At 38.6% G+C, this 72,089-nt stretch overlaps 1 protein-coding gene and 1 non-coding gene across 2 annotated transcripts; one reads left to right on the forward strand and one right to left on the reverse strand.

Annotated features, from left to right (window-relative positions):
- Positions 1 to 54,334: 54,334 nt before the first annotated feature.
- LOC133814170 (uncharacterized) lies at positions 54,335 to 56,494 on the reverse strand. The gene has a single exon (XM_062247166.1). The coding sequence runs from the start codon at positions 56,492 to 56,494 to the stop codon at positions 54,335 to 54,337; it is 2,160 nt and encodes a 719-aa protein (XP_062103150.1).
- On the forward strand, positions 56,406 to 56,512 carry LOC133820150 (small nucleolar RNA R71). Its single transcript, XR_009886579.1, has one exon. It is a non-coding gene; the product is annotated as a small nucleolar RNA R71 (small nucleolar RNA).
- The last annotated feature ends 15,577 nt before the right edge of the window (positions 56,513 to 72,089 follow it).

Consider the following 72,089-nt stretch of genomic DNA (forward strand, 5'->3'; position numbering starts at 1 on the left):
AGATCGGTTCGGTTCCATCCATTGGTTATCCGTTGGATCGGATCAGATCCATCCGATCTTTTAAAACCTTTATTTAGGCTGATTTAAAAAAAAAATTATTTCAATTATAAAAACACTAATTACTCATCCAAATAATAAAAATATTTAATTGTAATGATTTAGAAGTTTACAACACAAATCTAATATAAAATTAAAAACATAAGTCTTAATATTTTGTAGGAATCCAACATAAAATTAAAAACATAAGTCTTAATAATTTGTAGGAATCCAACATAAAATTACAATAATACATCATAATTAAATAAAAAAGTTTAGTACATCAAATACAAATATTATAGAAAATAAATCACTAATTGGCCGAAAATGACAAAGAGAATGTTCACTCAATTTTGATATCACCAACTCCAGCCAACATTTCTACAAAAAAAAAAAAAAACACACAAAAATTAGTATTTTATATTAAAAACACATAAAAAATAAAGTTAAAATATATATGCATTTACCAGTTTCTAATGCTTCAACTTCTTCAATTGCTCCATCAACATCAATTGTGTTTGTTTGACGAATCCAATTTTGAGTACATATGAGGGCTTGTACAGCTTTAGGAGTTAAGCAACTCCTATATGGATCAATGACACGGCCACCAGTAGAGAATGCAGACTCTGAAGCAATAGTAGATATAGGAATGGCAAAGACATCTTTGGCTATCATGGAAAGAATCTTAAATCTATTATCGTTCTTTTTCCACCACTTCAGAACATCAAAATCAGAATTGTCAGAGTCCTCACATGCTTCTATGAAGTACTTGTCAACTTCTGTTTTGTTCTCTGAGTAATCAACTGCCTTTAACTTTTCTTTGCGTTGTTGAATGAACAAAGTGTACTCATCAATATCTTCAACATTACCCATATGGTCTTCTACAAGGTGAGTACTATAAGAACCATGCACACCACCATTAGAATCAATATTACAATACTCTTTGTACATATGTTCCAAAGTCTTCCTAACATTCCTATAATGTCTTGAAGCTTCATAAGGATCACCACACATCATCTCAAAACATACATTTAAAAATGGCTCCTTATAACGAGGATCAAGCAAAACTGCCACAAGCAAAAATACATTCAAACTCTCTATTTTCCCCCAATACTTGTCATATTTTTTCTTCATTGATTCAACCATCATGCTTAACTTAAAATCATTCATATTCCCACTCCAGAACTCCAATCGACTATGGATAAAAGAAACTCGATCTAGAAATTGGTTTGATGTTACATAATTAGACCCAGAAAATCTTACGGTGGAATCATAAAAGATCTTTAAGAACTTTATAAACAATCTAGCATTCTCCCAATCACTCTCATTGGGACATCTTTTCACCTCAGAGCTGCAAAACTCTTTGACATATCCTACATCATGCATTTCTATCCTTTCAAATGCCTTTTGATACTTTTCAGCAGCCTCCAACATCAAATAAGTTGAATTCCAACGAGTTGCAACATCTAAGGAAACTGTTTTCTTACTAGTGATTCTAGCTTGTTCAGCACACTTTTTCAATTTTTGCATTCTAGTAGATGAAGATCTCACATATCTCACAACATCTCTTATCTTACTAATACTTTGGTCATACTCCTCTAACCCATCTTGAACAATCAAGTTCAAAATATGTGAAGCACATCTTAGGTGCATGTGCTGACCTCTCAAAATTGCACCACCCCATTGATTAATCGTATTCGTGACATACTGTATAGAAAAATTATTTGATGATGCATTATCTACCGTGATGGTAAATACTCTATCAAGCCCCCAATCTAACAAACATTGTTCAATAGCTTTGCCAAGTGTGTCACCTTTATTGTTGGGAACAACACAATAATTCAATATCTTCTTATGTAAGACCCAAGAGTCATCAATAAAGTGAGCAGTTAAACACATGTAATGCAAATTTTGACAAGATTTCCATGTATCAGTTGTAAGACAAACTCTTTGTTTTTTTTTCACAAAAAATTCTCTCAAATTCTTCTTCTCTCTAAGGTAAAGGCCCATAATATCCCTTGTAATGGTAGTGCGTGAAGGAACATGAAACTTAGGCTCAATTTTCCAAAGTAGTTCTCTAAAACCTTCATTTTCCACAAAAGAAAAAGGAAGCTCATCTTTGACAATCATCCTAGCAACATATTCTCTAATTTCTTCAGGGTCAAATTTATGTGTCACCAAAGAATTTCCCTCCCCTTTCATCATATTAAAACATAATGTTTTTTGTTTCTTATCACCTCTCCCAGGAAACAACTTACATTGAGTTCTAATATGATGCAACAAATTAGTAGTTCCATTTTTCTTGCTACCACATGCATACTCACTACCACAGTAATTGCATTTAGCTTTTTCATTCTTTTTAGAAACTCTCACCTTAGTAAAGTGATCCCAAACCATAGATGGAGTTCTAGTTGACTTCCTCTTTACTTGATTTTCCTCAGTCTTATCAGTAGGCAAAGTAGATGGTGCTGCTGTGCTTTCATCCACATTTTGTGCATCTTCTTCTTCATTGCTTACATGCTCAATCCCAGGATCTTCTTCCTCATCAAGAGATATAGTTATATCTTTTTTTGCAGTGGAAGCCATCTATTAACAAGTTTAAAATAAAAAATATTAGTGTTAAACTTTTAATTTTCATGTTAAATAACTTGATAAATAATTAAACTTACCGAGCTAGAGGTAGATTCCGTGGTGCTTTATAGTGTGATAAATAGTTTTATCCCAACCCCACTCTAAGAATCTACAAAAAAAAAAAATGTGATAGTGAGAAAAATATAAGTAATATTATATATATATATATGTATGGGTAATAATAGAATACACACAATCATGCATGTTTGTTTATAATTATTTAGTAATTATGTTAATTAGATTTTTTATATAATACAAACTTATAAAACATAAAAAAATTGACAAAAAAAAACAAACGTATTGACAAATTTATATACTTTAAGTAACACTCACTCAATACATTTGTTAAGTCATAATATCATCTATTTTTTTATTTTTTTTATTTTTTGTTTCTTTTACTTAAACCTAGCTCATTTGTTCTTTTACATTTGTCCTTACTTAAAGAATTTAAGTCATTCATTTCTTTTTAATACTTCTTTTGATGTATTTCCATATCATTAATTTATTCTTTGTACTTGAAAAAATCAAATAAAATAGTGCAATTCAAAGTGTGGTGGACATCCTAGATTTTGAGCCGAAAAAAAAGTAAAAAACTTCACTTGAATGACCAATGATACAAAATTCAGCGAAGACCAAAAAAAAAAAACTTCACTTAATCGAAAAATAGATAGTATATAATAATTTTTTGTTGAAAATGATACAAAATTCAGCAAAGTACAATTCCTTACATTTTCATAAATCTATATTTATAAGCTTATGATTGCAAACTATTCTAGATATAATCAATAATTAATCGAAGATGAAAGTAATTATTCAAACAAAGCCATAATTTTTATTCTTTTTTCTAAAATGAAAAAAAAAAGTTTAAGAGCTAAAATATCAAACAACAATGCAAAGAAAGCTAACTTTTTCCCCTGTAATTGTGAATGTGATTCCTCTTTTTCTATAATCATACATACATATCTCAACAAACAACATGAACTCATGTATACTTTGACTATAAAAACGCATAATCTGTCTATCACTATTACATGTATATTATCATGTATACATATCTCAGCAAATAAGGCATTCACTATAAAATTAAAAATGCATAAACATAATATAAAAATCTTTACAAAATCTGAAAATTATAACAACATAAATCGATAAACTTTACAAAATCTGAATATTATAACAACCTAAATCAATAATCACCATCTACATTGATCTTTGTTCAACCATTCCTAAACAAATTCACAAAAAAAATCTCTTAACCCAAAGAACATTTACCTCCCAATCAATCTCGACTACTGCCACCAACCAAGTGCCGACGAGTGTAGAGAGAGAGAGTCAGCCGACTAGAGAGAGTGGGTGGCCGGAGCAAATGGACGTGATGAGAGAGAGAGAGAGACTGCACGGTGCACCTGCTGCGATGATAGAGAGAGAGGGAGAGACCACCGCCTGCGATGGCAGAGAGAGAGAGAGAGGGAGACGCCATGCCGTGACAGAGAGAGAGGGAGAGGACGCCGACCGCCGGAACGGGATGAGAGAGAGGGTGGCTGTGGCTGTGAATCTTTGAATCGCACGCACAAGGAGGGAGGAAGAGAAGAGGAACGGCTGGGCATAGGATCCGTGTATTGGAAAAAAGAAAGTGTGTGTAGTTTAGGGTTTTTTTAATCATCCCATGTGTGCAAGCCTATAGTAAGCTACAGTGAGGTATTGGATGGAAATTGGATCAGTTCGGTCGGTTTTTATTGGATGTCGGATGGTCATCCAACAACCGGCCGATCCAATTTGGATTTTTAAGAATTACATCCAATCCGATCCAATAGTAATTGGACATCCAATTTTTGGCGGTCGGATTTTTTTGGATCGGTCGGTTTTTATTGGATCGGATATTTTTTGCACACCCCTATACTCAAGCACTCTGATCTTCCAATACCCGCCTGACGCGTGTCCACACTCGAGTACAAATGATGTTACAGTTTTCAAGAAGGGCAGTTCAAAAGTTTCCTTCTCATGAGATTCGAACTGATACTTTTGAGGGGGCAAAATGTTACACCTAGATTTTCAGATAAGGAGTTATGACTTTGAAAGCTGGGCTCGTCAGGTGTGAGCTCGAAATATGCATGGTCGTCATATGATCTTTCAGTTAGACCGTTTTGCTGTAATTACCGACATCGGAAGCTCGAGGGTCTGTAGCCTCGAATATGTTTTGAGCTCGCAGCGGCATGACACTTAAATACATTTTTCACTGGTTGCCTTCAGGCGAGATAGCTTGAGCTTGGGAAGTACAAGCTCGGATGTAGCAGCTTTGTCAGCATCTACTTGTTCCGAGCATAGCGCGAAGTTGGGTGGCGAGCTCGTGATTGACTCATAGTCTCGACAGACTCAATGCCAATTGCTGATCTTGAAGATTTGATGAATCATCTGGAATAACCCATTATGTGTGAACATGTTTATTATTGTACAATCCCAATATTTAAGGGATGTCATTTAATCTGTTATCCGTTCCTGATCTTCATGGGACGTTTCCGTGTATGTAGGAGATAATGCATTTAATATCATTATTTCAATTGATTTATAGAATATCTTCCCGAAATATGTGGGAATGAATTCTGCAACCTTCTCTATAAATAGAGAAGGAATCACCATTTGTAAGGGACCTTCTTTTTTCTGATTTCTAGAGAGAACACTCTGGGCAACTTATCTCAAAAAAGTTTCCAGAAAACTCCCAAGTCTTAATAATATAGACTCGTGGACTAGGTAGAGTTAACTGTTGAACCACGTAAAAATCCTCTTGTTTTCCTCTTTATTCATTTGCTCCAGTAGTTTATTGTTTAATTGCTCTACTATTTAAGTTGACGAAAAACGGCGTCAACAAGGTTCGACGAAAGAAGGAGGAGAAAGAAGATGTTGCATAGAAGAGAAGTTGAAAAGATAAAAATTGAAAATAGTAAAATGAAAATGTATTTGATTTTGAACTGTAACACTAAATTACGAAAAATAAAGATTAAATAGTTTCATTTTAAAAATAATAAACCAATATTGTATATTAAAATTGATATAAAAATAATTAAATAAAAAAATTAAAATGTCTAAAATAACTTCCAAATTTAAATAAACTTAACATAAACTAATTTTTATACAAAAAAATATACAAAACTAAATGCATAAACTTGAAAAATCTGTAAAAAAAAACTATAAAACTACCATATTTTTGTAAACTTGTTAAAAAAAACTAAAACATGCAATTTCCTCAAAAAGTAATGTCATTGGTTAAGCCCAGCCCATAAAGCATCACATGCCAATAGCAGCTTTTGGACATTGATGGATTAACTTTTACAAGCCCATATACTTGCAAAATATTTTGCAAATTTATTTATGTATTTTTAAATGACCTACTTTTTGGGATTTTTTTTTTTTGAGAAATTCACAAAATACCTAAGGTTTTAAAAAAAAATACTAAAAATACGTAATTTGTAAATAATTACAAAAATTCTGAATGGCATAATCGTAAATACAAAGTTGTTTTTTTTTTGTAAACAAAGTTTACAATTTGTAATTAAAATTTACAAATTTGTAACAATATAGTTTTTTTTTGTAACCAAAGTTTACAAATTTGTAATTAAAATTTACAAGTTTGTAACATTATGTTACAATTTTGTAAACAACATTTACAGACTAAATATAATATTGTAATAGGCGATTGTAGAACCGTAACAAACTGTTATTCGTGTTTTTGTAAAAGTCCGTATTTTTCAATTTTTTTTTATATTTATAGTGCTAGATGTAATTTTTCCTTTTTTTAAAAAAATGAACTAATTATATGTATCTATTTTTATTATTATTTTAAGGTTTTGTAAATTTTTTCAAAAGAAATAAAAATAATAAGACAATAAAATTTTGAAAGTATTATGTTTTCCCTTTAATTTAAAAGATACAATATATATCTAACATTGTTGACGCCGTTTTTCGTCAACTTAAATCGTAGAGAAGTTAAACAACGTATACTCTGAAGCGAATGCATAATGAAGAAAGACAAGAGGGTTTTTACGTGGTTCAGCAATTAACTCTGCCTAGTCCACGAGTTTGTGTTATAAAGGCTTAAAGATTTCTAGAAATTCTTCAGAGATGAATTACCCAGAGCTTATCCTCTAGCCAAAAGAAATCCATCCCTTACAAGTGGTCATTCCTCCTCTATTTATAAGAGAGGTTACAGATTTCATTCCCACATATTTCGGGAAGATATTCTATATATCAATTTAAATAATGACATTAAATGCAATATCTCCTACATATGTGGAAACATCCCATAAGAATCGGGAACGGATAATAGACTAAATAATATCCCTTAAATGTTGGGATTATACAACAATAAATATGTTCATACGCAACGGGCTATCCTAGATGACTCATTCGGTCTTCGAGATCAACAATTGACCATGGTACTGCTACGAGCTTGCCACCCTACTTCAGGATATGCTCGGAGTAGATTGACACTATCTAAGCTATCACACTCGAGCCTGCACTTCCCGAGCTCGGACTGTTTCATCCGAAGACAATCGATAATGGATGTATCCCAACGTCATGTCATTTCGAACTCAGAAAGCATCCCGAGGTTACACATCTTCGAGGTCATCATTTTACTTCGGAGATCTTACAGCTGGACCATACAATGCATTTCATACATTTCGAGCTCACACTTGATGAATCCAGTTTTCGAGGTCATAACCTCTGGTCTCGAAATCTGGGTGTGATAGTTTGCCCCCTCAAAAGTATCAGTTCGAATCCTATGAGAAGGAAACTTTTGAACTGCTCCTATTGGAAACTGTACCATAAAAAACACTTGAGTGTGGACACGCGTCAAACGAGTATTGATCACTCAAAGTACTTAAGTACCTTGGAAACGTGCCCACGTCTATCCACCTGCCATTCTTTATGGTACTATCAACTCACAGGTCCCTGGCCATTTGATCTGATACAGAATCTGGCCAATGGCCCAGATTAATCTAGCCTTCTACACTGCCATGGGTTTATAAATAGGACTCTATTCGTCATCCCCATTTTATCTTCACGTTCAAGACTTTGCCGAGAGAAAAGAAGAAAAACCAGAGAATATTGCCCAGTTCTTGCATGTTCTCCAAGCCACGAAAACAGAGCAGCGTTCACCTCTTCGACCCCGTGAGATCGTTCTTGCAACCACTTATTCAATCATCGATCTCTCTTTTTCCGTCGATCGAATTGTGTAAGTTTTTGTTCATGACTTTGTATGCCCGTATATCTTTCATGCATGTTTATAATGTTGCATTGTTAGTTTCCTTGCTAGTTTTGCACATTAGAATGCTTCAGTACATACTAGTCTTAAGGTCTGATATCGTGGGTTCCAAACCCAGTTCATGCGTAGAAGACCCAAATATGATTCTTTTACTGAATTTTTTGAATTTTGAATGGCATATCTTGCACCAAGATATCGGGTATAAAATTAGGGTTTTGTAAAATGCACGTTTCCCAAAAATTCCACTCTTTGGGTAACTGCCAACTTTTTCCGTGAAATATCGGGATCTTCAAAAATAAATCCACCTTTCTTTCTTTTGGTGGAATACACGCTCCGAGACTGGCCTCGTCCTTTGGATCGAGTTTGCCTTGTAGCTTCGATCATTCAAGCTTAGGTCATCCCATTTTTTTCATTATTTCTTGTTCGCTTGGCCCTCACCCTTTTGCTCTCTTGCTAGATGCCGCAGAACTCGGGAAAGTGGTGGGGGTCGAAGCTCGCGATTCCTTATTCACCAGTAACTCCGAGCCCGGAGTCCCCTTTTACTCAGAACCAACGCTTGATTCGAGAGCACGAACTGAGGTGTGAGCAAGAAGACATCTGAGATCATTTTCGATGGTCTAGCTCCCTCTAGATACTATTCATTCAGATGAATTCGTAAGTCCCCAACGAATTTCTTCTTTTTGTGCTTGAGTTTTGTTTGAGCTCGCACTTAGTCACGATATGTTCAATTTTTCAGCTAACTATCGTCGTCCCACTCCCACCAAGGAGATGAAAGAGCACAAGGAGGCAATGCTCCAACTCCCCTACGGCAGGAGGTCCCTCTCCTATCTCCTGCATGAAGATAACCTCCGAGCTGCGGCCTCTTGGAGAAGGATTAGTCCACATTCGACTGGTCTAACAAAAAATATGCCCAGTGGGAGCTTGTGCCTCTCCCAACCGGCAGCCTCCCTCCAAGGAGAAATGCTAAGCCTCCATCTCCAGTTCGACGCCGCAGGAGCCCACAATCGAGGAACGAGGCCAATGATGAAGCCTCGAGCTTGAGCTCGAGTAACAGAGGTACAATCATCCTTAACTCATATTTATGGTCTCCTTCAATAATTAAGCATAAAATCGATAGATTAATATTGTGCAAGGACAATATGGACCATTTTTATGTTTGGTCCTGGGTAGATGAGAGAGTACATAGGTTTGATAGCTGGCTCGGGAAGTATGACACTATGTATAGTCTGAACGAGGTATGGAACGTAATAGCCGTTCAATATGGGACAAACGACTATAGAGACCTTTCGAGGTTGACTTCCACTTATAGGGAAGGTACTCCCCTGCCTTCTCTGAAGATGGGGTAATTACGTGGTCACCGAGCATGAGCTCAGGGGAAAGTTCCAGTTAGGTTTCTCTATACTTGACTTTTCATTCTTTGCCTGTCTGCATCATGCTAACTTTTTTGTCTTGGAATATCTCATAATGCGATGTGAATGTGCAGGTGATATGGATTTCGACCTCGACTCTATGCTCGCTAATGGAGAGGGAGCCCAAAGGAGTAAGCGCCCGAGGGGGTCACGGAAATCAGACTGACCTGCCAAGGTCCTTAAGAAGACCGAGAAGACACCTCCCCCACCAGCTCCAGCTGTTCCGAGCCTAGCTGTGGATCCGACTCCTCAAGTCGAGGCGTCCTCTACGGTCGTTCCTTATGTGCCTCCTTTGACCCTGGTCCACTCTGTGCTTGGTCCACCTCTGAAAAAGCCTTTGGCCTCCAAAACGCATCTGCTGTCGATTTCTACTCACGTCGATGAGTGTGTAATCGACAATGCAGCCGGATCCCATGGGGCTACACTTGGCTCAGACATTTAGTCTCGAGTGGGCCAGAGTTTTGGCAGCTTCGACGCCCCTCAATGGCAGTTCTTGAACAATTCTCGAGACTGCAACACTCTTTATGAGAATAGTATTAAGCTCACTACTGCGGTAACCTTCCTCATCTTGTTGCTAGTTGTATTTATACTTAAGTCATGTTCTAATTTGATTTCTTTGTGTGTCAGGATCTTGCTGTCTCTGCTCAGCTTAATTATAAGTTGAATAGTGAGGTCCATTCGAGCAAGTCTTATGCCCAGGAGTCGAAGGATCTCCAACTCAAGCTTATTGACGAGCTCAAGGCCGCAAAGGAAAAGATGGAGGCTAAAGCTGAACAACTAAAGGCCAAGACAACCGAGCTCAAGAAGGTGAATGCCTGGCTTGCGGAGCTTGAGAAGGTCAATGCCAAGCTTGAGGAGGATAAGGCTGCCACTTTCGAGATTATGGAGGGCGAAAAGGCTCGTCTCCTTGTAGAGTTTAAGGAGAAGAAGGATAGGGCGGTCGACCTGGCCATGTATAGGATCTGGGCCAGTTATGCCGATCTCAATACCAGCTTCTTAGGCTCTTTCGAGGCAGAACTAGTGGCCAAGTGGCAAGCTCGGCTCGACGAGAAGGATGCTTCTTGGGAGGAGGCGGAGAGAGCCAATGAAGATGCTGAGAAGGCTAAGGAGGATGCTCCTCCCTCCTAAGTCTCTACCTGGGGCTGCGTCCCCTTAAATCTTTTGTAATAGTTCTTATACTCTGTTTTTTATGCCCCTGGGGCTAAGACAATTTATAACTCGTGAAAGAGCTATTTTCTTATTATATTTATGATGCCGTATTTGACTTTACTTTAATATTTTTGCTTTACATTTCTTAGGCCGAAATATTTCAACCAATTTATATTAAAGTGTCCTTATGTTTGTTTATTCACACAAACATGTGGTGGATTTTTAGGTTCGAGCTTCAATGCATTCATGCATAGTTTGCACGATATACCCATATCCGATCTCATTATTTGTCAAGGGCGAAAATTATTTTTACCATGCACCAGAAAGTACTTCTATGGTGTGTAACATAGGTGGTTTAGTTATATCTTGCTTTTTTAGTTACTTTTCCTCTTCCTTGGGTAGCTCCCCAAGGTTATGAGGTCGAAACCATCTTTTTGCAGGATATTCCAGCCTCGATCTCGACTTAGCTTGACGTAGGTTGTGTTCCAACTTACTGTCGATTAGTTTTAGCTGGTTCGTTCCAAACCTATTCAGGTCGTGTTTGGTTTGTAATCCATACACTTATATTCTTGGTCTAGTTATATCTAGATCCCGTATTTGGTTACATCCAAACACTTTTATTTTTCCATAATTTGGTTATATCCAAAACATCTTAGCTCGCATATTTGGTCATATCCAAAAACTTTATTTTTAATAATTTGGTTATTTCCAAACTATCTTAGCTCGCATGTTTGGTTATATCCAAACACTTTATTGTTAATAATTTGGTTGTCTCCAAACTATCTTAGCTCGCGTATTTGGTTATATCCAAACACTTTATTGTAATTAATTTGGTTGTCTCCAAACTATCTTAGCTCGTGTATTTGGTTATATCCAAACACTTGTATGCTTTTAATATATGCTATTTCATTTTTTCAACCTGATGGTATATGTACCACTAATGCCCCCTTAATATCCTATGAGTGTGACCATAGGTTATTAAATTAAGAGAGTTTGCAAAAAATTATAGCATATTGAAACGAAATCGAACTTTATTTGAATAATTTATTAATAGGAACATAGTACAGATAAACAAGTATGGTTACAGGTGACATCATTCCTACACTACTAATAGCAAGGTCGTAGATGTTCGCCATTCCATGCTCGTGGTACCAAACTCCCATTCAATCTAGCCAACTTGTAGACGCCAGGTCAGATGACTGATTCGATCTGATAAGGTCCTTCCTAATTAGGCCCGAGCATGCCAGCAACTAGATCCCGTGTTTCCAAGAACACACGCCTCAGCACCAAATCTCCCATACCGAATTTTCTATCTCGAACTCTTTTATTGAAATACCGGGTAGCTCGCTGTTGGTATGCAACATTTTTTAGCTGTGCCTCATCCCTTCTTTCTTCAATCAGGTCCAGACTTACTTCGAGTTGGGATTGGTTTGAGGCTTGGTCATAAGAGTGGACACGAATTGTGTGTATTTTGACCTCAATTCGGAGCATAGCCTCGCATCCATATGCCAGAGAAAAGGGGGTATGTTTTGTTGAAGTACGAGTTGTGGTTCGATATGCCCACAAAACTTGGGGCAATTCTTCGGGCCATTTCCCTTTTGCTTCTTCCAACTTTTTCTTCAGAGAACTCTTTAGGGTTTTGATTACAACTTCGATCGGGCCATTTTATTGGGGATGGGCCATAGAGGATTAGCTCTTTATTATCCCATTTTCTTGCAAAAGTTGGTAAACAGGTTGCTATCGAATTGAGTACTGTTATCAGACACAATCTTCCTTGGCATCCCATATCAGCATATCATGTTCTTTACGACAAAGTCCAAGACTTTTTCAAGGTAATTGTCGCTAGAGGCTCGGCCTCGGTCCACTTCATAAAGTAATCTACTGCAACTACTGCGTATTTGACTCCGCCTTTGCCAGTTGGCAGCGAGCCTATGAGGTCTATTCCCCAGACTGGAAATGGCCATGAGGAGGTCATCATAGTTAGCTCGGAAGGTGGAGCTCGAGGGATTGTGGTGAATCATTGACACTTATCGCATTTCTTGACGTAATCAAACGAATCTGCTTTCATGGTAGGCCAGAAGTATCCTTGGCGTATGATTTTCTTGGATAAGCTATGCCCCCCAGTGTGGTCTCCACAGAATCCTTCATGAATTTCTTCCATGATCTTCTTAGCCTCGGGTGGAGTCACACATCTGAGTAATGGCATAGAGTATCCTCTTCTATATAGCCTTCCCTCCACAACGGTATACCTGGGGATCTGATACATCAATTTTCGAGCCTTGGTTCGCTCTTCTGGGAGAATGCTGGTCTCAAGGTACTTAATTATCGAGGTCATCCAGGTCGGCTCGGAGTTTATCATGCATACATCTTCCTGTTCAAGCTTGGTTATACTAGGTGTCGATAAATGTTTGATTGGCACGACATTCAGTTCATCAACCTCGGTAGACGTGGCGAGCCTGACTAAAGCGTCTGGATTCGAATTTTGCTCTCGGGGAACTTGTTCTATTGTGTAAAATTAGAATTGCTTGAGGGCTTCTTTCGCTTTTTCTAAATATGCAGCCATTCTCATCTTGCGAGCCTGGTATTCCCCTAAGATTTGGTTGACCATCAACTGGGAGTCACTATAGCAATGTATCTCCTTAGCCTTGAGTTCCTTGGCTATTCGAAGTCCTACCAGTAGAGCTTCGTATTCAGCCTCATTGTTTGACACTTCGAAGTCAAATCTCAAAGCAGAGTGAAATCTACTTCCTGCTGGGGTGATCAGTATTATTCCTGCCCCGACCCGTTTTCATTGGAAGACCCGTCAACATAAAGTTTCCACAGCTTGCGGGCTGGGGTTATAACTTCATCGTTGGTCACTCCAGTGCCTTCCACTATGAAGTTTTCCAGGGCCTGTCCTCTTATGGTTGTCCTCGGATGGTAGGTAATCTCGAATTGTTCGAGTTCAACGACCCATTTTAATAATCGGCCCGAGGTTTCTGGCTTGGACAAGACTTGTCTTAGTGGTTGATCAGTCAACATATGGGGGGAGTCGAAACCCATCATGGGGGGTTCCACAAGGTGCTTCTTGAGCTCCTAAAAAGCCAACTCGCATTCTTCTGTCCACTCAAATTTTTTTCCTCCCCTCAAAAGGTTAAAAAATGGAAGAGAACGGTCTGTAGATTTCGAGACAAGCCTACTTAGTGCTGCCATCCGCGCAGTCAAACTTTGGACATCCTTATGCTTTTGAGGTGAGGGCATATCAATTAAAGCCTAGATCTTGTCCGGATTAGCTTCTATTCCCTGGGCGTTTACAATGAAGCCTAGGAATTTTCCTGACGATACTCCAAAAGAGCACTTCTAGGGGTTGAGTTTCATGTCATATCCCCGTAACACGGCAAAGCATTCTTCAAGGTCGTCCACATGGTTACTATTATGTTTAGATTTAATCAACATAAACTTCCATGTTATTACCGATCTGCTCGGAGAACATCATGTTTATGAGCTGTTGGTAAGTGGCTCTAGCATTATTCAACCCGAAAGGCATGACATTGTAGTAATACAGCCCTTTGTCTGTCACAAAACTCGTATGCTCTTGGTCCAGGGCATGCATGGTGATCTGGTTATCTCCAGAATAAGCATCCATGAATGACATAAGTCCATGCTCAACTGTGGCATCTATGAGCTGGTCGATTCGAGGTAGGGGGAAGCAATCCTTTGGACAGACTTTATTGAGGTCGGAGGAATCAATACAGGTTTGCCATGTCCTGGTAGGTTTCAGGACTAGTACCAAGTTGGCGACCCAATCGGGGTAGAAGGCATCTCGGATGAATCGGTTTGCCTTCAACCTGTCGACCTCTTCTTTTAGGGCCTTCTTCCTGTCGTCATCCAGGAGTCTTCGCTTTTGTTGCTTTGGGGGAAAGCTTTTGTCAATATTTAGAGCGTGGCATACCACATTCAGATTTATTCCTACCATATCTGAATGTGACCATGCAAAAACATCCTGGTTCTTTTTCAAAAAGCAAATTAATTGCTATTTTGTTTCTTCTGGAAGGTTTTTCCCTACCTTCTCTGTGTTCGGGGGGTTTACTTCTTCGAGCCTGACCTCTTCAAGCTCTTCTAAAGGCTCGAGGTTAGTTCTTTCCTCTATTCTCAGATCAATTTCTTCGTCTATCTCGAAGATTGTTCCGTCTTTATTCTGAACTATGAAAAGTGTTTGTGCGCTTGTCTATTTCTTTCTTCTAATGAAAGTTCTATAGCATTCCCTCCCTGCTAGCTGGTCTCCCTTCAGTGTCCCGATGTCATTAGAAGTCGGGAACTTGATGGCCAAGTGCCTTATAGATGAAACTACCCCCAGCCTTACTAGGGCGGGTCTCCCGAGCAGCACGTTGTAGGCCAATGGTAGATCCACTACTACGAATTCCATCATCTTGGTTGTTGAGACCGGGAAGTCTCCCAAGGTCACAGGGAGTTTGATGGATCCCATACAAGCAATCCCTTTCCTGGAAAGTCGTACAATGTCATTGCACGGGCCTTTAGGTCACGAAGCATGAGTCTCATCTTTTCTAAGGTGGCCTTATAGAGGATATTCTCTGAGCTCCGGTTATCAACCAGGACTCGGTGAACCCTCTTATTCGCTAGCTGAAGAGTGATGACCAGCGGGCCATTGTGAGGAAGCTGCACATGAGATGCATTTTCCTCAGTAAAAGTTATAGGTTGAGATTCAACCCTCTGGTGTTTCAGAGCCCTGGGTTCTGGTTCGTAAGGGGACCCATCACCAGTTTTCAGCTCATTCACGTATCTTTTTTGGGCTTTCCTGCCTGATCCTGCAAGATGAGGTCGCCCCGAGATGGTTACAACATATTCTCCATCAATCGGAGGGGGTCTCTCGTCCTCCCTGGCTCGGGAGTTATTGTTTTGGGCAAGTTGTGGTGCAGCTGCCCTCTGACTGGTAGAAGCCTGATTGGGATTTTGGTTTCTTACATATTGCCTGAAATATCCTCTCGAGATTAGGCCTTCTATCTCGTCTTTTAGTTGCCTGCATTCATCGGTTGTATGTCCGATATCCCTATGGAATCTGTAGTATTTACTAGAATCTCTCTTTACTTTCTGGTTCCTCATGGGGTCCGGACGCTTGAAAGGGACCTGGTTTTCATTAGCTAGGTAGATATTCTCTCGAGACTCATTCAGCTCGGTATACATTTTGTACACGGAGAAATATTTTCCCCTTTCTTCTTCTTTCCCACTTCCGCCTTGGGGTTACTCCCTTTAGTCTTCTTTCTTTTGGAAGGGCTATCTATAGAGGGCTTCGAGGCCAATGGGTCCATCAAGGTGGAGGCAGAATTTACGTTTGTCGTTGTAGTTATGGGCTGGGAGGCCATATTCAGGGCTGACCTTGCCTCCTCTACATTGAAAAACCTCTGAGCTCGTCGATTGAACTTGGTTAAGGACCTCACAGGCTTTCTTTGCATATCTTCCCAAAGAGGGCTTCCAGGCATTACCCCAGCTCGGACAACCATCAGATGACCACTGTCATCTACGTCCCGAGCTCGGGCGACTTCCAAATTGAACCTTGTAAGGTAACTTTTCAATGTTTCGTTCGGCTATTGTCGGACATTGGTCAAGGCAGACGCCTCGGGCCTTATTCCGATCATGGCTCTGAATTACTTCTTGAAATCTCTAGATAATTGATCCCAAGAAGTAATTGAATGCCTCTTATATTTTTTGAACTAGTTTTTTGCTGGTCCTGTGAGCGAAGCTGGAAACAGCATGCATCTGAGCTCGTAGCCCACATTACTCGCTCTCATAATGGTATTAAACGTACTTAAGTGACTGTACGGATCAGAATTCCCATCAAACGCTGAGACATGAGGAATCCAAAATCCTTGAGGAAACGGGGTGCTGGAAATATGGGGGGCGAAGGGTTCGAGTTCCTTGTCAAACTCTTCATTCCGATCCCGACCTCATTCATTTTGAAGAGCCTGAACGCTCCTTCCAGTTGATCAATCCTTTCTTGGACTGGATCCACAAGGGGTATGACTTGAAATTGGTTATCATTGATCACAATTCCAGCTTCGTGCCTTCGAATGGGATCCTTGCGCCTGTTTAGGTGATCCCTCAAGTCTGGGATTGAGGGGTTATCATTACCTCAATTCTGATTCTGGTGTTCCCGTAAGTCTGGGTGATCCCTTCGATTCCCAGTATTTTGGCGTCCCCGGTCATACATACTGACCGATCTGGTGTCTCCTGAGGCTTCGTTGGTATGGCTCGCTGTACGGTTGTTTCGAGATGGGTTCCTTTCTGGTTGTCTCGTCTCAATAGTGTGAGACCGTGACATTTGGCTTCTTGTAGGCTGGGCACCTCTACGTTCTCTAGCAGTCTCGCCATTCCCATGTTTCCGCCCAGCTCGCCTTTCCCTATCACCCTGAGTTGGTTGCGTGTTTCTTCGAGGTGGTGTGGGATATCTTATCGGCGATGGTGGGTGCCTTATGGGTGATGGTGGCTTTCATCCATTACAAGGCCTAGAAGGTCCCGAGTTTGCCTGTGCTAGTTCAGGAATGTTCTGCGTGTTACTAGGATTTTGGGTCCGAGTCGCCGTAGGGGCTCGGTTATTCCCAGTCTCGGCTGGTACCTCAGCAGTTGAGTTGACAGGAGCTCTAGCCTAGGTACTTCTCGGGGGCCTTGAGGGAGCAGGCTATTTTGCTGGTGGCGGAGGTTGCTCCATTCTTCGTGTGGCAGTGTTTTTGCGAGGTCGCCCACGAGGCCTGCACGGTGGAACATGAACATCTCGCGGAGTTGGAGCTTGGGCCTCAGGTGGAGGCGGGGGCTGAGCTGCCTGCGCCTCAGCATCCAATCTGGGCAGCTCCTCGTTACGTTTCTTGGCCTCCGCCAACTGCTTTCGCAGTTGATGATTTTCAAGCTCCACAATAGGGACATATCGCTCAGGGTTGTACTACATGTCCTCGTTGTCCCTGGGGGCCGGTGGTGCAGGTGGTCCTCGACAGTCAGAGGATCCACTCCTCTCATCTGGGTCCGAATTCATCATCGGCTGCTTCCCAGGGCGCCGGGGATAGTCAACTTCCTCTAAGATTTCCTCATTAGGAATATTGGGATCATTCGCGGCCATAGTTGATTCAGGGAGGCTTCTTCGACTGAATAGACTTACGTACGCACTGCTTAATGCTCTCAATGAAAGCACCAAACTGTTGATGCCATTTTTCGTCAACTTAAATCGTAGAGCAATTAAACAACGTATACTATGAAGCGAATGAATAATGAAGAAATACAATAGGGTTTTTACGTGGTTTAGCAGTTAACTCAGCCTAGTCCACGAGTCTGTGTTATTAAGGCTTAAAGATTTCTGGAAATTCTTCAAAGATGAATTACCCAGAGCTTATCCTCTAGCCAAAAGAAATCCATCCCTTACAAGTGGTCATTCCTCCTCTATTTATAGGGGAGGTTACAGAGTTCATTCCCACATATTTCAGGAAGATATTCTATATATCAATTTAAATAATGACATTAAATGCAATATCTCCTACATATGTGGAAATGTCTCGACTAAATAATATCCCTTAAATGTTGGGATTATACAACAATAAATATGTTCATACGCAACGGGCTGTCCCAGATGACTCATCGGGTCTTCGAGATCAGCGATCGACCATGATACTGCTACGAGCTTGCCACCTTACTTTAGGACATGCTCGGAGTAGAATGACACTATCGAAGCTATCACACTCGAGCATGCACTTCCCGAGCTTGGACTATTTAATCCGAAGACAATCGATAACGGATGTATCCCGACATCATGTCATTTCGAACTCAGAAAGCATCCCGAGGTTACACATCTTCGAGGTCGTCATTTTACTTTAGAGATCTTACAGCTGGACCATACAATGCATTTCATACATTTCGAGCTCACACTTGACGAGTCTAGTTTTCGAAGTCATAACCTCTGGTTTTGAAATCTGGATGTAACAAACATATACAAAAAATATACTATATACCCAACATTGTAAAAGCATATACAAAAAATTGCAAAAGAAATATAATTCTCTATTGTTTATTATAATGTTTATAAATGGGAACGGAATATGTATTGTAAAAAAATATTATCAAATCGCAAATGTATATATTTTCTTGCAACTTAAAAAATTGTGTACTCTTAAAATACATTATATCATATAAGGATATTTGAATGAGTGATTCATTGTTATATATATCTCTTTTATGTAAAAAGTGTGTAGATAATGAAAATTCTTAGTTATAACTGTTTTTTATTTTTTTCTAATATATATATATCTATTAGATTTAAGCAAGTGTAATGCACGTTTATTTAGTTTTATTTATAGAATTTATTAAATTTGTATCATTGTCATATAAATTTTAAATAAATAAATAATATTATATATAAAAGAATGACATAAACATATTAAATGAAAAATTAAATTAAAATATTGTTTATTATTTTTTAAAAATATATATATGTATAATATGATAACCTTTTTAAATATAAAGATAATTTTTTTAATAAAAATTAAGATTATATATTATTATAATAATATTTTATAATAACTAAATTTATATTGATATAAGTATTAAACATCTAGTCTTATATTAAATATTATTATTATAATAATATTTTATAATATTTGAATTCATATTAATATAATTATTAAAAAATTAGGATTATATATTATTATCATAATAATATTTTATAATATTTAAATTTATATTAATATTATTTTTAAATATGTAGCTTATATTATTTATTATTATAATAATGATATTTTATAACATTTGAATATGAATTTATATTAATATAATTATTATATATGTAGTTTTACATTAAATATTATTATAGTAATGATATTTTATAATATTTGAATTTATATTAATATAATTGATAAATAACTATATTTAAGTTAGTTTTAAATGTATATTCCGTTGAATATTTAGAATATTCCGTCAAAGTTAACAAAACAAATCGTCGAAACTAAAAAATTTCGTTATCTACACAAGTAATGTGCAATGCACATTTGCTTAATTTTATTTATAGAATTTATTAATTATATTTATTAAATTTGTATCATTGTCATATAAATTCTAAATAAATAAACAATATTATATATAAAAGCATCACATACACATATTAAATGAAAAATTAAATCAAAACATTATTTATGATTTCTTTAAATATATATAATATGATAATCTGTTTAAATATAAATGATAATTTTTTAATAAAATTAAGACTATGCATTATATATTATTATAATGATATTTTATAATATTTAAATTTATATGATATAAGTATTAATATCTAGTCTTGAATTAATTATTATTATTATAATAATAATATTTAATATAAGACTACATATTATAATAATGATATTTTATAATATTTGAATTTACATTAATATAATTGATAAATATCTATTTTTAAGTTAGTTTTAAATGTATATTTCGTTAAATATTTATAATATTCCATTAAAGTTAAGAAAACAAACCGTTAAAACAAAAATAAATTGTTCTCTGTAGACTTTTTATATAAAAGAGTATATATATTTATATAATAGGTGCATGGATTGCATATTTTCTTAGTTTATTTTAATTTTGTAAAAATATATTTATTAGGTTATTATGATTGTCATATAAATTTTAAATAAATAAACAATATCATTTATCTATATAAAAGAATGACATAAACTTATTAAAAGAAAAATTAAACCTAAACAATTTTAATGATTTTTTCAAAATATATATACATATATGATAACATTTTAGATCATAAAATACATTATTTAATGTATAAAACATTTATGATATTATTAAAATCACACATTTATAATTGGAGAAGAAATTTGTTTATTCAAATCACACAGTCATACCTATTTGTACACATATAACACATATATCTAATGTATTTATAATGTTTATTGTTATTTAATATGAATATATATTTTGTTAAGTTACATTAACTAATAAAAAAAATATTTTTTTTATAAATGTAAATAATAATATTTTTAATAAAAATTAAGATTATGTATTATATATTATTATAATAATATTTATAATATTTAAATTTATATTAATGAAATTATTAAATATCTAGTTTTGTATTAAATAATATTATAATAAGGATATTTTATATATTTGAATTTATATTAATATAATTAATAAATATATATTTTTAATAACTTTTAAATGTATATTCCGTTAAAGTTAACAAAATAACTGTCGTTAAAACCAATATTTTCCATTATTTACACACTTTTAATATAGAAGATATATATATATATATATATTATTGGTGCATTTATTTTTTTGTTTTCAACACGTAACTAATTATAATTCTATTTTTTTCATATGACGATGTACATTGTTGCTATTTAGAAAATCTTACAAATTTTCAATGAATTCTAAATAATTTAATATGCTAAAGATATGGTTCAAATATGTTGTGTTACATGCTGATAAAAAAATAAGCACACGTGCAATAAAATGTTTGAACCATATTTTCAGTATAGTAAATTATTAAAAAAAATTCAAATATTTACAGAATGATAAGAATCATGAGGCTCTATCGAAAAACCAATTGGTAATTAGTGGAATTATACATGTTCTTATTAATGGTTTAATATTCTTACACTTATTCCATGCGGGACACTATAATCTAATACCCCCCTCAAGATGGTGACGATTTTTCGCTCACCAATCTTGAATTACCTGATCACAAGTGACCAATTTTTTCAGCTCGCTAATTTTTTTTTTTTGGATCTCAAGTGTTTTTTCGCATTATGCGGATCTCGTGCGGCTTGACTCACTCTTTGGATTGGTGTGGATCAAATGCCCACTAGAGAATTGACTCTTGATACCGTGATAAGAATCATGAGTATCCATTTAAAAACCAATTAGTGATTAGTGAAGTTACACATGTTCTTATTGATGGTTTACTATTTTTACATTTATTCTATGTGAGACAGCATAATCTAATACATGATATTTTAAATAGCTACAATGTACATCGTCATATATAAAAAATAAATTATAAATATCTACGTGCCAAAAAAAATAGTAGAGGATACATCAATGTGAAGGTACACTATAGTATTTTAATTAAGTAAATGGTCTCTATTTTAAATTATTTTGTAAACAATCCGAGTAGTACTTAATTAATGATCAAATACGAAATGAAGTTTATTTTTCATAAATAGGAAATATAAAGATTTGAAAGAAGAAAAAAAACTAATGCATGTAAATCAAATATAATATTGACAGATTGGTAGGGTCGGTTTAATAATTTAGAAAGTTTAAAAAAATTAATTTATGGAGTTCATACTTTTGTTTTAAATAATTCTTTTAATTTTTTTTAATAAAAAGTATTGAATAGATCATTATTAATTAGTAATCAAGGATGGACCTATATAGTCTTTTAGGGTAGGCAATTACTCCTCCTGCGTTATCTTAGTTTAGAACCGACTCTTGAGATATTATGAACCAATACCAATCTTTTAATTATTATAAATCAGTTGTGAAGGATGGACCTGTATAATTCTTGCCTACATAATCTCTGAAATATTATGAATTAGTAATCAAGAATGAACCTACATAGTTTTTTTAGGGCAATTACTTTTACTGTTTTATCTTAGCTCAGAACCGACCCTTAAAATATTATGATTCATATCTAATTTTTTAATTATTATGAATCAGTTGTCAAAAGATGAACCTACATAATCCTTCATTTAATATAGAGATGGTGATCAATAAATCTATAACGCAATTATTTTATAATTCACTTTAAAACCAAACTACTTATGCATAAGGTGAACCTTTTTATTAGAGAACATAAATACATAAAATGTGTCTTTAACTTAGATTGAGGAGGAAATAGGTCGGTGGGTAAAGCTAGATCGGTCACAATTTCTCAGTAAAGCACCACGTTTACTTTGATTTAATAAAAGAAAGAAGAAAAAGTCATAGAAATAGATCATAAAAAAAGAAAATAATAAATTTAGAATATCTTGTCAATTTATTTGAATTTGTTTCTTTGCATAAATATCATCCATCCCTAGAATAAAGTTGTTGCATTTTACAGATGAGAAAGTGGTAAACAAACAATTGAAGAATAATAATAATAAGGATTGTACAAAACGGACACTTTTTCTGTTTTGGTACGTAGCGGAAAAGAAAATGAACAAAAACGTTTTTTGTGTGTTTAGTTTTACCGACATATATTTATGAACAGATTATGCCCAAAAAATTCGAAATATATATGGGTGGAACTGGAGCATTTTTATTTTGCAATGTCCTGTATCTTCCTCGTGGGACCTTCTCATAAATACTCCCAAAAAAGGTCATCTTATATACTCTTGCAATTTGCACAATATCATATCATGCATGGATTCGATATATGATGCTTTCCATCCATAGTCCCACCAATAGCAATACTCTTTATCAATATTTTTCTTTGTGAATTTACCTAACTACCCTGCATATATGCCACCAACTGTCGTGATATGTACACATTTTTTTGTTTTAAGATAGTAGGTTCTATATTCAATAAACATGATTAGTTGAGAAATGACAAGTATGGTGCTCAATATTACTTTACGTGGCATACGATAATTGATGACATTTATTATTAAATGTTATATATTTTAATTTATACGTTATATTCGATATTAAATTGCATCAATCTCTCTAAACACCCCATCAAATGGTGTTAGATCACTATTACTGTCCCATAGCAATATTCAATAATTTTAGTAGAATTATTTGCGTAAAAAATACAAAATCTTTCGTAATCAAATCCAAATAAATTACCCAATGAGAATTTTAAATTCTTAAAATACTCAAATAATCAAATTAATATCATCCCAAATAATAATGAATCACAATCCAAAAACTTACAAGATTCAGAGAGAAAGGAGAGAGATAAGTGACCACTGAGAAAAAAAGAGAAAGAATATGGTTAGTGTTTTTCCTTATTTTTTTTATTAAAAAAACAATTAAATGCATTAATAGTTGTAGTCTTTTTACTCGTAAAGATAAAAGCAAATAATAATAAAAAAAAAAGTCAAATAGGATTGCATGTAAAAAAAAATTAGTTCAGAACTTATTATGATACTCCTAACGTATCATAATATATAATATATTATGACACACTAAGAGCAACATAATATATTATGACGTGTTAAGTCTCAAGTCGGGATTCAGTGTAATATATTATGATGCACTGGGAGTGTCATAGTAAGTTGGTTATAACACTGCATGCAGGTGTTATAAAAGATTTGTATTGTGATTTATTCAGTAGTGTGACTATTGACACACACTTTTTTTCTCCTCTCACACTTTTTCTAATTAATGTAAAAGAAAATGTACATACATATAATTAATTTATTAACTTTTATTTAATTTGATAGCATTTTAATAATATACATAGAGATTAAAATAAAATCATATATATGTTGGGTTTTATGCCCTTATAAAATTATATTTCTTATGTAATTCATTTATTATCAATAAAGTAGTAGAAATTATTTTGTTCAATCAAATTGTGTTGTTTACATGTTTTATCACATGATAAATTATTATTAATACAAACGTTTATAAAATCTCGAACATATGTATAGTTACAATTTTAGTGATTCGCTCACAGTGGATTAAATTGTAATTATATTTTCAAAAGTATTTTTTCCTAAGATTAAATTTGTACATTAGATTTTTACTGATTCGATAATCTACGATAAGATCTACTTACACATCTGGTATGATGTTGTAACCCCTACTACCCAGGGACCGTTACGATGTGCATTTTAAACAGTGCTAAACTCACTAATCGAGTCATTTGGCCATTATCGTGTAACTCAGTATGATTAGCGGTTTAGGGTTAAATTTTTTGGTTAAGATACAACGTTTCACTAAAACGTTTACTGTATACATTGGGATCCCAAACTATAATTTAAAGGTTAATTACAATAAAATATTTACAACCAGCCGACCTAAGCGGCAAAATAGGGTTTAACCCTAGTTCCTCTTTAAACCCTCGGCCGTGGCGGTCAAGCAGCCGCATATGTACACATCGTCACTTAAGCTCTCCAACTCAAGGATGGTCCAACTTTCTTTTGCCTTTACTTGAACCACATAGCACCCGTGAGCCGAAGCTCAGCAAAAAACTTAATATGCTCGTGAACAAGTAATAACATGTTACTAAATCATAATAGGCATGCCTAGCAATAATAGCCCTATTCATGCATGCAAATAAGTCCAGATAATGATGGTGGATCCTGCCCTCCTATGTGGGCAACTATCAAGTCAATCCTAATAAGATGAATGATTAACACTTTGAGATTCTGATAATCATGCTGAGGCGTGTAGCCCTAATCAGATGAGTGATTAACACCTTGAGATTCTGATAATCATGCTGGGGCGTGTAGCCCTAATCAGATGAGTGATTAACATTTTGAGATTATGATAATCATGCTAGGGTGTGTAGCCCTAATCAGATGAGTGATTAACACTTTGAGATTCTGATAATCATACTGGGGCATGTAGCCCTAATTAGATGAGTGTCTGATGAGTAAGTCCCTAACTTAAATCAGATTAGTGACTGATGAGTGAGTCACTAACTTAAACAAGATGAGTGACTGATGAGTGAGTCACTAATTTAAACCAGATGAGTGAGTCACTAACTTAACTCAGATTAGTGATTGATGAGTGAGTCACTAACTTAAGCCAATACCATATGGCTCGTGTCGATTTTTGACTCATGGGTCAGTGCCATACACAAGTAAGTAATGCAGCCAGGCATATATCATATGCCAAATATCCAAATGTAGGGCATTTAGCATGCTTATATAACAATCACTAACATAATTATGATCATGCACACTTACAAAGACTCAATCAATCTCATATTCAATATTCATGTCATGCCCTAATCACATGTTTCTCAAGCATCACATGCATCATATACTGAGTGCAGTTTTTTTTACCTCTGGTTCGAGCGAGAAATAATAAATGAACGACCCTTAAGAATGATTAATCCTTTGATCCTTTAGCGGTCACCTAGTCATAACCAAATATGGAATCCAATTAATGAAATCAGCAATAAAAAGGTTCTTGACCTAAACCTCACTCTCAGGACCTCAAATCGTACCCAAACGGTTAGTAGATTCAATCCTGAGCCTTAGGAGTTGAAACCTCGAGCCAAAAACCCTTAAAAGTGCCCAAAATAGGAACCTGGAAAAATAGGATAGCACTGCCCCCTAGCGCCCCAACGCTACGAGTAGGGATGGATGGCCTTGGCTAGCGCTGTAGCGCCCTCCTTTGGGCGCTGTAGCGCTAGGACCAGGCTGATCCAGCCCTGGTTTTTCCTCCTTCGATTTTCCAATTCCAAGCTTCAAAAAATGATCCCAAACTTCATTCAAACTCCCAAATGAACCCAAAAACCCAACATACATGTCCTAGGCATCATAACCCAATCAACCTTTGCCAAAAACTCCCATCAATTCTCAGCTATCCAACTCAAAATCCCAAATGAAAACAGAGCAGAAAACCAGAGTTTCAATGGTTAGAAACTTACCTCAAGCTCAGAATCACACCCTCTTCAATGGTAGAACATAACCCTAGACCATCAAGGTTTAACTCCCTAGCTTGGCTCCTCAAATGGAGCTTCAAAATTCAAAGAGAAAAGAAGGGAAAATGATGATCGGGAGAGGAAGAAATGATGCTCCGTTTTGCTTAGCTTTCTACAACCTTCTCAATGGTTTATATATATCCTTAGGTGAAAAGACTAAAATATCCCCAGGCTTAAGTAAAACCCTTAACAGCCACCAACGACAAAACTGTCATTTCTCCTCTAATCCCGTTAATCATAATTAACGCCCTCCAATTCCCGTTATTTACCCTTTAATTCCTAGTAATATACTAATCCTCAAATTGCCCCGAGACTTACCCCGAGCTCCGAAATTAACCCCGTTATGACCAACCCGATAACTTGCATTCATAGATCGTCTCATGTCAAATGGCTTGAACATATCCACATTATGATGTGGTCTTACTCACAATTCACCAACATGCATGAAAATATACAAATGTGCCCTCAATGGGCCAAATTACCAAAATGCCCTTATAATGAAAAGTGGATCCATATGCATGCATTTATCATCACATAATAATATAATTCACATAAACATGCATATAATCATTTAATGGCATAATAAATCAATTATGGTCCTCCCGACCTCCTAATCAAGGTCCTAAACCTTATTTGGAAATTTGGGTCATTACAGATGTCCTATCCAAGACATCGACCAAGTAGATAAGTGTTGGGAATTGTGTCCTTAATGCAATTGTAGTTGACAATGGTTTTAATGAAATAAATGAATGAATGGAATTGTTGTATATATGTAGCTTATGTATTATATTATTGTTAATAATATTAAGTAAATATCATAAAATTCTCAAGTTCATCTATGTGGTCTCAATCTCATATTGGTATGAGAGGATTGAGATTGAGATAATGAACTGAAATAGTTCACAGTAAAATAAAGTTATGGAATCTTTAGATTAATTATTGCTAGTACGGTCCACTAGTATTATGAATACATGTGACCTAGATCCGGGTTACTAGTGTAGTATGACACTTTAGTAGAGGTACTTTGCATGTTAAGAGTATGTAGAACTGGGCCAGATGTGATTTAATAATACTTGTTTAAATATCATTTCGTAATATTATAGAACATATCAACTAATGATCATATACAAACTGATCTTAATCCTGAAGTTATTATGAATTCCTATATATCTCATTTGATCCTTTGATTCATGCGTTCTGATTTGTCAGAATTATCAGGCTAAGAACTATTGTTTTGGGGACTCAATGATGTATATGGCTGGGGACATAGCTTAACAGATATGGAATCTATAGCTTCTAATAGATTGAATGATGGCTTCCTATTGGGTTGGCTTTTGGAACTAAAAAGGTTATTAACGTCAAATTCATAGTCAGATTATGAATTAAATTTCACTAGTAAAGTCAATGGTACACTAGGAATCAAGATATAATTAAAAGGGTAAATGAGTAATTTTATTCCCACTTAATTATGAATCATCAATAGAGGATTAAGTTGTATGTAATGATTATATCAATGGACAATTTATGGTTACAATAAAATACTCAGTAAATACATGTCTTTAATTCTTAAGAGTGCAGTCTCATATTTATATTGGAATAATCATGAGATTAATAAATATGATTATTGAATCAAAGAGTTTTGGTTAATAATATTATATTTATTTGAGCTTGAATTATTGGTCCATAGGTCCCCCGGGCGGCTCTATCAACATTAATCAAGGTAAGAGTTGATACAAGGGTCAAATTGTGAATGAACTATTTGAGAGAATATTTATTCTTTGAGATTGTTATCCCCGTTTCTTCCTACATGTACGGATCCACACTGTAAGTCCATGGCCTGTTTTGCTGAGAGTTAAGGCCCAGTCCAAGTTCATTAGGCGAGGGGAAGGCGGGTATTGGCAGCCCAAGTCACGGAAAGGCCCAAAGGGCTACCGGGAGAGTAAGCCGGGACCATTGTCAGGGCAGGTTGTATAAACCCAGGACTATGTACCGAGATGGCCCCCAAGGTCAGGTAAAGGAGGTCGCGACTAACAAATCCAAGATTGGGCCAGGATCTCCGTAAATGAACAGGGGCTCTGGTAAACGAACCCAGATCCTAGTAAACGGTCCAGGCTTTTTGGATTCTGTCCCGGACATCGAAGCGGGTTGTCATTCCGTGATCGATCAGCTAGAGGTGTCACCCGTTCGCTTGGAAAAAAGCCGGGAAGTGCCGAGATGATCCGGGAGGGAGACAAGCCTCCACCGTGCAAGCCCAGATGAAGGCTTGGGGGGTAATTGTTATCCCTATTTCTTCCCACATGTACGGCTCCACACTGTAAGTCCATGGCCCGCTTTGCTGAGAGTTAAGGCCCAGTCCAAGCCCATTAGGCGAGGGAAAGACGGGTATTGGCAGCCCAAGTCACGGAAAGGCCCAAAGGGCTACCGGGAGAGTAAGCCGGGACCATTGTCAGGGCAGTTTGTATAAACCCGGGACTGCGTACCAAGATGTTCCCTGAGGTAAGGTAAAGGAGGTTACGACTACCAAATCCAAGATTGGGCCGGGATCTCCGTGGATGAACCCGGACCCTGGTAAATGAAACGGGGCCCTAGTAAACGGAGGGGGAACTTGGTAAACGGATCGGGATGGGTTGTCCGAGTTTGGCGAGATAAAGTGTCCGAGATACTGACATCGTCCCATGAAGCGTGGGGTGTTGTCCCCACACTTCACCTGTAGAAGAGACTACCTTGGGATTGTACGCCGTTGGTTCAGAACTGGGCCGCCACTACTCTGACCGATCTTGTCCCCCAAATCTTCCTCGTAGCCCATAACACCCAGACTGAAACAACAGTCTGTCGTGTGTCTTAGAATAAGATAGTATGTGGGCTGGCCCAATGGGCTTTGATTAATGTATGTTTCATATTTCAATCATTTGTATTGAGCTCCCATCAGAGAAGCCAATGGTATTTACACCCTTATTGGGCCCGGATTAGCCCGGCCCAAGCCCAGTGCACTCATGTGCCTATAAATACGAATAGTGGTGCACTGGGGAGGTGATCAGAGATTTTGATGATAAGCAGTTACTCTGCTCAAACTTGTAGAAAACTCCATTGTTAAAAGTTCTCTAAGCTCTAATACAACTGTCTCGTGGACTAAGGCTCATTAATACCCCAACCACGTAAAAAAACCTTGTTTACTTTCATTAAATCCTTTCTTTTATGCTGTCTAATCTCTCATAATTCTAGTTTCTGAAAAACTCAGTAAAAATGGATATATGTGCAATTATGTGATATTTGAAGTTGCACAATTTATTATTGCATTTGTGCAATTTTCGAAATTATGTAGAAATAAAAGAAATTGATTTTAATCAATTATTTTATTTAAGTGTAAAAAGGATAAATATGGATAGTCAAAATTGGTTTGGATTATTGTATTTATTTAATTAATAATAAGATGATGATGGAAATTCAGATTTTGAATTTTGTATTTAGAAATTTAATTTGTTATATTTTCCTTATAAAGATGATACGTTATTTGAATTTCTAATTATTAATTAATTAAAATAAAAATGCATGAAAAAAATCAAATCTCAATTTTTTAGGGAGAGTGCCACACGCATAGGGCTTCTGGGACTACCCTATGCATGTAGCACTGCTGATGGTGATCAATTATTGGTTTTTTATTTTATTTAATTAATTAATAAAATATTTTGAAAGGGGTTTTAAAATGGAATGTAAGACTCTGTCTTTAATTATTATTATTTGTTGACACGGTTTTTCGCCAACTGTAGATTAAGAAATCTAATAAGGATATTAGTGCTTATTTGTAAATCGTAATTAGATAATAAGAACCCTTTCGTACACACACAACTTTTACATGGTTCAGTGGTTGAAATCCACCTAGTCCATGAGACAGTATTAGTGCTTTTCTCTCACAATTTCTGCAGAGTTTCAGTAATACAAAAACACAGTCCCCTTCCCTGGCCATTATCCCTAATATTTATAAGGGAATTTCCTCGATAGGTTTGGGTAACTGTGTGAATAAATATGGTATACATTTAATACATATTATTCCCATTTGCATTGGGATATGATTTGATAACAGAATAGAATACACTCCTGTAATCTCGAATAGTAAATGATAGATATGCAATACATCCTGGGCATTAATGAGCGTATAAGGAGCCTTCGAGTCTCTTGGGATCCTTTAGTAGGCATTCTGACCAAGTTTTCACGAGCTGAATATCTCATTCGAGTTGTGATCAAAGATTATCTGAACCTTAGTTCAGATTAAGCTCAGAGTGCCCAAAGGTGGATCTAGCCATTATAGGTCTCGAATTGGATTGGTATCCTAAGAGGCGGCCTGATAATAACCTGTATGTCCGTGTTGTCGAGTCCCAACTCAAGCTGCTCACATCATTGCTAACCAGAGGTTCTACTTGGTTGATTTTCCACGTATTCATCTGCCAGCTGTACCCCGAGTTGAGTGATTGAACTCGTGCTAATTTTTAGGGTACAATATTTTCTCCCAAGCTCCTGCTCGTTCTTGATGTTGTCATATTATATTATATTATAATATAATGTTTTAGATTAAATAAATGTGACAAAGAGTGTCACATATTGTAACATATGATAGAGAGTTACAATATTTAGATATATGTGATATATCCAAATATGTAACATATTTGGTGTTACAAATTTGTAACTTCCAAATATTACCCTTTATTGGTATTACACATATTGGTGTTGCACAATATTGAGATGAATTTCATAAAGCCATATGTGAAATGGCTGTTAGAGATATGATTTTAACCCCAGTAATGTGTTTTTGGGGTTATAAAATCAATTGGGAGGGTTTAGAATCGTTTGGAAAAACAACACAAAAATGTGTGCTGAAAATGGTCAGTGGCCGCGACCACAAGAAGTTGGTGGCCACGGCCACTGATGTCCCTGGTCGCAGCCACAGGTGTATTTCAGGCCATTTTTTCAGTTTTTTCAATCATTGTTGAACAACTCAAAAAACCCAAATAATTCCCAAATATCATTTTTAATTCCATATTAATCCAATTAAACATTGGTAACAACCATGGGAGTTGGTGGAATTTGAAATTCAAAGGGTGTCTCTAAACTCTATAAATAGGAGTCTATAGCTCACTTGAAAGACACAACATTTCTATCCATTAGAGCACTTGGCGAGAAACACCTTGAGGCTTGATAATTCCAGAAAGAATTTCCTTTAATATGAGAGCGATCCCTTAGTGCTTAAGTTAGGGGGAAGTAAGCTTTTGGACAAAGGTTTTAAACCTTGTTCAAGTTGGTGATCCCCAACCCTATTCACTTAGGTTATGTAAGTGAGAATTTACAAATAAGGTTTTCTTCTTATTCTCTTGTTCTATTTTCTTGTAACTTTTTTTTAGAGTTGTAATCTTCTCTTTTGTTTCAAACACCTTTACTTGTAATCTTTTGCTTAGAGTTGTATTTTTCACTATTCTATTCTTCTTCTTCTTCTTTTGTTTTTTTGTACTTTCAGTTATAGAGTTGTAACCTTATTTAATCAATCAATATTTATTTGTAATATTATTGCATAGAGTTGTATTTTCTTACCATTTCCATTGAGGCAAATACTATTTTTCCTAACATTCAAAAGCTTATCCCTTGTTTGTTTCAATGGAAGGTGAGACCATCAAGATAATGAATCAAGACCTAGTGAGGTTGGATAGGTTTGATGGGTCCAATTTCACTAGGTGACAAGACAAGGTGAAATTCCTTTTGACCACTCTCAAAATCGCCTACATTCTAGAATCCACTCTAGAACCTCTCCCAACGCCATCCGACAAGGACACTCTCGAGGAGGTGGAGAAAAGAAGCAAGAGGGAGGAGGAAAATCTTCTTTGTAGGGGTCATATCGTCAATGCCCTTTCCGACAGGCTCTATGACCTCTACACCGAGACCAAATCGACCAAGGAGATATGGGATACACTTGGGATGAACTTGAGATATGGCTCTATGATATCTCAATACTTTGATTTCAAATTTTTTGGTGATAAACCTATTCTTCCTCAAATTCATGAATTACAAATAATTTTTAACAAATTGAAAGTGTTAAATATTGAGCTTCCCAAGGCCTTTCAAGTTGGTGCTATAGTGGCTAAATTACCACCAACTTGGAAGAGCTATAGGAAAAGAATCCTTCATAAAAATGAGGATTATTCTTTGGAGGAGATCCAAAAGCATATTCGAATCGAAGAGGAATTGATATGTAGAGATAAACTTGTGGAGGGGTCTAATGGAGATACTTCCAATGCAAATGCGGTGTCACAACCAAAACATCCCAAAAACAAAGGGAAAAAGGGTAATGAGAAACCTTTGGGTCCAAAAACCAACCCAAATAAGTTTTAAGGGCGAGAAAGGTCCTTGCTTTGTGTGTGGGAAAAAGGGTCACTATGCTAGAGAGTGTAGGCATAGAAAAGACCAACAAGGACCTAAGGTGAATGCAACTCAAGAGGAAAACATAGTTGCTACCCTTAGTGAGATGAATGCGGTCCAAGGCAAGGTGAAAGGGTGGTGGTATGATACATGTGCCACCGTCCATGTCACCTATGACAAATCATTGTTCAAGACCTTTGAAGAGTCAAAGGGCAACCATGAGATACAAATGGGCAATGAAGGCAAATCCAAGGTACTTGGCAAAGGTACTATTGATGTCTACTTCACCTCCAGCAAGAAAGTTACATTAGTGAATGTACTTTATGTTCCTGAAATGAGTAGAAACTTGGTAAGTGGTGATTTGCTTGGCAAGCCTGGCATTTAAGCCGTTTTTGAGTCCGGTAAACTTATACTTACCAAATCAAATGTATTTTTGGGAAAGGGGTACTCTTGTGAAGGTATGGTTAAATTGTGCACCAATGATGTAACTTTCAATGTTATCAATAAAAATGCTAATTCCGCCTATATTGTTGAGTATGATTCTTTATTTTTGTGGCATCTTAGACTATCGCATATAGGTTTTTCTACCATGAAAAGAGTAGTAAAATGTGGTATGATTGCATGCAATATTAAAAACTATGGTAAATGTGAAACATGTGTTAAGGCAAAAATGATTAAGAAACCATTTCCTAGTGTAGAAAGATCATCTAATTTACTAGATTTAATCCATAGTGATCTTTGTGAATTAAATGGTGTTTTAACTAGAGGTGGTAAAAGGTATTTTCTTACTTTTATAGACGATTTTAGTAGATATACCTATGTGTTTCTTGTAAAGCATAAAGATGAAACTTTTGATGCTTTTAAATTGTATAAGTTAGAAGTTGAAAATCAACTAAATAAAAAGATTAAGGTGATAAGAAGTGATAGAGGAAGAGAGTACTTCTCTAATGAATTCAATACATTTTGTGAAGAAAATGGTATATTTCATGAGTGCACTGCACCTTATACACCACAACACAATGGTGTTGCCGAAAGGAAAAATTGGACTTATCTAGAGATGATAAATTCTATGTTGATGTTTTCTAAGTTGAACTTCAACTTATGGGGTGAAGCGCTTTTAACTGCTTGTCAAATTCTTAATCGAATACCGATGAAGAAAAATGAGATATCTCCATATGAGTTATGGAAAGGAAGAAAACCCAACATAGGGTACTTCAAAGTGTGGGGGTGTCTTGCATATTGCAAGAAAAATGAACCTAATAGAACAAAGTTAGGTTCAAGAGCAATAAAGTGTGCTTTTGTTGGCTATGCCAACAATAGCAAAGCTTATAGGCTATTAGACTTAGAGTCTAATATTATGATTGAATCTAGAGAAGTTGAATTCTTTGAGAATATGTTATGTGAAAACAATTCTCAAGCATCAACATCTCTAAAGGAGAATTTATTATATGAGAACAATTCTCAAGCTTCTACATCTAAAGTTGATTCTTAAGAGGAGAATTCTCAAAAGGATATAAAGCAACCCTTTGAACCTAGAAGAAGTCAAAGGCTTCAAAATCATAAAAGTCTAGTAATGGATGAGATAGATTCTCAACGAATTTCATTCTACATGGTAGAAGGAAATAGAGAGGAAGTCATTATAATTCGAGATCCCGGAGGCTAGTATGATATTCCCAAGGATTTTATTTATTTAGATCGTGATGGATATTTATCATTACATTGTTGCTAGGTTTTGTCGCTCAGGCTCTAGTTTAGGGATCGTGCTCGGGATCGCTTTTGGTTATCAGCTCGAGACACAAGGTAAGAAAACTGTCTATGCCCGTAGAGCTTGATTGTGCTTAGTATTGTGTGTATGGTTTGTATCCATTACATCATACGTGTGTTTGTGATGAGATCGACAAGGGCCGAGAGCGGAAAAGGCTGGGATTGGTAAGGACCGGGATCTGCATTAAGCATGTTGAATGCAGGCCGCCAAGGTGAGACCCTCAAAGGGTGTTGTACTCATCCGCTCGGTTAAGACCATGGACTTGGTGCCTTGTAACGCACACTGATCGACGGAGGCTGCTGTTGTGCTTATGTGCTGTTATGGTGCTATATTGTTGTGCTTATGTGATGTTATGTTGCTATGTTGTTGTGCTTATGTGTTGTTATGTTGCTATGCTATTGTGCTGTTGTGAATGCAGATAGGAACTTGTAATTTTTTTGACGTGTTTGATTAATTATGTATTTGTTAAAGTAAATGATTATATGTTGTGCTGTGAAGTTTTCTTGCTGGGCCTAATCTCACGGGTGCTCTGTGGTGCATGTAAGGGCAATGAAAGGATCAATCAACAATGAGTTGGAGGGCATGGAGCGATACGTACATGTTTGGCCTATCTGGCCTCCACGACTAGGGTTGTTTTGAGGGACACGTTGTAAATGTTCGATTTTGTCGCTTAGGTCGACTGTACCCACATATTTGAATTGTAAATGTATTTCAAAACAATATTTTTGGATTCCAATGTAAAACTTTTATAATTTTAATGAAACCCTTTATACTTAATTTTCATTAAACGAATCTTTCGCAGCTTCTCACAAACGATGTGCCAGACATTGTCGGGACCCAAATGTTGGGTGCTCTGCGCCATGTTGATATTTATGCCGAGGATATATACGCCTCCATTACCAAGTCCAATAACAGAACCACATAAAATAAGCCATGTCAAACGTTTTACCTTTCTCCCAAGAAAGATGGAACATTTTTTATTGATTTCAACAGTTCTAATAGGAATTAATACGAGTATTTCTTTGCTATTGGAGGTGAATTGTATCCAGGGTATTTACCTAGAGAGGTTTTTCCCCTTGCCAAGACTTTCATCAAATGTATGCAATCTCCTCATTTTTTTAGTAGTGGTTAAGCTTTTTTAGTAGGTGTATTGATTAGCCTACTTATATCAGACTGTGTGTGGCCTAATGTGGGTATGAGCTCTGAGAGGAAATCCTATCTAGCAGAGAAAGGGATTATCCATGAATCCAAAGATTCTGCCATCATTATCAGAGCCACCTTCATCCTCACTGCATGGAAATCATGACGTGACTTTGTTTTTCAGGCAAGGTTTATAAAAGTGCAATTTGTATTCGATCTCTCTAGGTGACAGACTCGAAGTGGAGCTCCTAGATTTGTGTGGAAAGTCCTTGAGGGATTTCACCAAACAGTCTCCTACCTCTTATGCAATCGAATTAACTTAGGCAGAATTAGACAAAGCATGCTCCGAGACCTATAAGGCATGTGTCAGGCGTCAACCTACTCCTAAGATTAGAACGAGAGGGGGTTCTAAACCATCTCACTCTTCTGATGCCTCTCTAGACAAGTCATCTTTGGTCTTGTCCCGCAGGTCAACTCGCTCGATGAAGGGATCATCATCATCCTTCGTAGCCTTGGTAGTATAACCGCTTCAGTAGGTCCCACTACCAAGGGAGGGTAAGAGGAAGAGGAAGCTTTGCAAGGACTCCACTGATAGTGATTCTAATGATGGGAAAATATTAACCATTAAACTCATAATGTCTAAGACTTTTGTTATTGAACCCTCTAAGGCATTGGCCAAGTCTTTAATCCAATCCCGATCAAAAGCATCGTCTGGTAAATTAGTCAAGTCCCATGCTTTTGTGGCGAGTCAATCCCTCTCTGATTCACTTCTAAAGTCCTCTCTAGTGTTGACTTATGGGAATTCTTAGTAAAAAGAGGTTTCAAACATAGTGAAGTCTTCAGAGACTGGTGCTCGAAATTTGATGACACCAGAAGTTGTGTCCCGAGTGCCAATTCAAGAGAAGTTGAATTTTTTTGAGAATATGTTATGTGACAACAATTCAAAAGCTTGAACATCTCTAAAGGAGAATTTGTTATATGAGAACAATTCTCAAGCTTCTACATCCAAGTTGATTCTCAAGAGGAGAATTCTCAAATAGATATAAAGTAACCCTTTCAACCTAGAAGAAGTCAAAGGCTTAAAAATCATAAAAGTCTAGTAGTGGATGAGATAGATTCTCAACGAATTTCATTCTACATAGTAGAAGAAAATAGAGAGGAAGTCATTAGGAAAATTCCTATTGTACTTCTCATTGAGGATGATCCTAAGACTTATAGAGATGCTATGCAATCGAGAGATAGTGCATTTTGGAAAGAAGCCATCAATGATGAGATGGATTCCATTCTTTACAACAACACTTGGGAATTGGTAGATGTCCCACCAGGGTCTAAGCCAATTGGGTGTAAGTGGGTATTTAGGAGAAAATACCACACTGACGGCACTATCCAAACCTTTAAAGCTAGATTAGTAGCTAAAGGGTTTAGGCAAAAAGAGGGTATCGATTATTTCGATACCTATGGCCTGTTGCAAAAACAACTTCTATAAGAATTTTGTTCGCATTAGCTTCTATACACAAATTGTATGTTCATCAAATGGATGTCAAAATGGCATTCCTTAATGGTGACCTCAATGAGGAGGTCTATATGGAACAACCCGAAGGGTTTGTCCTACCAAATATGAACATAAAGTATGTAGACTTGTAAAATCCTTATTATATGGATTGAAACAAGCTCCTAAGCAATGGCATGGGAAATTTGATCAAGCCATCATGTCTAATGGGTTTAGACATAAAAATGGAGATAAGAGTTTGTATTCCAAAACTTGTAAGGGATATGTGATCATTGTTTGCTTATATGTGGATGACATGCTTATTCTAAGTAATAGCATGAAAGGGATAGAAGAAACGAAGAGGTTTCTATCATCAACCTTCAAGATGAAAGATCTTGGAGAAGTTGACACCATACTTGGTATCAAAGTAAAGAAACATAGTGGGGGTTTTGCATTAGGGCAAGCCCACTATGTTGAGAAAGTATTGAACAAATTTAACAATCTCAAGGTTAAAGATGCCAATACTCCATTCGATCATAGTGTAAAACTAGAGAAGAATGAAGGAGGAGCAGTGGCTCAATTGGAGTACACTAGTGCTATAGGGAGTCTAATGTACGCAGCCCAATGTACTAGACCTGATATAGCATTTACGGTAAGTAAACTTTGTAGACTTACAAGTAATCCAAGTGTGGATCACTGGAAGGCAATTTGAAGAGTCCTAGGTTATCTCAAGAAAACCAAAGGACTAAGCCTTCACTACTCCAAATTTCCTTCAATTTTAGAAAGATATACAGATGCAAGTTGGATATCCAATCTTGGGGACAACTTGTCCACAGCTGGTTGGGTATTTACACTTGGTGGAGGTGAAATTTCTTGGGGTTCCAAGAAACAAACCTGTATATCTTTTTCCACTATGGAAGCAGAGTTTATAGCTCTAGCTGCTACTGGCAAAGAGGACGAATGGTTAATGGATCTGTTGATAGAGATTCCCCTAATCAAAGAGAATGTATCTAGTATATCGATACATTGTGATAGCCAAGCGACATTGGCTAGAGCATACAACAGAGTGTATAATGGGAAGTCTAGACATGGATATGTAAGAGAATTGATTCAAAGAGGAGTCATCTCAATATCCTATGTGAGAACAAGTGAAAATCTGGCGGATCTTTTCACTAAGTCACTAACGAGAGATTTAGTGGCTGCATTATCTCAAGGGATGGGACTTAAACTCCCTAAAGAGATTCACGATTGATGGTAACCTATCTTAACACTAGTTATTCAACTAGTGTTAGGTTCAATAGGTAACAAGAAGTCAATCAAGTGAATTATAGTTGTACTCAAAACATGTCCCATCTGAGATATTGAGTACTTGTGTGTTACCAAAGTTGAGGGTTAAAACCGAAAGGTTTTTTTAATAGAATTCAGTCTTGTGAAGAGAAGTATTTTTGGTAACAAAATACTGTAAGAATTCTACCTATATGGACCTAGAGGTGGTGCCGCCTCTCATGAGAATTGGGAGTATTCTCAAGAACGACCATGAATGGAAAGTGCACATGACCATTAACGGTGCAAAGCGAGACATAGAGGTCTCAAGTGAAAATCGCAAGGTGTGTGTGTTATCACTGATTTGTTATCATGAAAAGATGGTTCAATGCCTAGTGCAACCAAATTTTTGACAAATTTTGTGATCATTACTCTATAGTAAAGTTCAAGTTGAAAAATACTTTACTTTATGCACTAATGCAATGACTCCTATAAGAGAGAGTTCTTATTTAATCAAGTGGGGGAGATGTTATATTTTAAAATATAATGATTGATTAAATAAGTGTTACAATAGTAACTATTTAATCAAGTGGGGGAATGTTATATTATTTTATAATATAATGTAAAATTATATTATATTATAATATAATGTTTTAGATTAAATAAATGTGACAAAGAGTATCACATATTGTAACATATGATAGAGAGATACAATATTTAGATATATGTGATATATCCAAATATGTAACATATTTGGTGTTACAAATTTGTAACTTCCAAATATTACCCTTTATTGGTGTTACGCATATTGGTGCTACACAATATTGAGATGAATTTCATAAAGCCATATGTGAAATGACTAGTAGAGATATGATTTTAACCCCAATAATGTGTTTTGGGGGTTACAAAATCGATTGGGAGGGTTTAGAACCGTTTGGAAAAATATCACAAAAATGTGTGCTGAAAATGGTCAGTGGCCGAGGCCACACGAAGTTGGCAGTCGCGGCCTATGGGACAGAGAGTAGTGGCCGTGGCCACTGATGTCCCTGGCCCCGGCCACAGGTGCATTTCAGGCCATTTTTTCAGTTTTTTCAATCTTTGTTGAACGGCTCAAAAAACTCAAATAACTCCCAAATATCATTTTTAATTCCGTATTAATCCAATAAAACATTGGTAACAGCCATGGGGGTTGGTGGAATTTGAAATTCAAAAGGTGTCTCTAAACTCTATAAATAAGAGTCTATAGCTCATTTGAAAGACACAAGATTTCTATCCATTAGAGCACTTGGCGAGAAACACATTGAGGCTTGATAATTCCAGAAAGCATTTCCTTTAATCTGAGAGAGATCCCTTAGTGCTTGAGTTAGGGGGAAATAAACTTTTGGACAAAGGTTTTAAACCTTGTTCAAGTTGGTGATCCCCCACCCTATTCACTTAGGTTGTGTAAGTGAGAGTTTACTTGTGTTTCTGTTCTTACATTTTATTCTATTCTTTTTATTCTTATTCTCTTGTTTTATTTGCTTGTAACTTTTGTTTAGAGTTGTAATCTTGTCTTTTGTTCAAACACCTTTACTTTACTTGTAATCTTTTGCTTACAGTTGTATTTTTCACTATTCTATTCTTCTTCTCTTCTTCTTCTTCTTCTTCTTCTTCTTCTTCTTCTTCTTCTTCTTCTTCTTCTTCTGTTTATTTGTACTTTCATTTATAGAGTTGTAACCTTATTTAATCAATCAATATTTATTTGTAATATTATTGCATAGAGTTATATTTTCTTACCATTTCCATTGAGGCAAATACTATTTTTCCTAACAACAACTGTCTTGTCAACTTTTTGTCACCGTATGGTTCATTTAATCTTGGCCTTTGTATCTTGAGCTGACCCAATCGGATGGCCCGAATTAATTCTCATAGTTAACATATAAATAGGGTGATCAAACCTAAACCCTTACAACCTTTGCATTCAAAAAGTTTCCTTTCAAAAACAAAATTTCCTTTTTTCTTCTCAAACTTATCCCAAAAACCTTCTGCGCCTTTCAGACTCTCAGAAGCTTTCAAGGAGTTCCTATGGAGGTATCGACATTTTCTTTGAATCGATCATATAAAATGTAAGTATTTCCTCGTCTGATTTGAATCTTTCAATTCTTTATTTTGCAGTGAGCTTTTTGTTTCAGAAAAACATTCTTTGTTCAATATCGCTAAGGCTATGTCTGATTTTGAGTAGGGAATAAAGTTCAATTTAGGTTAAATAAACAAAACTAGGCTTGCTTAGAAATAAGGTACTCATAATACTGGGCAAATTTTCTGGGTTCTACAAAAACAATGCTTCTGGTAAATCGACTAGAATACCTATTTGGATGTAGAAACCGAAAGGGTTTTAGGTATGGTTTTGGGTAGCTTAAGGGTCATGATTCCTCAAACAGTTTTGCATTAAACTGCTTTCAAAAGAAAAGTAGTGGGTCTGACGAGACTGGCACACAAATCCCGAAGTATCAAAGAATTTCACGAAATCAAAGCGTGTGGTCTAGGACCACGCGTGGAACCACGCGTTGAGGCTAGAACACACCTTAGCTCGTGTAAATTTTAAATCCCAAAAGTAAACCACTTAAACCCTTAGATTTTCGTATCTTTACAGCCGTAGCTAGTAATTATCTTAGGTTGCCACTAATAGATCGCTTTGCCGTCAGGCGAGCTAAATCATGGCCCCTCCAAAGAAAAATGTTGCGAGCTCCTCTGCCTTGATCAAGAATAAGGGCAAGCAGGTTGCGTTTGACTCTCTAATTCCTCATTTTCGCCCTGTGGTGGAGAGGGAACTCATCGTCTACCCCAACGCATTCTTCGAGGTCGAGCACATAGTGTCCCAGATAATGTCACAGGGAAGGTTAACAAGTTCCTACTTAGTCATAGGATTGAGATGGAAGTTGATGGCCTCCAGGCTCGACCTCTATTGGAAGGAGAGCGACCCCTCTCCAAGATGACTATGGGGCGTGGAGTGGTGAGCACTTGAAGGAAGGTGCCTTCCTCCCATTGGACTAGTACTTTGCAGATTTCCTTAATTACGTTAGACTGGCTTCGTTCTTGCTCCCGCCAAACTCATATTGACTTTTGGCGGGGTTAAAATATCTATTTCTGAGGCATGAGTGGGAGGTCCCCACTCCGACAGATATTATGTATTTCTTCTACCTCAAAGTCAGTTTCGACCAAAGTGAGGTGACAGTTTTTACTACCTCACTCGTTTTCCAAACTCAGCCACTGTCATCGACCTCCCTAACAACCCAAATGACTATAAAGACTTGTTCTTTATGTCAAATCGGTTCAAAAGCTGCGAGCATCGATACTTCAACCGCCCTCGTAAGTATTCTATCTTTATGAATTCAACATGTGAACTTTCTTATCACTTTCACACATTTTTTTAAGTATTCTAACTGAGTTCATTCCTTGTGCAACTCTATTTTCAAGGACAGGGCGGTCTGAGATCCTTGGGGGTCAATATGAGAATTTGTCCAGCCTTCCTCCAAGGGAGAAAGACTTCTATTAGGTTGTGAACGATGCCACCATGGTGGCCTGCAACCTGATCAGCAAAGGCCAGACACTAGCTCTTAGAACCCGAGCTCCTTATCCTGTTATCCCCGAGCTCGCACCTCCTCAAGAAGCCTTGCCAGCAATGAAGACATTGAGGAGGAAGAAGATGTGGCACCGCTGGTGCATAAAATATGAGCTCCTAAAGACAATCAGGGACCCGATCCAAAGTGAGCTACATCTGGGGCAGCAGCCGGCCCCTCTGGCTAAGGTAACTCATATAGAGAGTTAGATCAGGTTGCTTCCAGTTTTAGGCTAATTCGCTTCAACCCTAACCAGCTCGTTAGTCGCCATCCTATCGCCCTAGACCTAAACACAACACTCCTTCAGTGTATGGACCATTTGGCAGTATGCTATGAGCACAGCTACCCAAAAGGTACCATTGTGGTTGAAAACACTCTCAATTTTAGGTCCTCCATTTTTTAGGAGTATGAAACAAATCATATGAGCCGACCTTCCTTGTGTTAGGGTGTATATGCCCCTGGTTTTAGGTAGTACGTAGGTGAGTCCAACCCCCAAAAAGGACCAGAACCCCCTAGGACCCAGGAGGTAATAATTTTAGATTAACCCCCACCTCCATTAATCCTAGAGTTAGAGGTTGTGCCTAGCCCAGTCCATAACCCCGAGCTGATCATAGTAGATTCCTCCCCTAGCTTGGAAGTTAGAGTTCTTTATCTTTTTCTTGTCTTTACATTACTTTGACTAATTATTTTTTACATCTGAACCTTCTGTTCGTTATTTTTTCAGGTGAAGAGATGGAGCTGCCAGATGCCCCAGGATTAAGGGGTTCTTTTAAGGCCAGCAGGGCCAAACTAACAAAGAAACAAACTCCCAAGACTAGGGCTTCCATCGAGTCTCCAGTTAAAGACAAAGATGCCAGCTCCACTCGGGAGCAGCCTGAAAACACTCTTCCCCCAACTTCGATGACAACAGCCACGGTTCTCCAAGCTCTGCCTCCTCTTCCTTGGTATATACCTCCCTTAATTCCTCGAGTGATCCAAGGCGAGGCTCCCACCGTCCACTCCCATTTAAACCACTATACCTGGAAAGGATCCCTAAGGTGTTTCAGGGTACTGTGTACGAGATGGCAAGCCATATGGTTGGCCATGCCTATAGAGCCAATGCCAAGGACCTAAGGGCCATGGAGGAGCGTACTCTTGAGGACGTCCTCGAATCTGCTATAGGGATGAACCTCCCTGTGAATCCTTCTCGTTCTTCTAACTTTTCTTTTTCTTTTCTCCTTAGTTTTTTTTTTTAAACTAATCTTGACTTGCCTTATCCTTTTGCAGTTTTTCTTGGCTCAACTTTGAGGAATTGCTTGAGTTAAAGCTAGGGATGAGGAGCTCTGAGACGTCCTGAGTGCCGCCTAAGAAGGCGAACAGTCTGCCAAAGCCACCCTAGTTTTCTCCCAGGAGAGCAAGCGATCTACAAAGGCTGCCCTGATTACTTCTCAGGAAGGCGAGCATATTTCCAAGAATCAGGTCGTAGAAGAGAGTCATTGACTGGACCAACTGCAGGCCGAGAATGAGGGGTTCAGAAAGAAGCTTGATGAGGTTGAGCCCAAAGCCAAAGAGGAAGCTGCAGAGTCCTTGATTCAAATGGAGGAGATGCTTTACTGTTTCTGGGCTTTCAACCAGGATGGGAACTTCTCCTTTGTGTAACCAGAGTTATGGGAACCATATCTTGCCAAGTTCAAGATTCGGTTATCACAAGGACCCTCGGAGACCGTTGAAGCTTCTGAAGTTGTTGAGGGAGATGGCGAGTTGGTGACCTATTCTAAGCGAGTCAATGTGTAACGCCCTACTGCCTTAAATCCATTACTAAGTGAGTTTAAAACGTGCAATTAACTCGCTAATCAAGGTTTTAAGACAAAAGTGTAATTAAACCATAATCAGAGTCATAAACTTTGAAAATAAACCATTTATTGAAAATTATAAAGCGTTTGACATTTGGGATCCCAAAATATTGTTTATAAATATTTACAACTAAAAAATTTAACCAGAGTCGGCTAAACGACAAAATTTAAGTTTAGTACAATCATTTCCCAAAAGTATCCCTGGCTGTGGCAGTCAGGCAGACCAGACATGTACGCGCTGCTCATCACGCTCACCATACTCAAGGTTGGTCGACTTTCCCTTTGCCTTTACCTGCACCATAGAGCACCCGTGAGCCAAAGCTCATCAAGAAAACCCTCACAAGCAGATAATATATATGCATATCAAACACCAAACATATAAATAAGCCATCATCAGACTATACACATATGTCCATGTCGTCCCAGGCGCTTTACCAAGCCCTGGGTTCGCTGTCCACATCGTGAGGATATCCCAGGTATCCTTTAGGGTCACGCCCTAGCAACTCACACTCCGCGTGCTAAACGCTGCTCCCGACCCCTTGCTGTTCCCGGCCTTGACGCTCTCGGCCTTCGCCATTCTCGGCCCTCGCCATTCCCGGCTTTTTCCGTTCATTTACATATATGCGCACACATAGCATAATTAAGCATGTTCTTAAACACATATAAACTCAATTAAAGGGCTATGCCCTGCAACATAATCATATAGGGTCGTGCCCTGCAACACAAGCTCTACGGGAACAGTAGTTTTCTTAGCTGTGTCCCGAGCTTTCCAAGCACTGATGTCCCGAGCACAGTCCCCTAGTCCGAGCCTTGCTAAAACCCTTGGGCAGAAGTGAATCCCTAAATTAGTTCTCTAAGCTCAGCTTTGAGTTCCTCCTTTGCTTTCAAGAATATTAGTTCTCTTTCTCCTCCTCTTCTCTTGGCTATTGTTTTTCTCTAGAGCTCCAAAGAAAATTCCAGCATAAACCAAAGTGAAGAATCGTGAAGCACTTTACCCGTGCCAATTCTAGCTTATCCCTTAAGCCAATTTCCCTTTTTTCCCTTAAATCTATTTTTAACCCTTAAGTAATCCCAAGGGCAATTTGGTCATTTCCCAAATCCCGTTAAGTCCTCGAGGCGAAATAATAAAATTTCCCCAACATTCCCTCCTAGACATCCTATCCTCAAATACCAAATATTTATTTCCATAGCCCGATAACCCCATAAAAAGTCTAATACCCGAATTACCCCTCGACTTGCCCCGGGTTGGATTTTCGACCCCGTTGTGACCTTTTAGCAAACCACTCCCTAGGACTGTCTCGGATTGTGCAACACAGATATATCACAAATATATCACAATTATTCACATTTATGCTCTTCACGAGCTAAAATTACAGTTATGCCCCTAATAACAGATGGGGCCCACATGCATATTTAATTCACCTAAACATGCATCTCTAATCACATATTCACACAAATTCACATATTATAACAATAAATCACTCATTGCCCTCCAGGCACGCTAATCAAGGCCCTAAGCCTTATTAGCAAATTTGGGTCGTTACACGACACACCCCAGTGATTTATTATTTTTATTTTTATCTTTATCATTCTATAATTAAGTCCTTTGGGACAAAAACAATTGCCTTTGGGCTTAAGTCAAGGTTTTTTCTCCTCGAGATAACAATATATTTTTGAATATATATCTAACTTGTGATCTATTTGTGTTCCCCTTAGTCTATTGTTTTCTCATATTCATAAATCCTTAGATTTTTGTACATTCGAAATCTTAGGGGTTGTCTTTAGATTGGGATAGATTTTATCGATATCTTAGTTGTATCCAAGATTTTGCTCATTTAATTGCGTTATACCTGTTAAAAATCAGGTCATGGACCTGGTCGTATCCTGTGTTTTTTAATAAGCTTAATAGCATTGTACCTATTAGGAATCAGGCCTTGGACTTGGTCATATCCAGGGATTTTAGTTGGCTTAAAAGCATTGTACCTGTTAGGAATCAGGCCTCGGACCTAGTCATATCCAGGGATTTTAGTTGGCTTAATAGCATTGTACATGTTAGGAATCAGACGTCGGACCTGGTTATATCCAAGGTTTTTTATTTTTAGAAATTTCTCAAACTTAGTTCGTGTTCAGAATTTTGAAAACCCGAGCTTTAAAAAGCCATTGAATAATAAATTTTTCCAAACTCTAAGTTTAAAAACTCTATTTGGTTATGTGCCCCCCAAGCAACCAGAACTAATAAATATTCAAGGTTGCTTTTACAAAGTGAGCCCCCCATAAATAAATGATAAAATTGATTACGTAATAATTCGAATGTTATTAAACTGAAATGGCTTTTATAAATAAGACTTACATACACAGTAATTCTAAAAACATTATTAAAGGCAAGAAAATTATTGATAATATTTTTTTAGGTGTAGGGAATTCCAGGTCTGCGGGACTACTTCTCCCCTTAGCCGGGCTAGCTTGAAAGTCCCTTCGCGCGGGATCTCCACGATCTGATATGGTCCTACCCAGTTCTACCCTAACACCCGGTCCTTGGGATCTTTACTTGCTAAAAAGACCCTTTGGAGAACCAGATCGCCCAATTCGAGTCTGCGTCCTTTCACCTTCGAATTGAAATGATGAGTGATTTTCTGTTTGTAATGAGTGAGCTATAATTGTGATGCCTCTCGTTTTTCTTCGATTAGATCGAGGGATGCACTAAGTAGCTCGTGGTTATGATCTTGATCAAAGGTCTTTTGTCTGTGGGTCGTTGCCAGCGCCTGAATTGGGAGCATAGCCTCGCTTCCAAAGGTCAGGGAAAAAGGGGTATGTCCCGTGGAGGTTCGATGAGAGGTTTGGTAGGCTCAGAGTACCTGCGGGAGCTCCTCGTGCCATGATCTCTTGGCTTCATCTAATCTTTTCTTCAAGCTCGCCTTCAGGGTCTTGTTTACAGCCTCGACCTGCCCATTGACCTGTGGGTATGCTACTGATGAGAAACTCTTTGTTATGCCATACTTTTCACAAAAGTCTGTGAAGAGATCACTATCGAACTGAGTTCCGGTGTCTGACACAATATTTTTCGAGAGTCCAAATCAACATATGATATTCTTCACAACAAAGTCTAGGACTCTCTTTGAGGTGATGGTTGCCAAAGGTTCAACCTCTACCCACTTTGTGAAGCAATCAATGGTGACAACAGCATAACGAACTCCTCCTTTTCCTGTCGGCAAAGAACCAATTAAGTCAATTTCCCATGCTACGAACGACCTAGGGGATGAGATCATGGTTAGCTCAATGGGAGCATCTTGGAAAACTATGGTGAAGCATTGGAATTTATCACACTTCTACATATACGAGATCGAGTCCTTTGTCAGCGTCGTTCAAAAATAGCCCTGTCTCAGTACCTTTAAAGCTAGGTTTTGCCCCCTAGCATGGTCTTTGTAGATGCCTTCGTGTATTTCTTGCAAAATAGTCTGCACTTCCTCGGGCATATTACGTCGCAGGAGGGGTAGTGAATGCCCTTGTCAATATAGGATCCCTTCAACCATAGCATACCGCGAAGTTCGATACAGTAGCTTTCTCGCATCCTTTCGATCGTCAGGTAGCTTTCCGGTTGTGAGGTACTCCACTATGGGGGTCATCGAGGTTGGTTTTATGTCAATCATTCTGACCTCAACCGTTTCTACTTTTATACTCAGGCTTTCCAAGAACTCCACTAGAACTACATTCAGTGTATCTGCCTCTTTGCTGGTAGCAAGTCGAGCCAGAGCATCAGCGTTGGAATTCTACTCGCGGGGTACTTGCTCAATGGAGCAAAACTCGAACTTAGAAAACTCACCCTTTACCTTAGCTAAGTAGGCCGCTAGCGTGATACCTCGAGCTTTGTATTCCCCCAATATCTGATTGACTACAAGCTGAGAATTACTATAACATTGGATTGATTTTGTCGTTAACTCTTTCGCCACCCTTAGCTCTGCCAATAAGGGCTCATATTCGACTTCGTTGTTGGATGCTTCAAATGCAAACTTGAGAGCTGTATGGAATCGATGCCCTTCAGATGAGATTAAAATTATTCCAACTCTCGATCTGTTTTCATTAGAAGATCCATCAAAGAATATTTTCCATAATTCCTACACCAGCTCCCTTATCAGTTCGTCCTGGAAACCTGTGCATTCGGCCACAAAATCAGCAAGGGCTTGGCTCTTGATTGCCGTCTGCGGCATGTATAATATCTCGAACTGGCTGAGTTCGATGGCTCATTTTAATAGACATCCCAACATTTTAGGTTTGTGCAAAACTTGCCTTAAAGGTTAGTCAGTTAAGACGCGAATAGAATGGGACTGAAACTATGGCCTGAGCTTCCTTGATGTCAAAATGAGATAGAACGCAAGCTTTTCTATCAATGGATACCGTGATTCAGCTTCGAGAAGTCTCTTACTTACATAATATACGGGTTTTTATGCCCAATTTTCTTCTCGAACTAACACAACACTAACTACATTTTCTGTCACGGCCAGATATAGCAACATACATTCTCCAAACGTCAGTTTTGATAGTATGGGGGGTTCAACTGGATGCGTTTTCAGGTCGCAAAATGCCTGTTTGCAATCTTCGGTCCATTCAAACTTCTTGTTTCCTTTGAGCAAGTTGTAAAATAGTAGACACTTGTCAGTGGATTTTGAAGCGAAGCGGTTTAAGGCTGCCACCTTTCCAGTTAGGCTTTGTACTTCCTTACGCGACCTAGGCGAAGGCATCTCTAACAACGACCTGGTTTTTTTTTTCTGGATTTGCCTCTATCCTCCTTGTGTTGACTATAAACTCCAGACGCTTTCCCAATGCAACTCCGAAAGTGCACTTTTGGGGATTCAAATTCATGTTGTATTTTCTCACTATGCCAAAACATTCTTCCAAGTCAGTTACATGGTTATTGGATGTTTTTTATTTAACGAGCATATCATCGACATACACCTCCATGTTTCTCCTGATTTGTTTAGCGAACATTTTGTTGACTAACTGTTGGTATGTAGCCTTGAAATTTTTTCAACTCGAATGGCATAACTTTGTAGCAATATACGTTATGCTAAGTCATGAAGCTGGTATGCTCTTGGTCTACATGGTTCACCATGATCTGGTTATATCCAGAATATGCGTCCATGAAAGGTATGAGCTCGTGACCGGTTGTGGCGTCTACCAAATGATCAATTCTTGGTAGTGGGAAACAGTCCTAGGATAAGCCTTGTTAAGATCGGAGAAATCAATACAAGTTCTCCACTTCGCGTTTGGCTTCGGGACCAACACGGGGTTAGCAACCCAGATCGAGTATTTTGCTACCATGAGAAATCCGCATTTAAGTAGGCGAGCTACTTCTCCTTCTAATGCTTCAGATCGTACTGTCCCCAAAGGCCTTCATTTTTGGGACTTTGCAGGCACATTCATGTCCAAGTTCAAAGTATGCATTATTATACTTGGCGAAGACATACATGTTCTTCCTTAGGAAATCGACCAACTTCTTCTTCCTTTCAACTTCAAGATTTTTTCCAACTTTGACAACTCTTGAAGGTACTTCTGGGTTGATATTTATTTCCTCGAGCTCTTCTATTGGTTTGACCTCAGATCTATCTTCGCCTACTCGCAGATCAATGTCATCCTGTTGGGAGACCTTGTCATCCCTTTCTTGAGGTTCTTCCGTCCCATGGGTAACTTGCATTACTCGGGACTCCTCACCTCCTTCACCCATGACCATCACCTGCTGCCCAGGTTGTGATTTTCCCTTCATAGCAATGTTGTAGCATTCTCTGGCAGCGACCTGGTCTCCTCTTACTGTGCATATCCCTGAGGCTGAGGGAAACTTCATTTTCAGGTGTTTAATCAAGGTGATGGCCTCAAAAGCCATCAGCGCAAGTCGTCCCAAAATCGTGTTATACGTAGCCGGACAATTGATTACCATGAACTCAAGTATTTTAGAAATAGTTCGTGCCTCTTCTCCCAGCATAACCACCAGTTTGATCATCCCTATGGCCAGCGTCCCTTCACTTGAAAATTCGTACAGAGTCACTGAGGTCGCCTTTAGATTGGTTACGGACAATCCCATCTTTTCCAAGGTGGACTTGAAAAGAACATTTACCGAGCTTCCATTGTCTACCAATATCCTTCGCACCATTCGATTGTCGAGCTGCATGGTTACCACCAGCGGGTCATTATGCAAGAATTGAATGTGGCTAGCATCCTCTATCGTGAAAATGATTGGTTGTTTTTTCAAACGACTGTTGTTTTGATAACCGCTGCTCCAGGACAAATTTCACACCGTTATGAGTTTTCAGCTCATTCATATACCTCCTTTGGGCCCTGATACTTGTGCCCGTCAAATGAGGTCCTCTACCAATAATAGTTATATTTTGTCCTACTATTGGGGGAAGATCCACTCGGTTATGATCTATCTGAGCTCCAGTCTGGTCTGTCGGGGCTTCCGAAGCTGGATGAGAATTCTGCCCGGTAGGTTGATTGTGAACAACCTGATTTCGGGCGTACTAGGCTAATGGACTAGCCCGAATGAGAGTCTCAATCTCATCCTTTAGCTTTCGGCAATCATCGGTGTTATGACCGATGTCATTGTGGAATTGACAAAACTTTGAGGGATCTCTCTTCGCCTATTGATGCCTTTAAGGATCTAGTTTCTTCCATGGGAGGCGATCATAATTTTCCAGGAAGATATGTTCCTGGGTGTCCATTAGATTAGTGTAGGTGGCATAAATGGGCTTGAATTTCTCCACAGACTTGTTATTCTTCATGTCGTTCTGGTCGCCCTCACCATTCTCCATCCTCTTATTATTTCCTGCTTGGTTATTCTGGATAACAGGTTAAGCCATAGCTGCAACATCTGTCACTAGTCCAACGGGTTGGATAGGGGCCTAGCTGGTTCCTGCGATAGTAGATCGTGCATCTTCCAGGTTTATCCACTCCTAAGCTTGGGCCAAAAACTCATCTACACTTTTAACTCATTTTCATTGGAATTCTTGCCAAAGGTCGCCTCCCACCAGGATTCCTGTCCTCATCACCATGAGCATGGACCTGTCATCAACGTCCCTAGCTCATGCTGGAACATTGGAGAATCTGCTCATATATGCTTTCAGGGATTCACAAAAACTTCTTGTGAAAATTCTAACGATTAAAATATGCGCAAGTATACACAATCGACAACAAGTAATACAGTGATAGAGTATCAAAGTTCGTCTCCACAGGGACTTTTAAACTAAATAAATGAAATATCAACCAAAAACAATTTACAATTCAGTGACCAAATCAAGAGAAAATTTGAGTGATTAATTCTGAAAATAAATGTAAATGAGCAATTTAATTAAACTGAAATTCAGAGATCAAAATGAAGGAATTCTGTGTAGATTTCAGATACGAGAAAAATAGGACTGGGTGGTTAATTCCCCTTTGTTCGTTCCAGTTGTTACAGCAATGGCTCAGCAATGGTTTAGCAATTGCATCAGAGTTAACAGATTTCACAAAGATCCAGTAGTTCTTTCCAAAACTTACTGATAACGTTTACAACTCAACTCAACACATTCCTGTATTAAATCAGGTTGCATACTGTCATTTAAACACCAAATCTCATGTTATACAAGGCAGCAAAACATCCCTATTTTACCACTAAGATTTACCTAAAAAGGTACTTCTCTTGCATCAATTAAGTGGGATCGACTAGCCTAATTTCTTCCAAAATCAGATCTAGCTAAATAATTGTTACTTATGGCCAGTAAACAACAATCAGTTAACATTAACAACACTTAATTGAACAACGTCACAATTACCACAACCATGCATCAAAACATTACTTCATAATATAGGGTTCATAACCACCCAAACCCTTAGGATATTAGTTCATAGCTGAAATTATAAACACAAATCCAGCACAGAAAAGTTCCATTGAGTATAATTAGAAAACTAGATAAGAATTTAATACAAAATGAGAGAGAGAGATTAGAGAGATGAGTGGTGAGCTCAGGTTTCCCTTAGGCGTCTGCCTTCCTCTTCTCCTCTGTTCAGTACTTCCTTCTTCTCTCTTCTTTTTCTTTTCTCTCTGTACTTTTCTTCGTGAAAATATGCAGAAATCTTCAAAAATTCAGAGTGGGTTCCCCTTCCATATTTCGGCTGCCTCCTTTTTAGGGTACTTGGTTTACCCTAATTAGTAAGTCAAAGTCAATTGTGCCCTCTTGTCCTTTGCCACACCATCCAGCTGACTCATTGTACAACATTCTCGCCACCTAGGCGTCACTTATTCTTCACGTTTCTTCACTGGTCCCTGCTGATTGCTACGTTGTGGTTGCTACAGCATTGATAGAACAGCAACACGCAGCTTTCAGAATTCATTTTTCCCTTTGCTTCCAGCAGTTCCCTTTCACATATTTTGTAAGCTTCCTTTCCTGATTAATACAACACAGTAATTTACATAAAAACACTGAAAAATATTACAATTACTACCAACAATTTACAAGACTCTTGAATTAACACACTAACTAGAAAAGAAAGGTAAAAACTAAACAAACTTACAAATAACATCACACTCATTACTCTTTTCACCCAAAATTCAAGTTCAAAGTTAATAAAAATAACTCTAAATCATAGAGTTATCACACCCCAAACTTGGCATATTGCTCGTCCTCGAGTAATGAAAAACAGAAGCAAAATAAACACTATAAACACTAAGACAACAACAAACACATATTTGTAAATGAGAGAGTACTGATCAATCAATCATAGCTTAGCGAAGCAAATGCTCTCAGAATAATGTGGAATGGAATGATATGATGGTAGTGCATATGCCTTGACTTTATATGTCTCAATCTCATTTTAAGTGCTATTGATATCACTAATGCCTCCCAAAAGTAACCCAATCACTAGAGTGTGCAAATACTTCCCACCAACACCTTGAATTCCTCTAATAACTACCGTTGATCCTCAAGTTTAAAAATATCTGCTTCCATAGATTGAATTAGTGCAACCCTCTCCACTAATGTAGTCTAGCTTTACCCCTAGATCAAAAGACGTTACTCGACTTGTAGTGTAAGGCTTAGGTTAGGGTAGGATAAAAGATAATATTTCTAATGGCTTATAACCTAACCACCTCAACTTATCAAGAACCTCTCTTATTATAATTTTTTTTTTCTCAAGCTCTCACCCAAAATGTATTTTTTTAACCCACAATGAATAATTTGATTTAGCTCTAATTCTCTTGCTATTTTTATTTCCAAATTCAACTAGAACAATAAAGAAAAGCCTCCAACATTTTCTGGGATAGGGGGTTGTACACCCCAAACTTAGTTTTGAAACTGCCTCTTTCTCTCTTTTTTTTTTTTTGTTTTTTTTTTTTTACATAAACTCATTGTAACAGTAAAGAGATATATATATATAGCAAGAGAAATATGAATATTTATGTGAGCTTATTCCCACACACCCCAAACTTGATTCCCATCATTGTCCCCAATGTGGCTAATAAATGAAACTTGGAATAGCTCACCACATGGCTAAAAACTAAGCCCACTCACCCCAAACTTACTGCAAATAATCTGTTCTTGATAAATTTCAGCAGCTAGGTTTGGTTAATGAAAGTTAAAAATAACAATTTAAGCAGGGGGTTGTCATTAATGATATGTATTAAGAAAGAATAGGCAAATTAGCTCAACTAACGGTGACTAAGGGGAATTAATATACAATGGGAAAGCTTGAAAGTCCCAAACGTCCAAGGATGGCCTAGATCATTTCTAAGTGGTAAAGGTAGCTAGGATTTCGCCTCAAGGATTACACTAACCAATTCTAGAAGCTTAAACTTTCTCAAGATGTTGGTTATTCTAGAGATCCAAAGCATGGTGGGATAGCACAAGCACACAACTATTGAAAGAATCACTAATAGATGGCATTAAAGATAGCAATAGCACCTAAACTAGCATATTTAACACATAAAATCAGGGCATAACACAAATGGAGGAAGGTGGATGATATCATCATCGAGCGCTATGCTAAGCCAGACCAAACAACAGTATCTCTCAAGCACAAATACAAACAACACATAATCACAGATATTAAAGTTCAATGCTAAAACACAATTTAAACAACCTAAACTAAAAACACAAAATAACAGAAATTAACAGAAAATAAAATAACAAGGAAAGGAAACCCCCTCTACTCGGAGTCCTCGCCATGGGACTCCTCTTTGTCATCAACATCGTCAGTCCAAGGATTCAAAATTTGATCTGGGAACGCTGGAAATTGTGGACCAGCTTTGGGCAGAGCCTTTTGCAGCAAAGCTCAAAATTTCTCAGAATAAAATGCTCCCAGTTGATATAGCAAAGCTCATAGCATAGCATTTTTCCTCCTGCGACCTGATAAATGCTGCAGCAATGCTATAACAACTGGGACTTTCCAGCTGTTTGGAAATTCTCTGTCTTATAACCGAGCTTGTCCAACTTCCCATATTACAGCTTCCTTTCTTCCCCCTGCAATAAATCATTACAAACACCAGCAAACACACTTAGTAACCTCAAGAAAACACAAGTATATGTATTTATATATATTATTTTTATTTATATATATATATTTGCTTTCCTTTTTCTTCTTTTTTTTTTCTTTTTACAAGGGGTGGTACACCCCAAACTTAATTACATATATTATTTATTCACAATCTGTCTCTTTCACTCATGGGTTGCCCAAGTGTGATACATTAAATACATGGCAACCCATAGTCCTTCTCCTTCAAGCATCCTTCCAAATGATGGAGGTCTTTGCTCTATCGACCTCCCCTCCAAGGTAGTGCTTAAGTTGCTGGCCATTCACTTTAAACTCTCTTTCTGAAATTTCATCACGCAAGTCCAATGCACCAAAAGGAAAGACTTTAATTATCAAGAAGGAATCAAAGAAACTTGATGCTGGCTGTCTGGAACTTGCTTTCATTTTAGAATTAGAGAAATACACCCGCTGCCCCACTTCAAACCTTTGGGAATGAGCTTTCCGACCACACTTCTTTTTCTTCTTTCTACGTGGCTCTTGCAAATGAGACGATGCCTTGTTTATACTTGCCCCTAGTTCATTGTTGCTCTCAAATTCTTTAAGAGATAGCCTCATCCTCACTTTCTTGCTATACCTTGTGGGTACCTCTTCCTCCATATTAGAGTTCTTGACAGTGATGGCCAAACAATCTCCTACTTCATCTGGAGAACGTATAGGATTGAATACCTTGAAAGTTACCTGTTCTTCTTGAGCTCTCATTGTGAGCTCCCCTTTTTCCACGTCAATCAAGGTCCTCCCAGTAGCTATAAATGGCCTACCCAAGATAATGGGAACATCTCTATCCACTTCATAATCAAGAATGATGAAATCGGCCGGAAAAATGAACTTATCAACTTGCACTAGAACATCTTCAATTTTTCCTTCCGGGTGTGCCATAGAAAGATCTGCCAATTGCAAAGTGACCGTAGTTGGCCTCACTTCTCCAATTCCCAACTTCTTAAAAATAGACATGGGCATCAAGTTAATACTAGCTCCCAAGTCACATAAAGCTCTACCCACATCTCTTCCACCAATAGAGCAAGGAATTGTAAAGCTACCCGGATCCTTCAACTTAGGAGGAATTTTACTCTTCAACATGGCGCTGCAACCTTCTGTAAGAGCAACAGTCTCAAACTCTCCCAGCCTTCTTTTTTTCGTCAAAATATCTTTTAAAAACTTGACGTAGTTTGGCATTTGTTCCAATGCTTCAACTAAGGGAATATTGATGTGGAGCTGTTTTAAAACATCCAGAAATTTCCTGAACTGCCCATCTTGCTGTTGTTTTCGAAACCGCTGAGGAAATGGTGGGGGCAGTTTTGGTATAGACTTTATTGGAACAGATTGCTGACCCAATGCTGTATCAACTGGGCCAGTTTCAGTAGCTTCACTTGCTGGTTTTTTACTAGATTCTCCTTCTGTTTGGATTGAAGTGGGCTCGTTTTTTCGTTTATCTTTCTCCTCATTTAACTCCAGATTTTTCCCACTCCTCAAAGTCACCACTTTGCACTGCTCTTTTCCATCCCTCCTTGGATTTTCGGTGTCACTAGGCAAGGAACCTTGAGGTCGATTTTTCAAGTCATTAGCTAAATGCCCCAATTGAATTTCCAAATTCCGAAGAGAAGCTGCCTGGCTTTGAATTACAGCGTCATTCTTGGCCATATAATCTCTCATTAAATTCTCCAAAGAACTTGTTTGAGAGCCTTGAGGTTGGTGTCGTTGTTGAGGTCTTGGTTGTTGAGAAAATCTCGGTGGATATGACTGTTTTTCGTGTGTTGGTGCTCCACTTGAACTTGCTCCTTGACCCCCCCATGACAGATTTGGATGATGCCTCCAAGCTGGATTGTAAGTGTTAGAATATGGGTTGTTGTTGCGGTTGGAGTTTTGATTACCCATATAGAAGACCGAAGCTGGATTTGAAGGGCAATTCTCAAAAGTATGCCCGTCCCCACAATACACACATGATACTTCTGCACTTTGAATGGCAGCAGCTGGCTGTACATTTCCTCCCATACTCATGTTCTTTAAAATGTTGGTCATTAAGGCCATTTGGGCGGCTAGAGTGGTTAGAGCATCTACTTCAAGAACACCCGCTACTTTTCGGCTTGTAGGAGCTCTAGTATTTGACCATTGGTAGTTGTTACTTGCAATCCTTTCCAAAATCTCAAATGCTTCGTTGTAAGACTTGGAAAGAATGGCTCCATTGGCTGAAGCGTCCAAAACCATTCGAGAGGCTGCATTGAGACCATTGTAGAATGTCTCCATTTGTATACAATGTGGGATACCGTGGTGTGGGCATTTTCTTAAAAGCTCTTTGAATCTCTCCCACGCGTCACTAGTGGACTCATTTTCCAGTTGCTGAAACGACATGATTTCACTTCTAAACTTTGCATTTCTGGTGGGAGGGAAGTACTTTCTTAGAAATTTCTCAGGCAAGTCATTCCAATTTTGTAACGGAATCGGGAGGAAGGGTGTTGAGCCATGATCTAGCTCGGTCCCTTAAAGAGAATGGGAATAGCTTCAGCCTTAATGCTTCTTCACTCACTCCTTGAAGCTTAAAGGAATCGCTCACCTCCAAAAATGAATGAAGGTGGAGATGAGGATCCTCCGTTGGCATCCCGCTGAACTGCCCCACGGTTTGGAGCATTTGAAACATCACTGGCTTGAGCTCGAATTGAGCTGCTTGTATTTCTGGCCTCACAATGCCTGGATTTAGCTCATTAAACATGGGGGCAGCGTATTCCCGTATTGCTCTGGCTCTGTCATCCGCCAAAACAATGGGATTAGTAACTTGCTGGCCATCCCCCTCATCATCAACACGTTCAGCCATAGTGCCTCGGCTTTTAGCCTTTTGATCCTTTCTCCTTTTTCTGAAAGTACGTTCGATCTCGGGGTCAATAGGAGCAAGTTCACTGTCCTCTTGCTGGTTCATACACTGTAGGTACCTGAGTTTGCACAACCCGAACCAACAAGGTTAAAAACAATGAAAATAAACTGTAAAATAGTTGATAAAACAGAATTTAATTTTAAAGTCCCCGGCAACGGCGCCAAAAACTTGTTGTGAAAATTCTAACGATTAAAATATGCGCAAGAATACACAATCGCCAACAAGTAATACAGTGATAGAGTATCAAAGTTCGTCTCCACATGGACTTTTAAACTAAATAAATGAAATATCAACCAAAAACAATTTACAATTCAGTGACCAAATCAAGAGAAAATTTGAGTGATTAATTCTGAAAATAAATGTAAATGAGCAATTTAATTAAACTGAAATTCAGAGATCAAAATGAAGGAATTCTGTGTAGATTTCAGATACGAGAAAAATAGGACTGGGTGGTTAATTCCCCTTTGTTCGTTCCAGTTGTTACAGCAATGGCTCAGCAATGGTTTAGCAATTGCATCAGAGTTAACAGATTTCACAAAGATCCAGTAGTTCTTTCCAAAACTTACTGATAACGTTTACAACTCAACTCAACACATTCCTGTATTAAATCAGGTTGCATACTGTCATTTAAACACCAAATCTCATGTTATACAAGGCAGCAAAACATCCCTATTTTACCACTAAGATTTACCTAAAAAGGTACTTCTCTTGCATCAATTAAGTGGGATCGACTAGCCTAATTTCTTCCAAAATCAGATCTAGCTAAATAATTGTTACTTATGGCCAGTAAACAACAATCAGTTAACATTAACAACACTTAATTGAACAACGTCACAATTACCACAACCATGCATCAAAACATTACTTCATAATATAGGGTTCATAACCACCCAAACCCTTAGGATATTAGTTCATAGCTGAAATTATAAACACAAATCCAGCACAGAAAAGTTCCATTGAGTATAATTAGAAAACTAGATAAGAATTTAATACAAAATGAGAGAGAGAGATTAGAGAGATGAGTGGTGAGCTCAGGTTTCCCTTAGGCGTCTGCCTTCCTCTTCTCCTCTGTTTAGTACTTCCTTCTTCTCTCTTCTTTTTCTTTTCTCTCTGTACTTTTCTTCGTGAAAATATGCAGAAATCTTCAAAAATTCAGAGTGGGTTCCCCTTCCATATTTCGGCTGCCTCCTTTTTAGGGTACTTGGTTTACCCTAATTAGTAAGTCAAAGTCAATTGTGCCCTCTTGTCCTTTGCCACACCATCCAGCTGACTCATTATACAACATTCTCGCCACCTAGGCGTCACTTATTCTTCATTAAGTCCAGCTGGAATTTGTCACGTTTCTTCACTGGTCCCTGCCGATTGCTACGTTGTGGTTGCTACAGCATTGATAGAACAGCAACACGCAGCTTTCAGAATTCGTTTTTCCCTTTGCTTCCAGCAGTTCCCTTTCACATATTTTGTAAGCTTCCTTTCCTGATTAATACAACACAGTAATTTACATAAAAACACTGAAAAATATTACAATTACTACCAACAATTTACAAGACTCTTGAATTAACACACTAACTAGAAAAGAAAGGTAAAAACTAAACAAACTTACAAATAACATCACACTCCTTACTCTTTTCACCCAAAATTCAAGTTCAAAGTTAATAAAAATAACTCTAAATCATAGAGTTATCAATTCACCAGGTTGTTGTTTTAAATTGGCCAATGAATCGACCTCTGCATGAGATGCCTGTGAAGCTCGAAATGCTTTCTTAAACTCAGAAGAAGACTTCTTCCACGAGCTTATCGAATGTTTCTTGTACTTTTTAAACAACTGTCTTGCATTTCGACCAGAGTCGTGGGGAACATGATACATCTTAGATCGAACCCAATATTGTGGGCCATCATCATTATGTTGAACATCCCAAGGTGGTAGGATGGATCTGTGTTTCCATCAAATGTCGACATGTTTGGCATCCTAAAGCCAATAGGATATGTAGTTGTTGCAATATTTGGAGCGAAAGGTTCAATCTCCTCATGTGAGTCACAATCATAAATCCCCTTTCTAGATAAGAGCCTCTTCATCTAATCCTCCATCAAGGCCAGTCACTCAAGGGTTAGGTCCTTGCTTTCTAGGTCAGCTGGGGGTTGTTCATCCTATTGTAAATGTTTGATGGGTTGCTGACCCTGCAAGATTGAGCTTGGTTAGATAGGACATTCCCATTGTCGCGTACGATAGACAGGCCTCCCTCATGTCAAGTATATCTCATATCTTCGTTGCGAGCTGGATACCTTCTTTTCAAGTTCAAATGATCGTGTAGGTTGGGTTGTGGATTGTATCGAGGACTTTATGCTGAACTAAGGTGATTTCTCAGGCCGCTCTCAGACCTACCTTCACGTTGGCTCCACGTCTAGTAACTTCCATTTGCAAAACTTATAGCCTGCAGCTACGATCGAGGAACTGGATTTTGAGCATGTGCCTATGGGGTGTAAGTATCTACTGACGGGGAGGATTTTTCCTACTATTCCCACAAGATGGAGCATCTCATTGTGGGTGTGGTGGTGTAGGATGTCTAACCGGCAACAGTGGATGTCTTATCAGTGAGGCTATCCTTGTTCCATCAAGACAAACCAAATTTTCCCCGCCTTGGCTCTACCCCAATGTCACGAGTTCTCTGTGCCTTGGGTTCAGCTCATTGCACATGTGGATTTGTTGGGGCGTTTTGTCTCCATGAACTTGTCCCGGCTTTCCTTGGTGGGTTGTTGTGAGCATTCCTAGGAGTCTGTGTAGAAGGAACAGAGTTGGGGGTCACAGTTCTGACCGATTGACTGACATATTGATGATGATTCCTGTGGTGACCAGTGGGCTGAGTGTTAGGAAACTTATACAGGATCTTTATTTATTTTCATTTAGATCTAATATTAAACAAATTAATATGACATAACCTAAAACATGTTTCTCAAATTTAATTCAAAGAGAAACAAAGATAAGAATAATTATACTATACGCAGCAGAATGAAAGAGTCTTTCCTTCAGTTTCTCTAACTCTTGTATCCTTTCTGTCGTAGAGTATTACAAGAAACTGAGCCATTCTTCTAATTTCTTCACAGTCTTCCAATGTATCCTTAGAATCACCTAGACTAGTGTGGGCAATTCTCAACACATGAGATAGATACAGAGAGAATAAGAGAAAATAACAAAGAGGCTTAGAAAAGGACTTGTGTTTAGAAAGAATCTAAAACTATCAGAAAACCAGTGACTAAACTTATGTCGTATGTCTTGACTTCTCTCTAAGCACTCCTTTTATAGACTCAATTAGGCCATTTAATTTAATTAAAAAATCAATATAATAATAGCCAATATGAAGCCCTAGGTCGAAATTATCATGGGCTTTAGGCCCGTGAATTTCCCATTTGATTATAACCCCATTAGACTTAAAATCAAGGCCTGTATTATTTTCTATCGATTTAATTAATTAAATAATTATTTAAATCCTTTATCAAATTAATTATTTATAATTTGAACCTTGATTTAAACTTATCTATTAATTTAGATACCAATTTATCTTAATTAATAAATTTGTCCTAATTTCTCTTTTCTTCTAAAAAATACACAACTCTGTGAAACTATCCAAAATTGACCTGGTCAACTTTGATCATTCTAATTGATAATTAAATCAATTATTTAAGACTGTCTAGATGATTTTATACAAGGTACAATGGGGACCATGGGCCTATGAAATCAAGCTCCAATAAGTGTCATAAATCTAACAAAGAAATTTACAAACTTATTAATTCCTCGTGACTCCACTATTGACTCGGAATTGCACTCTTGAATTCATAGAACACTCTATAACAAATATAGATACGCTATTAATTATCCATTGTTACAACCATAATTGTCACTCAATCCTCTATAGACGGTCTACAATGAGATAGGACTAAAATATCGTTTTACCCCTCATTGTATTTTATCCTTAAAATACTTAGTTCCTTGTAAATGATATTTCAGTAAACTAATATTAATTACTGAAATAAGATCTCTATCATTTAACACCTTGAACAAAACTAAAAGGAAACCATCATTTCACTTGTTCATCAGAAGCTATAGATGTTCATATCTATGATTAACACTCCCACGCAGTTATACTACCGAGTTCCCAAGATGTAAGTATGGGCTAGTCTGTAAGGTAAGCTGGTAACGAACAAGTCAAAGAACTCAAATAATAAAATCAGTTAGAATACTAACCACTCAGAATTGAGATTGAATTGACATATGGTCAACTATATGATATGACTAGAATAGATAATAACGGTATGTTTACTTATCTTATCAACTGTCAATATCGGTCCAGTCCGATGTAACAAATACAACTGATCTTATCTAATTTGCTAATGTTCTAGAATGAACATAACACACAATGTGTAAGTAGATCATATCGTAGATTGGCAAGTCAATGTAAATCTTGTGCACTGACTAATCTTAGGACTAACTTATTTTGAACATATAATCATATTTATATTCCACTGTGATTACGTCACTATAAATAAGATTAGCTATATGCTTGGGATTTAATAGAAGTTTACATTAAACAAATAATCATGAAAATAAAACATGTGAGCAAAGTGTTTGACCAAGTCAAAAAATGATTTCTATTCTTTTATTGATAATAAAATGAGATTAAAAAGAATTTGGGTTTTAATTAGGGCATAAAACCCCAATAAACTCCCACTTGCACTAATTGAAACTAATGCCTTAATTATACTAATCCCATTTCCTTAATATACTTATCAAATGTAGCTTCTAGTAGTGTCTTTGTAAACAGATCCGCAAGATTGTCTTCAGTTGCAATTTTCATAACCTTCACATATCCCCTGGCCACATATTCTCGAATAATGTGATACTTCCACTACACCAAATACCTCTTTCCACAACACAAGAAGATAAGACTATTTAAAAAGTATTATAGTAAGTATGGTTAAAAAGCGGTAAAGTCCAAAACCAAATGAAAAAAAGGCGACAACTTTAGGAACTCCCGCTAAATTGAAATAGCAAACATTTTGGTCTGACTATAATATAGTCTCTCTCTACTTTTTTTACATGTAAAATAAAATAAAATAAAGAAGAAAGAAACCCTTTCTCCCACCTGATCCTTATACTTTCCTTTCTCCCTGTCTCTATCGCATTTTTTCTGCTAGGCCCGAACGACGACGGCAGGGTTCGGGGAATGGTGGTTGACGGCGGCAAGGGGGTCGGGGTCATGCTATTCGACGACAGGGGGCTCGGGGTTGGGCTCGACAGCAACGACTAGTGGTTCGGGGCTGGGCTTGACAGCAACGACTAGTGGCTCGGGGCTGGGCTCGACAGCAACGACTGGTTGCTCGAGGGCTGGGCTCGACGGCAGGTGGGGGGTCTTGGGTCTGTGCTCGACTGCGCAGGGGCTGGGTAGGACGTGGAGGCTTGGGGGCTCGTTGGGGCTGGACGGCGCGGAGGCTTGGTGGCTCGTTTGGGCTAGACGACTTAGAGGCTCGATAGGTATGCGTGCTTCTTTTTCTCTCGCCATTTGAAGCACTATATGCCGCTCTCTCTCTTGGAGAGGCCTTCTACGCTTCCGTCTCTTACTGGTGAAGCTCTTACATATGCTTTCTTTAGGATCTAAGGTAAGAGAGCACCTCTCTATTCAAGACTATTTTGTACACCTTTATTAATTTTAGGGCTTTGTATAGTCTCAAGATATGTCTTCACTTTCCGGTTTTCTTTGATTGTTAATTCTATAATGTTTTCTTCTTTTCTCATTTCTGATATGAAATTTTGCATCTATTTTTTATATAAATATATTTAAATAACAAAGCTTCCTCTCTTAATATATTTTAGAGAGGAAGCTTTGTTATTTAATATATTAATATATTAAATAATATATATAATATATTTAAATATATTAAAATATATTTTAATTCTATGGATGCTTAGGGGACTCAAACTCTTCTCTAAGACTTCGGCACTCTTTCCAAATGAAGCTAAATCTGCAATATATTGCAGTGGTATGTCTGGTTTAGAGATTGACAGAGTGGTGCAAGCTTCGGGTTTCAGGAAAGCTTCTTTACCATTCAGATATTTGGGCATCCCTATCTGTTCTAAGCGCATAACAACTGCTGAATGTGGGATTATACTGGAAAAGATGGTAGCTAGAATACATCAGTGGAGTTCTACGAACTTATCTTATAGTGCTAGAGCTATTCTAATAAATTCAGTCTTGCTGTCCATACACTCTTACTGGGCCCAAATTATGGTGTTGCCAAAAAAGTTATTGAAGGATATTGAAGCTATTTGCAGGGCCTTTCTTTGGAAGGGAGTGGCTGATTCTCATAGTCCAGGAGCAGTCGCTTGGCCTGCTGTATGTACACCAAAATCAGCAGGAGGTTTAGGATTCAGGAGAGTGTTGGAATGGAATATAGCTGCTTTGGGAAAGTATGTATGGGCAATAGCAACTAAGAAGGATAATCTATGGGTAAGGTGGATTCATAGTATATATTTGAAAACCATGGACTGGTGGACTTACCCAATGCAATACAATTGCAGCTGGTATTGGAGGAAAATTGTAGAAATCAAGGAGATGCTCAGAGCAAAAATGGACAGATCATCATTTATAGCACTGAAGTATAGTGTTCAAATTGGACACTCAATGTTATATGATCAACAACCCAAGGTTCAATGGAGTAAGTATGTCTGGGAGAGGTGTAGTATTTCGAAACACAGATACATATTGTGGTTAGTTATGCACCAGAAACTGAGAACCAGAGAGTATCTCAGTCGGTTTTGGCCTGCAATGGACACGTTATGTTTGCTGTGTGGGGATCATAATGAAGATATATCTCATCTTTTCTTTCAATGTAATTATAGCAAACAATGCTTAGTGAAGATGAAGGACTGGCTAGGATGCCGAGCACAAACAGAGAATTTTGACAAGTTACTGCACTGGTTTTCCAAAGCGAAATATCTCAGCAAGCTCAGGAGAAGTTTCTGCATTGCAGCAGTCTCTGCATTAGTATATCATCTTTGGAGAGTCCGAAATGATGCATTGTGGTCTTGCAAGATTTGGCATGTAAATCATACCTTAGAGAGCATCAAAACAGAGCTGAAACTGAAACTTATTGTATTAATGTACAAGAGAAAACAAGATAGAGATAATGAGTGGATTCAAAAATTGTAAAGTTAGATACATGGATATAAGTTAGACATATGAAGTGGTAGTCATATAGAGGTAGATAATCCATCAGAAATCCAATAGTGTAAATGATTGATTTTGAGCAATATAATGATTCTTATTCACCAAAAAAAAAACAAAGCTTCCTCTCACATGGTATTTTTTCCTCATCTGAATCGGTCCCAAAAACTCTCTATGTTACAACTATTTTGTCTAGGAGTGACATTGTCATCCTAGTCCATGGTGTTTGTCACCTCTTCCGAAAGGGTATGAGATGCCAGTCGTGGACAAGAGGAAATTGAAGCTTTTGTAAGATTTTTCATATACCCATATATATGTATATTTATAGAAACCTAATTTATATACATATTTTTTTGAGAAATATTTTCGTGTTACTTCGTCTTCCTTGTGAAATTCTTGGTTTTCTAGAATTTTACATCAAGAGTGGAAAATCAGAGGTTGTTATGTTTAATATTAAGATTAGTGTTTATATTTGGGTACCAAATTAGTAAATTTTCTACTATGGATTTACATTTGGTGGTAAGTATTGGAGTATGATGAACATTGGGTAATTCTTAGTGTTGCTCTGTTTGTGTACATGATTTCTTTTAAATTTTTTACCCATTTTGGTATTGCACTCCAGCTATTTGTTAATTTGTCTAGTTGGGTTACTAAATATGCAAGGGGTCAATACCAAATAGGAGTGTAGTGAGTGGTGGTTATTAGATTTTTTTTATTTTGGGATAAAGTGAAGTTTAGAGAAATGGGTCATTGGAATATATATTTATTTTTGGCTAAATATATGTATATATATATCACTATAACTAGGATATATGTTTTTTTTCTTCTAGTATTTAGAATAATATAATATTGTCCATTAAGTTTCACATGGAGTTTCTTCCTATGTCTTTTGGTACTCACACGCTATTTTCTCAAAAATGCATCTCTATCAATGAAATTAAAGCTAACATAGAAAACAAAATATTATTGCATTACATGGATTTTTTTTTTAATTACTACATTTTTCTTCAAGGTGTGATCGTTTTTTCACTCCATGTCATGTGTGTATTTTCTGTGTTTATTGACTTATGTCTAGTTTGGATCTAGGACTATTGTTTGGATCTCTTACCATGAGTTCTTTGACTATTATATAATATTATGTAGCTTAATTATTAGTCTGGCACTTACAACTGCAAGAGTTATTAAGCCTTCTTGATTTTACTCATTACAAATGGTACCAGTAAGAGTCAAAAGGACCTTTAGTTTAAGTAAGGTGCTTAAACCTAACTTTTCACTCAATGTGGTTATATAGTTGTCATTTGTAGCCACGAAGAAGGCCCTCTAAGTTTTTTTCATTATATATTTGTGTCAATAAAGTTAAGATTATCACATTCCACCTCCAAAAGCTCTAATTATGGTCATAGATAAAAGCAGAATGTAAGTTTTGGCATTTTTATATACTTTAGTTTGATCTTGCTCTTAATTTATTTAAATGATTGGTTTGTTGTTGGATGAATAATATCTCATTCTAGTTCAGTTATAATTTAGCAAATTTGAAAAATGATCTCGCTATGTACTATGTTATGAAGAGTTGAACCAAGATCATTAAACAACACTAACCATGACTATCAAAAATAAACATTATTTAAGTAAGCACATTAATATTTTGGATGGCTTTTGTATTTCTTTAATACTATTTGTTTACCGAGTTTTTCGGAAACGAATACAAACAAAATAATGAAAAGATAAGAACTGTAGAAGTGCAGAAATATAAGTAGACAAACAGGTTTTTTACGTGGTTCAGGCGTTAGCGAGCCCTAGTCCACGAGTCAATGTTATTATACTTGTCGATAATTACAGTACAATGGCTGGTGTATAAGACCCTCACAAACTCCCAGTGTTCCTCTCGGGTTCTCTTGAAGAAGATGAAGCTAGAGAGATTTTTGGCAGAGTTCTTGCTTTATAATTCTCTTGACCTCCTCCCTATCGTAAAATGAGGAGGTCTTTATAGCTAGGGTTTTGGATTAGGGTTTTTCTCTACCCCCATGAGTCTTAATTACACCAGCCGTAAATAGGGAATACAATTACCATCGTAGCATGGCTACAAGGCTCTACGTGGGTATAATTACATGAAAATATGGGGAATGCCAAAATGCAGCTGTCTTTTCCAGGCTGTCAGTGGAACAGTAGGCGAAAAGGCACTTTTAGGCGTGCTAGGATGTGTGCGGCCTCGACCTGTCAGGCGGGATCCTGTGTCACGTGAATATCATTTCAACTATGCTTTTTCCGTGACTCGACCGCTTGGTCTTATTCCGTGCGAGGCACGGAACTGTATCCGCGAAGGTAACCTGAAGTGCTTCTCCCGGAAGGACCTTCCCCGAAGAATATCCTTTCGGGAGTCCGGTTGAATTGACGAGCTTCCGGGTCGCGGTTGCTTGAAAGAGTGTGCTAGACACTAAACGGGAGAGGCGAAGCCTTTCTGTTCATCCGCGAGCCCTGGTCACCCTCCGTGAAAGATTTTGATAATTCTGTTTCCCCGAGGCTATCCATCTAAACGCTATCCGGAAATCTGGATAACATTTACCCCCCAAGGTCACGGAACTTGAGAGGTCCGGGAGCTTGTACAGTCCTCCGGGTATTCTGGTTTCTAGATTAGGCGTGGGGTCACCTCCTGCGTTCCTGGAAGGGTTCTTTTTTCCCGTCTGAGCATTAGTACGAAAAAAAAAAAAGGAAATTTCTTCTGTTTGAACTCAACTACTCAAGTGTGGCCAGGGCCACGCGTCATGCAGGGAATGGCTCTGTGACCAAGACGTGTGCGTGAGGTGACTGGCTGAGTATGTATGTGTCAGGCGTCTGAGTAGTGATTTGACGGTATTTAATGGTACACCGGTCCCGAGACGGCACAATGATGGGATATAAATACTTTATTCCCATTCGAGGAGTCATAAATGGGACCGGCGCTTCATCCCCAGCCGTTGGATTTGATGCATGCGGTATGGGAAGATCGGGACCGTCCATCTGTGGAATTCGAAATGACTTCATTCCCGTTATAAAAACGAGGGAACGGACCCTTCTTTTTCTTTACGCTTTCAAATTCTCGAGCTTTCAGATTCTCAGATTCCCAAATATTCGAACTCTCAAGCTTCCAAGCTTCCTTTCCTTCGAATTTGTCACTTCTTTTGGTAAGGAATCCAGAAACCTTTCTTTCGATTTGGCAGTAGGTTTGTTCGCCGAAGCTCTAGGTTTGAATCGTTGCTTGTCTTTGCAGCCTTTACTTCACGTGTTCGTGCGGTGCAGTGACCCGGTTACTCCCTCAATCTTCAACTGCTCGAATACCAGTAAGTATTTTTACTTTGCTTTTTCCTTCTAAACCTCAGATTGTTGGTAGTTGTTAGGGTTGAGTTTTCTGCCGGTGTCATCTTTATGCATGCGTGAATGGGGCTTTGATAGGCATGTGTCTGATGTGAGTCAATAAGTTATTTCTTTGCATGCTTTGACGATTTGCTTTTGGAAAGTTGTTTCTCGTCTGCTTGTGCTGTTCTGGTTTGTTATTTTAGGGCATAAGCGTGAACGCCTTTAGGGTGTCTTCCCCTGGGAAAACACTTCTCTTGGCGGGCTTAGGCTCAAAGTTTGAATCTGGTTCCTTGCTGTCCTCCGGGTGGCATGGTGCCAGTCCCTCGGCAAGCTCGGTGGGAACCTCTCCAAGCAGTTTTCGGGGAGGGTCTCCCCGACGCCTTTAATACCGTTAGGGTATGACAAGGGTGCTGACTGCTTGGAGTGTTTCCTTCTTTGCTTCTTTTGCTCAGTGACGAACACCTCAAAGGAACCAATCATCGCTGCGGTAGAGGCTGAATCTTCCCAGGAGCAAGGTTCCCCTGTTGCCGGCGCAAAGGGGAAAGCAAAAACTAAGGTGGCCGCGGCTAGCCCACCGACTATCAACAGTTCCATCTGGGAGATGGACCAGAAGCCGAACCTGTTCAGGAACTACGGTATGCTGGAGCTGTATTCCTCAGAGGCAGGCCTGAAGAACATCCCAGGCCTGATGTGGCACCGTCTGTCGGTGCTGGGTGAGTCTGCCAGTCAGAGTCACGAGGGTTTTGGTCCCTGGAGCTGGGCACACATAGTGTGTGGGGCACACTTGCCCCTAAGAAGTTATTTTTCCAACTTCTGCGTGAAGGCGGGGATTGCCCCCTTCCAGTTGATTCCCCCCAGCTACAAGCTTCTAGCGGGGTGGTACATCTTTTGCAAGTCCTGGGACCTGGAGGCCCCTACCCCGGAGGAGGTACTATACTTCTATGCGCTGAAGTCTCATCCCATGAGAGGTCATGCAGACAAGGTGGGGTTTTATAGGCTGGAGAGGTATTCGGACGTGATGTATCCCACATGTCACACCGCGAGGGTTCCAGATCTCCGGGAGTACTGGTTCCTGACGACTGGCTTCCCATTGAAGAAAGTGCCAACCCTATCTTTGGACTTCAAAGTCCCTGGTAAGTGCTCCTTCCTCTCTTTTTTAACTCTATTTCTTTACGTTTGGTTTGCCTTCCGGGAGGATCTCTAACACTCGTGTTTGGATTTTGCAGAAGCCGTCCCGCGGACACCTCGCTGTGCAGAGATGATATGGAGGTCAAACTTCTACGAGGGGCTCTCGGAGGAAGAGTTGAAGGTGGAAGGACTTGTGACCACCAAATCTTTGAGGGAGTATGGGCTACTCGCCTCTTTCCAAAATATTGAGCCAGTGAGTGGCAGGGGGCAAAGTCAGGTGTCAGCTGATGTCCGGGAGCAGATTTCCCTGAAGCTGTCCAAGGTGATCTGCCAGGCAGCCCAGGACGAGAATAATTTATCCCCCAGTTGGGCGGAGAGGTTCCCCGACCCCCAGTCGGAGGAAGAAGAAATCGAGGCTCGCCACGCCGCAGCTTACCCTAATGAAGGGACTCCGGGAGCTGGTACCTCTGGGAAAGGTAAGACTAGCTTTCGATTGATCCACACCCCCAGCCTGTCTGAGGTTTCCCGGACTTCTCAGGTGGGGTTCGATCCCCGCTTCCTTAGGCTAGATCCGCGTAAGATACCCTTTGACAGATATTGCGATAGGGTAGATGAGTTCCTTGGGTGTTTGAGTGGCGGTAGTCTGCCAGAAGGTGTCACCATGGTTGACCCTTCTTCCCTCAGCATGTCATTCCCGAACTTCAAGGAGTACAGGAGCTTCCTAGAGCAGGAAGCGGTGTCTTGTTTTGCTCAGGGAAGGCCATCCACGTTTCTCGTGCATGGTCATCCCTTTCAAACTTTTCTCTTTTTTGCTTCTTGTTACCTGCTGGTGGATTTGTTTGTGCTTTTATGTTGTTACTTGTTTTTTCTTCTGCTTATCTTTTTTTCACATCGCTTGCTGGTTAGTTAACCTTGCTTCGTACATTTCTTGCAGAACATCCCGAAGCAAAGATGTTGGGGAGAGCTACCTCACTTATCAAGAAGGCCGCCACCAGTCAAGACCCGTCCAAGGGAAAAAGGACGAAAGACCGGAGCTGGTAGGGGAGGTAAAACTGCCACACCCAAGAAGACAAGTGGCGAGGCGCAAGGGTCTTCGGTGGTGGAGAGGGCAATCGTGCCCGTGGTGGAGAAGCCTCCTGTCAAGGGGCCTTCCGAGAACACGGTGGTCTCGAGTAGTAGCAGCGATGGGGAAGGTCTTGTGTTCCCCGTGAAGACGACCGGGGTGAGCAAGCGCCCCGGAGGAGATGCTGAGGGCGACAAGAAAAAACGCCTTAGACATTCTTCTCCCGGAGGTGATGGAGACCTCCGGGCTGCGCGCAGTCCCCGCCAAACTACCCCCACCCAGCAGCAACCACAACCCCAACAGCGAAAGCAACAACAACAACAACAACAACAACAACAACAACCACAACAACAACAACAACAACAAAGACAATCACCACCCCCACAGCAGCAGCAAAAACAACAGCAACATCAGCAGCAACAACAAAGACAATCACCACCGCCACAGCAGCAGCAAAAACAACAGCAACACCAGCAGCAACAACAAACCGGGGCGGTAGTGTCTTCTCTACCGTCCCTAACACCCCGTCTACGTCCTCCTCCAGTCCAAAGGGAGTTCACCCTTTCGGGATCTCCTTCTTCTCCTTCTCTTCCACTTTCTCAACAAACAAGCCTTCCTCAGCCTGGCCTGAAGTTCCACTTCCCTCAGAAACCAACCCGTTTCCCCGTTGCCCTCCTGGAGGGTGTAAGACGGGCTGATAATTTTTTGAAGAGGCGGTTGGAGACCGAGAAGGCTGTTACTCAGGGAAGGGCAGACAACCTGTCTGCCGTGAAGAGAGCTGAGCTGGCAGAAGGGGTGAGATCCCTTCACCCGGCTGAAGCGGTTTTGGATGGCCCAGCCTTGGAGAAGAGGCTGGTGCCTAGGCTCGGGCGTGCATTGGCGCCGTTCGGAGCAGAGATGATGGAGGACATGGCCCTGAGCTTGTGCGAGCTCAATTATGAGAAATGGGCCATCAGTAGCAGTAAGGACCCGCTGTTGCTGACACATGCCGTAAAGCAGCAACTTTCTGGGGTAAGCTATCAGTTGCTATGTTCTGGGGTCATTGGTCTTAGTACATTTAGTTCTGCTTAACTCATTCTGCTGTCTTTCCTTGCAGGCCTCTCTCATCGCGGAACGCTCGTTCCGGGAGGTGGGTGCAGTTCTGGTTCAGCTGGAGGAGAGCCAGGCGGGTCGCCAGGCCTTGGAGGCGGAGAAGCAGAAACTGACCCAACAGGTCGAGGGCATAAAGGGGGAGGCTATGGAGAAGGTTAACCAGGCCCAGCGCGAGGCTGAAGAAGAGGCGGACAAGAAATATCTTGCCAAATATCAAGAGTACCGGGCCAGCGCGGAGAATGAGTTCAAGAAGCGGTCGGATGACTTGAGGGCCAGAAACTCCAAGCTCCAGGAAGAGCTATCCTTGGCCAGGGAGGAGAAGGATACCTTGGATGCCCGCTTGCAATCGAAAAACGATCTTCTCCTTAAGCGGAACGAGGAATATGCCACTCTTCAAAATAGGCTGCACGTGGAGGAGCAAGATCACATGAGGAGCAAGGATCTCGCGTCTATGCTGGAGTTGGGGCTCGCTGAGAAGGACAAACAGATTGGAGCCTTGCAATTCACTGTCAGGGGGCATGTGACCGAGAAGCAATCCTTGCTGAACCAAGATAAGGTGCAGCGCAAGGAGATTGATTCCCTTAAGGGAGAGCGGGATGCATCCAAGGCCGAGCTGGAAAAACTGAGGGCTCAGTTGGCTGTCGCGGAGGCAAAGCTGGCGACCTCTGAGGCGGAGCGCTTGAAGGAGAAGGAAGATGCCGAGGTGGTGCTGAACAGGACGATTAATTTATCTCACGTGGTCCTCATGCACCAACTTTGGAAAATAAACCCGGAGGTAGTAGACTACCTGGGAGAGGATGCCGACGCCATGAGGGAGAAGCTACTGGTGTGGGATCAAAGCCCAGAGGTGTACGTCCAAACTTATAACATCGACGAGCCTGCTGAAGCCCCTGAGGCAGAAAACCTCGAAGAGGCGGGGACCTCTGATCCTACCAGGGATGTCGTCCCTCCTTCCAACGAGCCGACTCCTCCGTCCCCAGTTGAAACTGCTGTCTCCGAGGCCCTGGTCGTGGAAGCCGCTGCCACCCCCAATGCTTGAAGGGGTCTTGTCTTTTGTAAAAAATATTTTTTATTTTTTATTTTTTTATTTTCCTTTGGGGCGAAGCTCCCTGTACTCTTTCCTAACTGCGGAAATATTTGCAATAACTATAGCATTCTTCTTTCCTTTTCTGCCGAGTTTTAATTTTGCGCTTAGGGTAGAGATTTTTATATGGTAGAAACTGCTGTAGGGGCGCATGAGGTTTT

The sequence above is a fragment of the Humulus lupulus genome, chromosome 2, assembly GCF_963169125.1.
Source record: "Humulus lupulus chromosome 2, drHumLupu1.1, whole genome shotgun sequence".
NCBI classification, from domain to species: Eukaryota; Viridiplantae; Streptophyta; class Magnoliopsida; order Rosales; family Cannabaceae; genus Humulus; species Humulus lupulus.

Coding starts and splice junctions, on each gene's coding strand:
- LOC133814170 (XM_062247166.1), bottom strand. CDS start 56,494: ATGTCGTTTCAGCAACTGGAAAATGAGTCCACTAGTGACGCGTGGGAG.